The sequence below is a fragment of the Sebastes fasciatus genome, chromosome 6 (assembly GCF_043250625.1).
Source record: "Sebastes fasciatus isolate fSebFas1 chromosome 6, fSebFas1.pri, whole genome shotgun sequence".
NCBI lineage: Eukaryota > Metazoa > Chordata > Actinopteri > Perciformes > Sebastidae > Sebastes > Sebastes fasciatus.
In genome coordinates, this window is record NC_133800.1 from 30,797,809 (window position 1) to 30,869,897 (window position 72,089).

The 72,089-nt window shown below is 38.8% G+C and overlaps 1 protein-coding gene across 1 annotated transcript; it reads right to left on the reverse strand.

Moving 5' to 3' along the window:
• Positions 1 to 32,511: 32,511 nt before the first annotated feature.
• Positions 32,512 to 52,075, reverse strand: tars1 (threonyl-tRNA synthetase 1). The gene is made up of 19 exons (XM_074639184.1): positions 51,912 to 52,075; positions 50,826 to 50,903; positions 49,621 to 49,811; positions 48,527 to 48,650; positions 46,294 to 46,418; positions 45,404 to 45,521; positions 45,247 to 45,311; positions 44,571 to 44,649; positions 43,415 to 43,561; positions 42,529 to 42,627; positions 41,191 to 41,357; positions 40,464 to 40,626; positions 37,261 to 37,398; positions 35,237 to 35,314; positions 35,047 to 35,147; positions 34,500 to 34,604; positions 34,211 to 34,283; positions 33,269 to 33,383; positions 32,512 to 33,135 (listed from the first exon to the last, which is right to left on the reverse strand). Exons 1-19 carry the CDS (start codon positions 51,969 to 51,971, stop codon positions 32,987 to 32,989), a joined length of 2,175 nt encoding a protein of 724 aa, XP_074495285.1. The 5' UTR covers positions 51,972 to 52,075; the 3' UTR covers positions 32,512 to 32,986.
• Between the last annotated feature and the right edge of the window lie 20,014 nt (positions 52,076 to 72,089).

Genomic DNA, 72,089 nt, shown 5'->3' on the forward strand with positions numbered 1-72,089 from the left:
AGAAAAGGTGAAAAGTGGGAGTCAAGTAATTTCACAACTAAAAGTGAGTCGTGGGCTGGTGTTACATGTAAATGACTGTAATTCTTTGGAGTGCATATGTGTAACATCCCCTGCAATCTAATGAGAAGCTGTGGGCAGATTTCTTGCATTAAGTTGTGTAATGGAAAATATACTGGCTTATGTGACATGTTGACGTTGTTCTTCTGTAATGGAAATGTGGTGAGCTGACCCCGAACCCACACTTTGCCCTTTTATCATATACAGTATGTGTGTTTTCACATCTGTCTTTCAGACGGGTCTAGAATAGTTTCTGTACGCCTAAGTGTTCTTAAAAACGTACGTCTCACTTCTGCTAAGTAACCGCATCCTGCTTTGTTAGGATAAAATAGATGCCTCACTGTTATTTGGGTTGTTGGCTCCAAGAACAGACTTGCAAACTGTATATGCTCTGTGTGTTTAGCTGCACAACCATTGACCACAATAATAAAAAAGACAAAGACATTTATTGTTCCAGTATCTTTATTGACAGTTCTCATCTATCAAGGTATCAGGAACATTTCCAACACAGTTGCAACAACTTTTTGCAACTAGGTTCATGCAGTCAAAATGATGATATTGCCTCATGTGACTTTTAGTTTAATACGATCGGAGCTGAACACTTGAGACTCGAGAGACTTGGACTCAAGTCAGATTTATGTCACAAAAATGAAGACTTGAAACATGACTTAGACTTAACCGCTGTGAGACTTGACCTGAAACTTTAAAGCGAAAATATTAAAGTCACTCAAGGGTTGAATGATACAAAATAAATAAAGCAACATCAGGCAAACACTTTGCATATTTAATTTACATATGTCATTTACTTAATTAATTAGCTTTGAAAGGGCTTAATATTAGCCCATTAACACAGGTTTGACAGGAAAAAGTTCAAATACTGTTTCATTTTACTAGAAAGCATTCCAAGACCTGAAAGAAATGTGATGAACTTGACTCTTTTATACATTTATACATCATTAATCTCATTTTCATTGAAAAACATGTTAAAATGATTATAATCTGTACCACACAAAGATCTTTTATTAAATCTGTATGTGATGTGTAGACCAGGAAATCTCTGCAGCACTACAATATTTAATTTAAAATGATATTTTGACACATTTCACTTTTAATAAATATTGCGCCTCCTGCGATTTAAAAATTGCTGTAGGCCATATTGTGATTTGGATAAAGTTGATTCATTTTGCAGCCCCACTCTCTACGACTTGAGAATTGCTTTGACAAGTATTGAGATTTATGTTGTTGAGATACTTTGACTTGCCCCAACAGACTTTAAAACGCCCCACAAAATAGCCAATCGATGGTGTCTTAGCACAAAGCAAAGCTCTGATTTGTCCAATACGTATTCAGTCATTCTCATCAACATCTCATCATGTACAGTTTTGAAAGAGATCAGAAAGCAGGTCTAGTGAGGGCTGCAGACGGGCTCTCTGTGCCTCATTATGCTTTACAAACGCATGCTTTACATGCAACTTTGTCAATGTGTGCTCAACATTAAGATTCTCAAATCACGCCGTTCTGGTCGGACTAGTCAATATTAGAGTAAATAATATCTGTGTGTCAATTTCAGAGTTTATAATGTGGACCTTAGAAAAATGATTGTTTTTAAAGTATTGTGTTTCACCATTAGACATGTTGTGTCTTCTCAGGAGTTTAAAGTTAACTGGCAGGGAACATCTTATATAAAAAATATGCTTTATTTATTGTTTACTGATTTGTCAGATACCCAGCTACTTGTATGAAAATGTTTTGGTGCACAGAAACAGTCACATCTCTGATAACAAAACCTTGAAATTAGCTGACTTGTGAACAATCTGAGCCCTGAGGCGGTTAGAAGTCATCTCTGTTTCATGTCAGCTCATTTTTCTGCTTGTTTGCTCGCTCATGCGGCCTCCGCCTGCACACCCTGACACAGCAGCAGACATTCTTTGCCATAAGTGGAAGATAGCACCAGCAAGAGATGGGAAGATAAGAAAAGACTGTCATGACATGCATGTTGTCTTTTGAGGGAAAATTAGAGGCACAAAATCAGAGAAGGAATTTCTGCTTTCAGCATTTATAGGGCTGACTTCAGAACAAAGACTGAACCGTCCGGCGGTGTTTGAATCACAGACTGAGACATTATTTTTATGCATCTAGAAATATGGTACATATTGTGCAACAACATCAAAACCAACACGGAAGTCGTGCAAACAGCAGAGCCATTTGCCACATACACTGTATCGTATAGAGAACAGAGCGTGTCGAGAAACCAAAACGTGGTCGAAAAAGAAAACAGTAACTGAGAGGGATGTCGCGGTCCATTTCCAACATGTTTTGCCTCGGGGACTGTTTTCCAGCTGCACTTCATAAGCGTTCCTCCGACCAAAGATGCAGGTTAATAAAAAAGTCGCCTTCAGGTTTTGAATCTGGGCCTCCGAACGCTTGACTTCATTATTTTAATTTCCGCTGCCCCGACTTGTGTGAGTAAGTTTTCAATTTCCTACTGTGAGCTTTCCTGTGCACTCAGCAGACTGCAGGGGACATGCAGGCATGTTGATGAGGTTGGCAACGATGAATGACTTTCTTACACTAAAAGTCTTGAAATAAAGTTATATTTATCTCGATCTATATATTAGCACGAAAAGTAATATGTAACTGTACAGGCAAATAAAAATAACAGGAACACATATACACTATGGTTAACAGAAGCAGCTGAATTGATTTCCAGGAAGTGTGATATAAAAAACTGCAGTAATGAGCACTTCTTCATGTCAGAGATTGAAGGTAGCTTGCAAGACTCCAAGCAAGCATTCGAGTCATCAGACAAACATTGTCTCCTAAAAAGTTGTCTTTATATACTACTAATTTAAATTAAATAATCTTGAAAGATGGTGTTTAGGTGACATGAAAAATCTAGGTTTGTTTGCACTAAGGCTGACAATCGATTAAAATATTTAATCGCGATTGATTGCATGATTCATTTTTATCTGTTCAAAATGTACCTTAAAGGGAGATTTGTCAGGTATTTAATTCTCAACATGGGAGTGGGCAAATGTATGTATATATTTATTATTGGAAATCAATTAACAACACAAAACAATGACAAATATTGTCCAGAAATCCTCACAGGTACTGCATTTAACATAAAACATATGCTCAAATCATAACATGGCAAACTGCAGCCCAACAGGCAACAACAGCTGTCAGTGTGTCAGTGTGCTGACTTGACTATGACTTGCCCCCAAACTGCATGTGATTATCATAAAGTGAGCATGTCTGTAAAGGGGAGACTTGTGGGTACCCATAAAACCCATTTTCATTCACATATCTTGAGGTCAGATATCAAGGGACTCCTTTCCTCGCCAAAATGTAGCGTAAGTTTGGAGCGTTATTTAGCCTCCTTCCTGACAAGTTACTATGACATGGTTGGTACCAATGGATTCCTTTGTTTTTCTAGTTTCAAATGATACCAGTATCTTCACTCAGCCCATTATACAACCTAAAACATCGCAAGTTGTGTTAATGCGTTAAAGAAATTAGTGGCGTTAAAACGACTTTGCTTTAATGCGTTATTATCATGTTAACTTTGACAGCCCTAGTTTGCACATTATTTCTGTATTTGATAGGGGAAAAAAATGAAAATCCTAGCTGTGCCTCTTGGATGCTGACATGAACAGTATTTACAAGTCAGAAAGTGGCAATTATGATAGCTTCCGTGAATGTAGCATTTGCACCAGACGTGTTGCCAAAAAATGAAAGGAAGTGATAATCATGTGGATTACTGATGCAGTACCACAAACCTGTAGTCTCGTCGCGTACACTGTATATTATCTCCTCTTTTTGTTGTCAAGGCTGCACCTCTACCCAGTGATGTCATGTAAATTCCTCTAGCGGTGTATCATTTACTGGTGTCGGCTCTTCTAATTCAGTGGCGGTAACCCGCCTGATATCACAAGTGACAACCTGTTGATGTGTATTTGCTGCGCAGCGAGGGAGTTGCTAGGCACTTTTTTAGTCAGCAATTAATTTCAGCTCTGGCCAAGGGTGGGTGTGACGGTCCAAATGGCTCGAAGGGTTTGACAGCCAGCCAAGAGAGCGAGAGAAAAACTCTGAGAGAAAGAGGGAACACGAGCAAGAGAGATTCCTTCAGCTGACTTTATTTTTATGACTGGCAAACCACAGTAAACAAACAAAAGAGCACATAAATTGTTCATGGACTACCCTCTAAAACCCAAAACCCTAGAAGAAGACGCAGCTCTGTAGCAAGAAACAAATCTCTTGCATGGCAAACATATAATGTTTTTAGTTCAATCTTTTTTTATTAAACCAGTGGAGATTTGTAGATTATGCAATGAGAGAATTTATAAACTGAACCCTGAGTACACATCTCTTGCTTGAGTCTTGACTATATCCAGACACCCTGCGGGAGTCATTACACAACTTACTGCATCAATATGAAATGTGTCTCTATGTGCCATTCCAAATGATGGCTAAAACATCCACCGTACAGCCCAGAATGAATGTGTCTGCAGCAGTGTCGCCTTTTTAATGCTAAAATATACAAACCTGAAAACGTAATGTTTGTTTAGACAGAAACAAGACATACTGTGCCATGTTCTCATTTCTCTTCCTGTTGAGCTGGAAAGAAGGTGTTTTGACAGAAAGTTTACTCCCACCAAGCTCCTACACCCAACAACCCACCCTGTACATGGAAATAGGAACATACTGTAAGAAGAACTCACGTTTAAACAGGGGCGGCATAGCTGGCTCTTTTTAAACATTGTGTAACGTTTAGGGGGAAATGGAATATAATATTCATAACTATGTTTTCATTAGTGTTTAATTACCTGAAACTAAGAATCGTTGTTTTTGTTAGCTTAGAATGAGCCCTTCATATCTACATAGGGAGCGAGTCCTCTTCACGGAATCCGCCATGATGCTCCGACATGTTTCTACAGTAGCCCAGAACGGACAAACCAAACACTGGCTCTAGAGAGAGCCTTTTGCTTTTTTTCATTACCTGAAGGCCACCGTAGTTCTGACACGCTTGTGAAACTGCAGTAATGTGAGATGCAGTGTGCAAAACCGTGGTACCGCCAGCCGTTGTCTAAATTCCGTTGCTCCTAAAGTAGTGTTATTATGGTAAGGATGGCCTCTGAGAAAAGGCGTTACCACGGTTATGCACTCGGCGGCTCACGTTACTGCAGTCTTGGAAAGGGAGTGAGTGAGTGATTGGAGGGGTACTCAGTTGGTTGCAATCTGCAGCCACACCACTAGATGGCACCAAATCCTACAAACTGTACCGTTTAAAGATGGGTTCATAATTTTTCAAATCTATTTTAATACAATACTCGTATGGAGTAAAGCTGCACTAATCAATATTACTATATTAAGTGTCAAAAGACTACGTGTAATGTGAAAGGGGTCGCTTGATCCTACAAACGATTACCGCCCAACGCTGCAGTTCCCTTCAGCTCTACGGAGCGTTTTCACATCTTACAGATCATTGTTTTGGTTTTGGTTATAAAAAAGAATAGAATGGGAATGTCCGTTCTACTCCTATTCTATTTCTATGAGCTAAACAGTCAGATATTTCCCTCTGGAGTTGGTGAAGACCTAAAAGAGTAAATATTGGACTTACAAAAAAATCAATTAATGCAGTTTTAAGAGTTACTGGTCTCTGTAATAATTTCTCCATCCTGACCATGAATCAATCTTTATTCGTGTTAGGAAGAAAGTCCATGTTCTGTGAAAAGATGTACTCAAAGTGTTTAGAGACCAGTGACTTTTTAAATTTGCATGTTGCGTGTGAGTATTGTATGAAGATGGACTTAAACAATCCAAACCAAATGGTCACTTTAAAGTAGAAACTGGGCTGAACTGTTGAAATGAGAAAATACTCACCAAAGCCAACTGTCAAAAACATTGATTTAATAAAATCTTGTGTAATTCAAAGCGGCATATTAAGCAACGCATTTTACAGTGTGTAAGAAACTAATTTAAAAGCAGCAGATGAAACACATTCTGATGTTGTAGCCAGACAATGTTTTTCTTTGTGTTCATACTGCGGACTCTGTTCCACTTTGTTGTGGTCATTTACTCTGTTCAGTGAGTTTAACAACATCTGGACTCACTAAAGCACCATTAGCAGCTTGCTTATAATTGGCCGTGACCCTTTATTCTGAGGGGTCATTGGTCAGAAAAGGTTGGGTAGTTTAGGAACAGGAAAATTAACTTCCTGTTATTCAATGATAATGACTGCATTAGGTGCAAAGTTAACTAAGGGTCATTAGAAAGACCGTCTCACACAAACAGCTGCTTAGCTTTTTAGAAAGATGTTTATTGGATTTGCTGAAATGGAAAACAGCTCTAAGTAAAGAAAAATGTTGATTAAGTATTTGACCAAGAGGACAAAGCCACCTAAAACACATGTCCTGAGTGTGTATATATGCAGTTTTGTCAGGATGAATGTCCATACTTAATACATAATACAAACAACATGCTTATAAATGACAAACAGCCACCAAATTAAACCTCAATATTAACTTTCATTTGAGTTTTCATCACACTTTAATGCTTTAGTGGGTAATTCACCTTCTCAGGAATCCTTTCATCGTTATTGGATGCCAGCTTTTTGTTCTCACGTCCAAGAAACATAAACTTTGACTGTAATCTTTGAAGCTTTATGCTGCCTGCAGCGATTGGAAAACGTCTCACTGAGGCGACCGCTCAGCGCTGGTCCCGTACCGAGACAGAAAGGGCCCGGGGCTCGCGGCTCTGCTTCTAACTAGCTCCATATGCTACAGGTCTGGACATCCAACTGACTTCTAAGACTGTTGCAGACTGGTGCAACGTAAACTTAGCATCTCATCTGAGCGGGGGCCACGGGCGAACCCCTCCTCCCCATGCTCTAAGGAGAAGCATCTGTCCCCCATCGCCCTCAATATCCACCTCGCCCATCGCCAAAGGCTCTGACAGTGATGTGGCTTACATTTGAAATCTTAGAGGGTTTAAGGAATTCAGTTTCTCCATTTATTTAACTTCATACAGATCAAAAAATCCTGAAGAATCAGAAAGGTCGTAAGTTTTAATAACTAATACTTTAAACAAGCAGCACAGAAAGGCTCCCCTTTTCTAGTTTTTGTCAAAGTCCAAGACACTTGGATCCCTCTTTCTGTGAGAAATGGTCTTTGAGAACCCCTCGCTGAACGAGATGGTGAAAGGGAGTGCTGGCACTGAGATTGGATTGGTGAATGAGCGGGGTAAGAAAGAGTACAACAGGTAACAAGGACCTACTGCTGAGAGACAGATGGCTGAGCTGCACAATGAGAGGCCAGTACACTAACGGGAAGCTCTGTGTAATGTGTGCGTGTAAGTCTTTCTTTTATTCGCTGCATATCAATTTGTCCAATGAGGAATCAAAGAATGTCTCATGAATGACTGTTTCACAGAGCAGATACTGACATTTCTTTGGGGGTTACTCACTCCCTGCTCTCTAATGAGCAGTGTGAACGTGGGTGTTTGCACGGAAAATACCCAGCTACGTGACTAAAGGATTTCACTTCATCACAATAAAGTAAATCCGATATTTTGTGATATACAAACAATTAAAAAAAGTAGAAATCTGATAATAGACCTAAAGACATGTTAACATTCATTTTTACTATAAGATAATTGTCATTAATTCAGTTATTCGTTGTTTCCTATCTTGAAATGGTGTTACGTAGTAGTTGATGATGCCTTGATGCAATGTATGTGCTATACTATATGTTCTTCTTCCCTGTAACATTACTTAAAGCTTCATGTCATAAACTCAGTATTTTGTAAAGTATACTGGGAGCAGAAAATGTTGATCTGCAGGACACGCTTCCTTCCTTTTGCATAGCCTATACCAGAACTGTTTATAAGGTCAATAGCTCAGCAACCTCTGAGTTATCAGATTATGATTGTTAAGCTTTTGCAGGCTTTTAATAAGAAATTTAGAGTTGACTAAAAGATTTTCCTTTTCCTTTTTAAAGCTTTGAATGGACTAGCTCCAGCATATCTCAGTGACCTTTTACATCCCCACTGAGGTCGTCTGATAAGCTGCTGCTTTCCATCCCAGATAGTCGTTCGAGGTGACCGTGCCTTTTTCCATCGCCGAGCCCAAGTTGTGGAACTGCCTCCCTCTAGATGATGGATCAGCCCCCACCATCAGATGTTTCAAATCCAGGCTAAAAACTCCACTTGTTTTCTCTAGCATTTAATGTGTTTTAGATATATCAATATGCGTGTTTGTCATTGCGTCATTAGTCAGTTTCTGTACTTTTCCCTTGAAAACACTTTGATCAACTGCAGGTTGTTTTTAAACTGTGCTACATAAACTGACTTGACTTGACTTTTAGTGAGGAAGTAACGTACTGTGTGTCACAGCTGACATGATAACGGTGTTCTCAGTCACTAGTGAGCGAAGCTCTACTGCTACTGATTCATTCAGGGACAGTGATGATTTTTTCTACGCCCACTTCACAGGTACTAGATGCAGAGGTAGATTTGTTGCTTTAATCCAAATCAAGCATACAACTAGATTGAGTTTGGGAACATGGGGCCTCTCTATGATTGTGGCCCCGTCCATCACTCAAATCGCAGTATGTCTTGTGGCTGCATTGTATTCGGGCATACTGGGGCTAATGTTGGCATCTTTACCTTGTTAACAATGACTTTCTTACTGTTTGTTGAGCATCACTGCAAAAAAATGTGTCCACACAAAAGCTCCTTCTGCTTGGTTCTGAAGGATAAACGTGACACGTAATGCAGATGTTTTAGGTTGCTGAAAATCGCTCTATCAAACTGCATCAAAACTGCTTTGGAAATATGTCGGCATGACATCACGTCCTCTTATCTGTGGGAAAAGAACAAAACCATAGGGCTCAGAAATGCAAAGTACATCACAAACAGCTGCATTTAAACAGTAACAGGGCAAATATAACTTTTACAATGTGTAAAAAACTGGCCTTGCTTTCATTTAAATTCTTCCTTCCTGATGTCTGTCATTCTTAAAATTTTACAGCTGATCACAGATGTCGTTAACGGTACGAAACAACTGACAGCAGGCAACAAAATGACAACACCAGACATGTGAAGGTTTGTTTTTCATCTGTTTGGTGATTATTGCAAGAGAACATGAATAGCAGCCAAGCGTGCAGGCATAGCATGGATGAATCACAGAGGATCTCAGATTGCAGTGCTCCAGCCACTGTAATTGATAGTCAAACCACCATCCCCCCCTCTGGGAGAAAATCTACAGCAAAGAGTCAAACCACATCCAGTTTGGATCTCTGCCAGCGAATTATGCATTGCTTCAGCTATCTGGGCCAATGCAGAATCATAAGGATTACACACACACACACACACACTGATGCCCTATCAGGGGCAGACTGAGCTATTTTCTGGAAGTGAACTTGTTGGCTGCGGTGGCTCTCCACACTAAATAGCGAGGCTAACCAGTGTTTGCTTTGTGGAAATCCCTTTGGCGTTTGCAGAGTGAGATGGGACGGATGGCTCACACAAGCCTGTTGCCCTCTTCTCTGCAGTCACGTGTTGCATGTCATGTGTTGGAGGCTGTGTTTTGAGTAAAATATGTAACCCTAGGGTCGAAATACATATGCTGCACTACAGAATTGAGAAAACCAGTTGCCTGTTTATGGTATAAAAGGGCTGAGCAATGGTCAAAATAATCACATTACGTGGCCTTGTCATGTTTCTTGTAGTGCTAGAGAAATAGATTTGATTCCAAGCTTGAGCTGCTAGTTTGAAGGTGTGAGACTTGGAAGGAGTGATTTTAATAAACACTGTCTCGAGCAGCGATGCCCAACCAGAGGTTGTACCCCAGGGGGTAACTCTGCAGCTGCCAGGGGGAGCTTGGAAAGATTGTGAAGTAGCTCAACTAATTTAAAAGAAATGAAAAGATCATTTGATCACAGAAATATATCCACATATTTAAGACACGTTTTGCAATTAAAAGTGCATGAACACTAGTTGGCAAGTGGGCATAGAAGTCCAGAGCCAATTGTTGTAAGAGTAGCGTAGGCCGCTTGTTGCAGAGCCAGTGCGTAGAGTGTGTGTGTGTGTCTCTTACGAGACAAATGAATCAACGTTGACTTATGAACGCCGGTCTCCTGGGTGAAAGTCCGGTATTTTTTGACCCACCCCGACCTCCTCCCTAAGTGGCATTCGCTGCTATTTATACTTCCTGGTTCATGATTATGTTAATTACACACAAATTGATTTTGTGGGATATATATATACAAATACAGTGCTTTACATTTCGTAGGTATAGCTACGAACTGTGTATTAGACCAGCCTGCTTATTTTCAGGTGATTATATAAGAAAAATAACATACTTATTAATATTAAATTCCATTTCTACTAATAGATTCCCCTAATTGTTACACACTGTCATACACACTTTAACAATTTTGATAATTAGCCTACAGCAATGGCTAAACCGTTGAAATAGTTAAAAGTAATAGAAAAACAGTTTAAATACTTAGATACTTGTAGATAAACAGTTGTAATAATTAGCTAAATGTTATAATTGGCTGAAGCATCCAGCTTCTGTGACTCAGTGTAGGAATGCAAACCAGACCAACACTGAAAATAACATGAAAAGACTTTTTAAATCTGTTGAAATGAACAAACTTTGAACATGACAGGTGGTGTTGATGAAGGTTTTCTTGAGCTCATGTGATAGGGATGTGGGGATACGTCACCACTGGTCGAGAGGTTGTTTTTCTCTCTGCCCCATGATCCGGGGAGGATGTGGCTCTCCCCCATCAGGATTCGACCCGGCAACCTGCAGGCCTAAAGTGAAAGCTCAGCCAGAGTTGGGGCCCAGGCCTCGTATCATCTGGTTTCTATTCTCCCTGCCCTGTCCAATGAAATCTGACCTGCTTTAGAGGAGAACTGAATTATGGGCCCATCAATAAATACCATATTTCCCCCTTTGAAGTTGCATACGTGATGGAAAGTGGTAAGATGTCATGTGTTAAAGTTATTACCCAATTCCTTCGCACTAATCTACTGTGCTTGATGTTCCTGACTTTTGAAGACTGTTGTGGCTTCATCTATTCTGACAGCAGCCAGACTGAACGCTTTTTTTCCCTCTGGCCGAATGTCAGAACTATTTTCAATCTCCCTTCGACTTTATATGACCCCCGCAGAGGTAACCTAGCGGGAAGAGGGAGAGGTGTGTACATTACAGGGCAAAGATTGGCTTTGAGTGTTTCGTGACAATGGTGGATAATTTTACCAGCTGTTGGATAGTCTGCTCTTGAGTCATTTGGAGGTGCCTATAAAGCCTGTGTGTAATCTTCCTGCCTCCCACTCTTTAATTGTGCCTCTCACGGAACAAGTTGCTTTTGTTAAAAAGAGGAGATAGCCTAAGGTCATTCTGATCCAACCAGTGAGATACAAAGCTGTGATGTGCCTTTGATCTACACCATACCACCAAATACACCAAGTACCTTTACTGATTTTCTTTCTATTTCTACAAGATTAATAATTCTGCTCAGTCTGACATAAAAAAAAATGCTTTGATTCTTTTCTATGATGTGCATTCATAGAATTAATCGTTGTATTTAAAAGACTGTGTTTTTGCTTTGTTTGACAAGGAAAGATTGGGGAGACCAAAACTGATGACAGGCAATAAATATCCTACACCAGATTTGAATCCAGGATTTCGTTGTCGCATTGTACGCACCTAAAGGCTGGGCTAGCTACAAACGATCTAGTTCATACAACATGTAGGGTATGTAGAGTAGAAAGAGTAAAGCCTCGGGTATACTTTCCATAAGGTCGGCCGCACGGACACAAGCTAACGTGGAATCATGGCGAGAAAATGTTGCATCTTTTATACTGTGCAGGTTTCTCCGACATTCTCAAAGCTTCTCAAAGTTCTCCATTTTCTCCGCGCGTCCGCGTAGTGAAAACCTGCCGCACTGGCCGTATCTGATGGTGTGATGTCACTTTGGCCGTGCGAACACTCGGGACCCTCACGGATATGACAAGCATAAATCACGTGTAATGAGTCAGATACCAGCGCATACTGTCAACATCGAAAAGGAGTATGGGGAGGGGGTTTTAGGCGCTGTGAGGCCATCCGTCAAACACTTTGTTTGAAGTAAACTGACGCCTTCACCCAGCGTACCAGGAAGTACCACAGTGCTTCTTGTAATACATTTTTAACAACTCAAGCAAACACAATTTTTCGAGTATTGCTTCACTGAATGATGAAATACAGATGTTTTGTGGGAAGTTTCATTCTAGCAACAAAAACTCTCGGAAAAACTCTAGAAAAGCCAAAAGCAAGACAGCGGCCAATAGAAATGACCACAGTGACCTTAAGAGCACTGCAAAGGCCCATAAGAGCCACAAGTGTCGGTGGAGGAGGGTGACCCGGCTGTTATCTGCACATGCTCAGTGTCAATGAAGATCTCAAGTTAAGAGGCTGCCCTCTCTGACAGGTCAGTGAGCTCTGAGGTTACCCTGCAGTAACAGCTGCCTGGAATAATGAGTAGCAGCACTCGTGCCAACGGTTGAAAAATACCACGACCATTAAGAAGCCTCACGTGAGCAGAGAAGGAAGCGAAGGGAGGATGATTGCGTCTAAGTACAAAGCGAGGTGAATTAATCCAAAATCTGCAATTACAGCTGTAAAGAGAGGCCGGCAGCAAGGCAGAGCAGCACATATATGGACTTGTAGGAGTGAAAAGCTCCTGTAAAAGTCCTAAATATATTTATGTTTTTACAAGAACACATGCTGGGAGTCTATTTGTTTGTGTATCTATAAGAGTGCTCATGCATGCACCATGTATATCTGAAGAAGGACACACTTCTTTCAGGCTTTCCTTTATACAACAGAGCATCTGTTGACAGAGTCATTGTGTCGTTTCAGCGGTGCGTAGGAGGAGGTGTGAAGATGTTGTCGGTGATATTCATTACAAGCCGGCGCATCAGCCCATCAAAGCTCTCCTTTGTGGAGGGGATCAAGCCAGAGGCAGGTTAAGGCTTTCCACAGAGACGCCTGTGGTTTGCTCTTCCTCTTGGTTTCCTCTTTTCTTCTGCTGCCGCGTTCTTCAGCATCTCATCGGGAGGGCTGAACAATCTGAGCCCAAACTTCTGCTGAACTTACCCTTTTCTTTGCACACGACCAAGGATATTCAGCCAAATATATATCCCCCCAATATAGAGTGATATTTCCTAACAAGAGTTTGTTGGAGGAAATTTCATTTCAAATACTTGAATGTGGTTATTTTTTATGACCAATATTGATACCTTGACAAAGTTTTTAAAAATACATTTAGACCTTTGTAAACTTTTCAAATCCAGTGCATCTAAAACTTTGACAACTACATTCAAATTAAAGCTTATTTGCATCTCTGCATAATTAGTTTTACTCACAATTTACTGATCAAACGCAAAGAATTTCTCTGTGGATTTAAAAACTTTACGTTACAAACTTAAAAATGTCAAATATATGAGGAAAAAACTCCAGATAAGTAAAGTAACAAATAAAATAATAAAAAAAACCTTTTAAAATAACTTTTTACAGAATGCACTGAAACAAGTAGTAGATCAGTTTATTAATTAATCAACAGAAAATGAATTAACAGCTATTTTAACAATTGATGATGACAAATTACCTCATCGTCATTTGCTGAATTTTTATAATTTTTTGTCCAATAAACTTTGTGTATTTGGGTTTTTATTGTCAGTTGAAAAAAAAAAAAGTTTAGACGTCACCTTGGGCTCAGGAAAAATGTGATGGGGATTTTTCAATATTTTCTGACGTTTTATGCACATAATTCTGTTATGTAATATTTCAGATTAATTAGCATCAGTTGTCAGTTAAGTAAGTTTTTTCATTTACACAGTAAACTGGCGTATAATTTATAAATGTTTGAGATCAGGTCAGTTTCATGTTTAGACATGCATAAATGGATGTGCTGTACAAACCAGTATTTAAATCTACATGAGAAAAGTAAAGGAGAAGTGGAGAAAGAGATCCAGAGAGAGATAACGTTCAGTCACTGAGTGACTAAGAGCCTGCAGGGTGTTTCCTGTCCAGAGCAGGTTGTGACCCTGCAGGACGGAGCTGCTGCTGCTGCAGAATGATCTGTTTGTTGAGAGAAACTGCTGAGTCATCAGAGACCATAAGAAGCTGCCTCACAACCTTTGACAGGCTCAGATCAATTAGCCTCAAGGCCCATCGCCTCTGAGATCATCCCACCTTGACCAGCAAAGGTCACAGTTTCAATTAGAGTTTTCCTCTCTAAATTGAACGCCTTGTCTATCACACAGAGAGGAATCGGTTGTAGAAGTCAGATCCCCACATGTCTGTTTGACTAATGACCTTTCAGTCATTTTGGTGAAACCACTGTGATCCAGAAGACTGTTCTGTCCACGCTGGATTACTTTGATGTCTTGGATGTCACTTTAAAAAACAGCTACCAAAAAAACACTAGTGCTCAGTTACATTTTTAAATTCACTCCAAAATCTTCTCTGTTCTGTAAAATCTTCATTACTGTCCATATATGAAACTATAGACTTACTGTATATCACAACAAGCCTCAGCTAAGGCTAAAATGTGGCCTACTTATGACTTTTTCCCGAGCTATTGTCTATTAAATCCACTTTAATGAAACGTTATCTTTGTAATTCAGTTAGTTATTCCACATTACTAAATGAAGCAGTGGTTGAATCTAATTATTGTAGAAAAAATTACCAAATAAACTCCTGCTAAAGCTAACTCGCTTAGCAGAACATCAGTTATCGCCACCTCTATTTTTGACTCTAGTGAAATTCATGCAACTTGGTGTGGTTAAGCTTACTTTAAATCACATTTCAATAGACATTCTCTGATTTTAATATGAATATTAATAGTTAGACAGAGAGACAGACGCGTAGCAAACCAGAGATACAGTACATGTAATTCCAATAAGCTATGGACTATAAATAATCAAAATTAAGTTAATTTTCTTAAAGAAACTCGTTAAAAAGGAGAACAAATCTGAAAGAACACATTTTGATGCTGTGTTTTCCCCTCTCATCCAGTGAGGATTATCCAAGGAGTTCAGTGTTTGCATATGTTTTTGATGGGCTGTAGTCTAGGTTTTATGGTAGTGATGTTTTGGGGGGTAATGCAATAAATCTAAAAACCTCCTTTTTTCCCTTCAACATCCATATAGTATATACTGTACGTCAAAGGCAGCTGAACGTAAAAGACTGTATTATGATTACATTTAATGCCGAATGGTAATCATCTAGACTCAATATTTTATGTTTCTTGCATGAGCTTTACGATGTTCTTTTCTTGTGGGAAAAGCAGGAAACACTGAATAACTATACTTAAGATTTGGGCGAAGTTCCCCCCCCAAGCTCTCTAGTTTTCAATCGGCAGGAGATGGATGAAAAGTGCAGAGAATTAGCAGGAGTTTTGTTTTTTCGACTCATTGCGGGAACGTTACTCCCTCCTTCCATTCCTTCCAGCTCAATTATCGGCCCTTTTCACTCCTCGGGGCCCGAGCACCGAGCAGCAGGCTGCAACTTGTGCAGGGGTCTTGGTCGAACCCGAAGAAAGGGCGTTTCTTTAAGACATAAAATTTCAAACTCTCCACCCCTTATGTCATTCATTCGGTGAGCTCAACTTATAGTCTTGATATTATAGGTGATGCATGAGTTTGTTTTGGTGTTTGTAGCTTCTTTTACAGTAATATTTAATAACGCTGAGCAGTAAGATTGATTACAATAAGATTTATACTCTTTCTCAATAGCACTGTTCCTAGAAGCAGACAGAAAAGAGAGAATAAACAAGAGAAAGACAAAAAAGAGAAAGTATTCATTTCCCATCAACATGTACCTCCCTCTCTCTCTCCGTCCATCCATCTCTATCTTTCTCCCTGTCCGCCCAGACAGTTTCCTTCTGTACTTTGCAGGGAAAGTATCGAATGGCGTGGACAGATTTGTCTTTCCTAAAAGACTGCCGACACCTGTCTAGTGCTCATTTAAAACTTTTACTGGCCCATTTCTCCAGGGCACACACATGCGGAGAGGCAGGGACATCCAGAGAGGACTTAGCCCCGTGATGAAAACAGCGGCGACTGCCTCAGTCTGTCAACTTGTACGATTGCAACTGATCCGGTTTGGAAGAAAGTGAAAATCTTTTGTCATTCTTTCACTCTATCATTTTCTAAAACAACCGCTCAGACTTCATTGATTAGAAGAAGAAGAAGAAGAAGAAGATACATTAAGACATTAGATACCTCATGTATCTATTTAGAGCTTACAAAATTACTACTAAAGTCAAAGTTACATGTGTGTTACTTCTTGGCCAAATTAGGGACCTCATCCTTTTTCAGAAACATCAGAAATGACACACTTCATTATCATTATCATTCATATCTACCATGCACATAAAAAGATATTACAGTTAACATATAAGTGATTTCAGCAGTGAGCAGGGACAATAAAGCATAACGGCACATTCATGCATGAAAGCAGCAATGCACAGACACAAAAGGCGTTTAAAGAGGATAAAATACAGCAAATGTGGAGAATCAAACCAATAAATACCACGACATGACTTGACAAGTGAGACACGAGGGCAGGAGGCTGTTTTGCCCAAAGGATATCGGAAACACGCATTCCAAAGTACGTCAATTAAGTTTCATCTTCTTCTTATCAATTTACGTTTGTGTTTAAACTCAACACTTACAAGTTTACACTCATTATTTTCTGGTTTGTCAATAAAATCAGGTTTACGTTACACCTATAAAACACATGCTGAAATATGACATCAGTCGTTGTGTAAGTATGCTGCTGTGCTGCTGTGTAGGTGTGTGACTTCATGCTAGCGTTGTGTGTTTTGCATTGGCGTAAAACTCCTTAAATATAGATGAAGTATTTTGTGTGAGTATGGGGACCCCTCTGGCACCTTAATACCCTCTTCAGTCCTTTTTTTGTAATCTAATCAAAGTTCCCAACTCACCGGGGTTCAGGGGGGAGGGAGGAGGGGGTCCCTTGTGTTAGACAGCTTACTGCAATTAAAATTTATTTAAGGCTTACAAGGAATCCTTTCACTCTTGAATAAATCAGAGTGAATTCCTGTGACTCTGACGAGGTTTTCCCTCCCTATAATTATCCTCTGCTCAACAAGCGCTGAGAGAGCAGCTCTCCTTTAACCCCCCTGCAATACCTCAGAGCTTTACACTTGTAATTATATCATAAAATAACAACAACTGCAAATTCAGAGTTTTCAAACGGAGCACTATAAGACTGTGTTTTGAGGAAGCGGGTGCATGCCAGATGACTTCATTGATGTCATTTTTTAAACTTGAGTCGTATATCATGTTTTTATTGCCGAGGCGTTCGGGGCCCTCAACTCCGAGGCACAGACCAGCGCTGACATCCTGAGGAGTGTCACTGTGTAATGTGACACACTTCAGGAGATTACAAGTTTCAACAGGTTGCCAGGTTCAGACTGCAGAGTGCAACTTGTATCCCACTGACTCAGGCTTTAATTTTACATTTTTTTATGTTGTGGCGTGCTTTGTTGTTCTACGCTGTGGTTGTAATTGCACAAACAGCATTCATACGACACTGGAAATACATTTAATTCAGGTTTTTATGTCTGGCCCAGTGGGGGAAAAAAGGAGTGAGGAAAGAAATCTATAAATCTAAAATCCTGCCTCGCTCTCTGATGTGCTGAGAATAATTTTAAGTCCAAGATGCGTGACGACTCGCCGTCTCCTCGTAGCTGTGTTTTTAGCTTGGAGTTTAAACCAGATTTGGTGGTTTATTTTCTATACATTTCCACTGTCGCACAACAATATTATAATTTTTTATCAAGCTCCAAATATACAGTATGTTCATCATTCAGTGTTTTATTGAATGCTCTATAGTTTGTGTTCAGTATCTCTTCACATAAGCCAAAAGTCATTTCTGTGGGCTTATCTGACGCTCTGCCTCTTCTTGTCCTTTTGATATGTTTTTACGATTTCCCTCTGATTACTTTGCCCTCGTGACCGAGTGTTGAATTAAATGCCTAATTTAACATGGGCCTTTTGTTGGCCGCCTCTTTGTTGGGAAGCTCTTTCTAATCGTCCAGCGGGGGCCGTGGTGCTGTTGACGTTCGGGGACCGCTCAGTCCGCTCTTATTATGCCTCGGTGACAGCGTGTCCTTGGGCAAGGCAGCAGAGCTGTCAGGTCCCTCTGTCACACTTCTCTGCAGGCAGGACATGGCCAGCCCACAGCACAGCTAGGGGTCCTAAAGACCTAGGGCAATGCTGCTAATCTCCAAGGATGCCTACCATGGTTGTTTAGCAACCGACTCTGCCTGACAGCGTTTGTTCGTTTGTGTTTGGCTGCTGTGTGATGGAGCGGTGGATGCGGGGGTTACAGCGAAACTAACCAAACAACACGATGGGCACTTTTGTTGCCTCACTAAAGAGGAGGAGCTATCAGGAGAGCCCACTATGTGTCCTTTCATGCCTCCGAGTCACGGGAAGGGCAAGCGTACACGTACACACAAGCACAATGCAGAGTGAAGTGTTACAAAATTGTCACAAAAGTTCACTTGCATTTTCTCATTAGCTACACGTTTCATTGAGAAATTGAACAAAAAAGCTGCATTGTCCAATTTTTCTATTTGTATATTACAATTATTCATTTTTGTTTCAACTGTAACTATTTTTGTTTTCATAATTCGTAATTTATTTTAACAATTATTTTCTTGATGAATTGTTTGGTGTATGAAATGTCATAGAAAATAGTGAAAGAAATTCCCATCGCAATTTCCCTGATCCCCAGATGGCCTCTTCAAATTGCTTGTTTTGAATAATCAAGTTATATTGTTGTTGTGGATATGACAGAGAGTGATGAGGAAAAATGTTGCAACTGGGCCAAGTTCAAAGTCATTAACGCAAAATTGCTTTTAATGACCATAAAGTTATTATTGCCACATCATATTGTGTCCTGAGGCCTGGTATCCGTTGGGGGGGGTGGGGGGGGAACCACTGTTATCATGAGCAAACATTCACATTTAAGGAGTCACAAGTGGTGAATTTTTGGTAATTTTGCGTAAAACAATTTATCGATTATCAAAATAGTTGCAGATACGTTTCCTGATGTGGCCAGTTGAGACTATTGTTTCATTCAGTGCCCCAAAACGACATCCGTTTATGTTCAAGTGACAAAGGCCTCTGTCAAGTCAGGTGACTTCGTTATAGAGCAAAGTCCATTTATGAAGGAGGTTGGAGTGGACGGATAGGTCAAGAAAACGTTGGACATAAATATGACCTTGATTGTTTCCTAACCACATGTTTATTATTGTAACTTTAACAAGTAGTTATTTTAACCCAAACCGTTTCCCTAACCTTAACTAAATGCTTATTTTAATCCAAACCACGACCTTTACCTAAACATAAACAAACCTTGTTGTCACACCATTGTCACATCATGGAACAGATTTATTGTTCAACAGTTATTAGTAATGCTTCTATGTATAATTTTAGTGGACGATTCAATAAAATATCGAATCATTTCAGCTCTACTTTTGCTTTTTATTTAAATTTTTAATCATGCCGAAGACAAAGCATAACAAACTGATAATACATAGTTCTGTACTTCTACTCTTAATATATACTTAAAAACAAAACAAAAGGAAAAAACAAAATTATATTTAGTCTGTAACAAATTGCTGTATGTTTATTGATTGTAGGAAATAATCTTTTTTTAATTCAGATTCCAAGAAGTTCAGGTTTCCAAACCCTCCATTGGATACAGTAGCAAGAAGCCGCAGTCTGCTGGCAGCCACCGACTGAACCGGCTTCCTCTTTCTTTCATCTCCCCACTAATCTTCTGTTTGCACAGCTCTCCCGCTTGTCAGCGTAGTTTGTGTAGGTCTTATGCCCGTCAATACAGCTGTATTCTTCAGTCTCAAGGTACATCTGAAAAGATCATCTGTGATAGATTTGCAGGCAGAACATTTCCTCAGCTGCTATCCCAGGCTTTGTCTGGGAAATGATTAAGGGCTGTTTCACCCTAAACAGCAGCAAAGAAAATTTTTTTGTGCTACTGGAAGTCTGCCTGTTCACTTTCTTTTCAACACAAAACAATGCCAGAGGAAGATCATCTGAAACGTGACTGTAAAGACAGATTTTTATCTTTCTTTTTTCCCATTCTCAAAGTTCACATGAACCTTATCGGGCAATATGCTAATCTTTCTTAAAACAATAGTTCTCTCTTGCTGAGAGTTAGAAGAGAGGAACAATAGACTGATGATAATGGCAAATTATCTTTTTTACTCTTCAGCTTTTGTACAGATCAAACAAACAAGATATAATGTGTTAATTAGTGAGCTTTAGAGGTGCTAGTTGGCAGATCAGGCTAGCTGTTTCCGACCTTTATGCTAAACTCAGCTAACCGGCTGCTGGCTCTAGCTTCATATTTAATGTACAGACATGAGAGTGGTGACGATTTTCTTATCTCACTCTTGAGAAAGTGATTAAATCTATTTTCAAAAATCTTAAACTATTCCTTTAATATGCTGCTCTGTTGATAGAATTTGAACAGATCTAGAACATAATAGTAGGATAAAAAAGGTGAAACTTTAAGCTGCAGTGGGGAGAAATTAAGCAAATATGATTAAAAAAAGTTATTTTTATAAAACGGTAACTATATCCTGACAGCAGTGCATGAGACAGGTAATCTGAAAAAAATCAGGTGCCTCTGTGTCCTCCAGTGCTCCTAATGGCATCTGCAAGTTTTCACAGACCGAACGAAAACAACCAATCAGAGTCGAGCTGGAGTCTGCCGTCCAGCTGCCGTCTATGAGAGCCGGCTGTCAATCACTCGCAAACTCCGACTAAACGTTCAAACTAGGCAGCGCTGATCAAATATGAATCAATATTCTGTTACTGTAATGCCTATTTCTCTCCTCAAATGTTTTCAGAATCATCTTGTAGTGCATGGTTTAGCTGTAGAATGAGAAAGTTTGTGACCTGACAGCCATGTTGAGATCAGTTGAGGAAATACCAAGCACCGCCCACCAGCCGGAGCACAGCCAATAGGAACGCTCTCTCTCTCAAATGACCTGTGATTGGTCAAAGTCTCCCGTCATGGGCTAGATTTTTAAAGCCTGAAAACAGAGCCATGAGGAGGTGCAGAAGTCTAGTTTTCTCTCAGAATACTTGAATTACAATATGCTGAAAGGTTATTATGGAATTTTTGCCCAATGATGCCAAAAATATACTGCCTACCCCCGCTTAAAGTACAGTTATTTTGGCCTGGGTGGTGTAAAAACCACTAATGGTATGTGGTTATAACTTTTCTGGTTTAAATAATAGCAAAGAAAAACGCACAAATATAAAACCATAGACAAGTGTAATAGATGAGTACTCTAACAGGCACAAGGACGAATGAATGTTAAGGTGCTCGCTGACCGGCCCTGCAGCTCAGCAGAGAGAAAGAAAGTGTTGTTTTCCTTTGACCTCGGCAGTCAATGACTCACGCTGGAAGGTGTTGCCAACAGACAGAGTTTGACAGTTTAATATTTATGCTGTCAATTCCAAAAACTAACCTTGGTAATTAGGGGAGGTGATTCCGGACAGATGTGGACCGAGGGACAAAAGGGCCTTTTGTTTGGCTCTTGTGAATGCAGCCACCTCTCCCATGACGACATTAAAAAACAGGCCCGAAGTCTTTGGCAGCCCGACAGGTCCGCCGCTCTGCGTGCTGGATGAAGTCACATTTCTCCATGGCATGATGTCACTCTTGGGTGGGACGTCACGTCAGGCGGCATTAGAGCGAGACATCCTGTTGACGGCAGCGCAATTAGCAGCATTTCATCCATTTAGGAACTGAAGATTACTCAAACTAAACAGAGTTATTTAAACGTAGCAACTCAATATTTTGCCAACAGTGGAAATGTAAATACAAACAGGTGTGCGTTGTGGTTACAGAGACGGGTCTAGAGTATAAGCAAATAGTTACAGGTGTGAATCTGTCAACACCAATATACCTGAGTGCAGACAGGACAATGAACTTCAGTTACTGCTTTACTGTAAGCAAATCATAATTTTGTTAGCTTGTACTTTTATGAGTATTTTTATAAGTTATATTACGTAATATCTTGTCTAGTGTTACTGGGAACTGAGATCCCAGTATTTCTCTGGAATTCTCGCCAAAAATCGACTTCCTTTCCCAAAACAATACTCTCCAAAAAATATGTTTTTCTCATGCAAATCGCATCTGCACCAAAATCAAGCCAATAAATGAAGGAAATTTAGAACTGACAAACTGTATACAGAAAGTACTTGCTAAAATGTAGCCATGAGAGCAGCTAGTTAACATTGAAAAAGTCATCATACACCAGCGGTCGGCAACCTTTTTGATAGGAAGTGCTATTTTTAAATTGTCTTGTTAATCAGTGTGCACATTAAGGTTAACATTAAGTTTAATTATGACACAATCCATCCATATAGACAATGTGCATAGCAACATTTAATACACAATTCTCCCATAATCAGGACATTGTGATGAAAACTTCCACATCTGAGTTGAAACCATTAACTTTGCCAACCTTCCACCAATCGGCAATAAAGTTACATTTCTGTGAAGAAGGCAACCGGTACTAGCAAATCAAACTACTGCGTGCCAATGGTTGCCTTCCCCCGCCATACACGGACTAACATTCCTACAATATCCCTGATTAGCACTCCCCTGTCTATTAGCTGGATCCATTGGGGAAAAAAACCCATTATGAGATGAAAAATTATACAATTTTAAATATAAAAGCCTAGTCAACTTTGTATAAATATGTGTATAAACTAAATAATGCATTGATACTTGGATACATGCTGGTTGATAGATAGCCCACACTAACCACTTTCCACCATTCACTAAGCTGTGGTCACTGGTCAGCCCAACAGCCCCGACTCGGCCTCCTCTCTGGAAGAAGTCTGACCGCTGACTGTAACTCTGTTTTCCCTCCTAAGAGATCACAAACCACGCACGCCACAAACTGCTGCTTGTCCACAGTAACACATCAGGTATTTCACATGTCCACTATTAATCATACTTGGTCTGTGATGAGTGCAATAAGGAAATGACAAAGAAAAATACCACTGTAAGGCTCTCATGTGAATACTGATGTGATTTTATTCCATATTATAATCCCTTAAACCTTTAAAAACATGCTTTTAGTGAACATCTGCACATTCAGCTACTGTATTAGCTGGTTTAAAACCATTACCATTGAAGCTTTGCAAGGCTACGTATTTTTAATAACGAAACAAAGAACCCACTGATGCTTATTGAACACCACACATCAGTATTCATAAAATCCGCCCAAACTGCATATTCCCCATAAAACTTCGTACTAATTATTCAAGCATTCAAAGCACATTTTTTTTTTACAGCAGCTGGTACTTTGTCAAATTCATCAACTTCATTGCTGACATTAACCAATAGCATAAACCACAGACCACGCTTATCCTCCTGCGACGTTACGAACATCGACATCATTTATTGACTTTTCCTCCATGTCAGCCCACCTGGGCAGAGAGCGAGAGTGAAGCATAGGTAGGTGCCATAAACACTCAGGCTTTATCGTCAGGGGGCAAACACAGCCAGGAGTCATTTTGTTGCACACTCTAGTTTAATGAGAGATGACCTCAAGCCATTTATAGGCAGTAAAGGACACCCTGCAGCAGCTTGAGTGCATCAGAGCCAGAGGTTTCGGGCAGAGGTTGAAGTGTACGGACAGAAGACATGTCACCGGGCGGGAGGAGATGCTTGCTCATCAGATGACGACTCTGAACTTGTTGCTGTTGTGAAGTGAATTCCAGGTGTGATTAGTTTGTCCTTCCCTTAATTCAAATCGTTGCATTTAAGTCTGTTGTGTGGTTTGGCAGGCTTGAGCTTTTCACACACCTAAATGAACTAAGGAAAATCCCTTAATGAGTTGAATGAAGTGTGGTGTTGGAGCATGAGGATGGCATTATTATTATGGTCACTGCAGGGAATTTGTTAATGTTAATAAAAATATTTAAAAATGCTAGTTTTACCCTTTAATCAAAGACGAACCATGTATCTAGAGCTGCAACCAACGATTATTATCACTATCAATTCATCTGCCAATTGTTTTCTTGAATAAACGATTAGTTGTTTGGTCTATAAAGGGTCGGAAAAGGCCAGTCACAGTCTCCCAGAGCTCAAGGTGACATTTTCAATTGTCTTGATTTGTCCAATGAACAGTCCAAAATAAAAACAAAATTCAGTTTGCAATGATATAAAACAGAAAATCCTCACATTCACAGGAGTAGGAACAAGCATACAAAACAATAAATCCATTATCAAAACCAGTTGCCAATTTATGTTCTGTCTAATCGTTTCAGCTCTACGTGTATCTGATAAAGACATGCAACATTTCTTAAAGCTGTCTATAATAATAATGGATCAAATTACTACATGTATGCGAGAGGTGTCACTCGTAGTGACGAACCCATAGAGAATCTGTGACTGGGCTGTTCTCCTCGGCTCTGCAGAGCATTTCAGCATCTTTCAGCTCATCGTTTTTGTTTTCCGGCCCGCAACTTTCCAGTTTTATTTCTTTCCCACCACTTTTATCAGCTTTGTTTTTCGGCAGCAGCAGTCAGCTGTTTTCATTGAAAAAGCATAAGAAAGCTACCTACTCAGCACCAAAAAGACACGGTTAGCAACTAGCTGGTGAACCTAATGGAGCATTTAACAGCTGAAGATTTAGAAGAAATTAAAAAAAGTATTCTAGTTGTATGGATTTGTTTATTGTTATGCCATTGCACTCGTGGGAAACTTGGAACACACTTGTCATATGGGGCACAACAGAAGCTCAGACATGCTAGAGAACATGGAGAAAAGGGGGGGTCCTATATTCAGTCTCCACATGCATGGCACAGGGGCCCTTCGATTCACCCAAGGTAGAGTTTTGTTGTGCTAAACCCAGGGATCCAGGCCTTGTTATTGAGCAATATGCTGAGCTTTGTGCGATGGGGGTCCACCCCCTCATGCTCTGCTTGTGTTTTATCTCCCCTTTTACAAAGGAAGAGGCCCTGCAAACAGCCACCTTCACACCTCTCTTAGCTGCTCTGCTGAATGAGCTCAAGCACCTCTCCATTCATACATGGAAATATACTACGCACCAAAAAAAAAAAAAAAAAAAGAAATCAGGGTAATGGTGAGTTTGCAGCCTTTTCTCCTCACTGTGAAGAGGAAAAACAAAAAAAAAGTACCCTACGACGTACTGAGATCCTCATATGAAAGAGGAAAAAGCACAGGCTCCTGTTTGGTTATTGCCATTGAAATGTTTATAGGTTTTTTCCGAAAGGGCGATTGAGGAGTGAATCGTTCGACAATAGGCCCCAAAAAACTCCAGCAGCTTGGAACCTTTATGAAAGTGCCAAATATGAATCACTGCACTGCGGATGCCAGACGGCCCTTTCCTGTGTTGCTAAGAGAGCCCCTTGGACTGGAACAGGCCGGGCGGCCCGAGGGGGGTTAAGTGTTTCGGATTGCCGTACAGTGCTGCACGGTAGATATGACTTGATGCTCCTATTTCTGCCCCGCAGCATGGGTGGTCTGCGCTTGATTTTATACTGCCACCTATTAGCACCGTGAGCCAGTGATTTATGCAGCTGTCAACTTCAACTTCATCAGCTCCGTCAGCCACTGGTGAATTGTGGGTATGCTGGCAAAGCCTTTCCTCTCTGCACCTCCTACTTTGGGGCTAAAGTAAACCACCCCTGAGAGCAGAACGAAGGAAAAAAAATGCTGTTAAAGAGAAAAATACAATTTAGATAAATAACAACCATGCATACCACTGAGGCCTCCTCTGTGGAGAACTTCCAGCCTAAACATCTGGCTGGCTGCATGTAAGGAAAAGACTGTGTTTGAGTTAAAGCAAGGTGAGAAAGGAGGAATTCATGGCTGAAACAGCCGAGCCAACTAACAGTTGAACTGCTTGGGGAGCAGTCAGAGGCTGCACGGAATTATTAAGTGCAAGTGTTACTGGGAAAAGTGCCGTAGCCTATATAGAAGAAGGAAAAAAACAGCTGTATCTTTGGCAGTACATTTTTGTAAAAGTACATAAGTATCTTGTTTAATGCTAGGATATTGTGCTTAAGGACAGAATCTGTTAAAGGGGAAAATCTGTTGAAAATTAGTCGATTGAGTGAGCAGTGAGTTACTTTGCATCAGGTCGTACAGTGTAAAGTAATGGAAACTGTGGGTAACAGCTCTTATTCGCTGGTTAATGAAGAAAAAGGTGTTATTCCCCGTGGGCAGAGCTGAGTAACAGGCTTTGGCTTGGTTGTAATGAGGGTGCTAGATTTCATGCCGGACTGGTGCTGCGGGCCAATTTCAACAAACACAATCATAAAAGGCTGGTGGACTGTGCATGTGGGTGATTTACTGTATGTAATTCTTTACCATAAGGAGCATATTAGCAACAAAAAAGAAAAAGCACTTTGGCTGCTACTGTGATGCTGAGGGCGCTGCTTTTGAGATTAAAATGTTGATTTGTGGAAAAGACATTGAGGTTTTAAAGTGTCAGGGGCTAATTGCTTTTACTGCAGTTAGAACCCAAGAATGTTAAACTTTATTAAATGCCTGTTAAAATAATACTTGTCACAGTGAGTTTGTGGGAAATGTCCTGTTGGAATGGTCTAAAAGGAAAATCATAAGATGTGGTGGTCTTGATAAGTGATTCTCAAACTAATACCAGCGGGGGTGCTTCTGCAGTTGTTAGGGGGTAAGTGGAAAGACTGTGGCTGGACAAAATTATGATTTTTTTTTTTAATAATATAACCATATGGCACCTTCCACCCAACCCGAGTGAGTTATAACACCTTAAAGTCACGTGTTACCATAGAGATCGCATGAAATGTAGTTATCAAGTGAGCTGAGAAGTCCAGATTGTTAGCTAATAGTTACCTAAAAGTAATGAACAAACAGTTGAAATAGTTTGCCAAAAGTAATGCATAAACTGTTAAAATAAACTTAATGAATAAACAGTTGGAATAATTGACGTTAGCTAAAAGTAATAAATAAACCGTTGAAATGATACGCTAAAATGTATGCATATACAGGTGAAATAGTAAGTTAAACCTTACAGATAAACAGTTGAATTAATAGATAAAAGTAATGCATAAATAGTTACATAAAATGAATGGATAAACAGCTGAAGCGATTACCTAAAAATAATTGATCATTTTGTAAAAGAGAAACCTGTCGACTGCTGCCACAATTCTCTGTAGTTTTGTTTTTGATCCTCACTCTTATATACTGTTCTAGTGTACGGCTGCTTTGCCTTGACATGCTGCTGTTTTGTGTGCAGATGCTCCAGACCTACATCACAGATATTCACAGTGAGTTGTTGGTATTGGCTACATGCAGGGTGTGACTGGTGGTGAAGGCCTCTCCTTGGTGTTAAGTGGTTTACTTAATTTATGCTGGGTCAGAAGCAAAGGTCATACTTTTGAGATGAGAAAAAAAGGCCTGTTAAGGTCACACGCAAGCTTTCCAGATGCCAGAAAGTGTGATCAAACGGTTCCCAATTAGAACCATATAATTTGGTAACATTATGATATTAAAGATGGCAGCTTGGTTTTCCCAAGCAAAACTAACTTCACAAGCGGCTGACCATAATTTGGGGTTGTGTTGCATTTATGCAGAAGGGGTAATGGTGCAGTAGGAGGTTGTGTGCATGTGTGTGTGGTAGCGGATAGGAGTTGCTGCAGAGACAGAGAAATATTCTGGAGGAGAAAATGGTTAGTAAGCATTCAAATATGCATTTCTTTAGTCCAGAAGCAACATGACTGGAGGATGAAAGGGCGGAGAGTAGGTTGGAACATGAGTGTGTCACAGGGGAGGCTTTTTAGCTTTTGGCTGTCAGTGCTGGAAAAAAGTAGAGGGGAAAAAAAACTTTTACATACATCATACAGACTGAATACACAACAGCAGTGACTACCGTCAGTTGTCATGGTGACAAAGGAAAACAAACACAAAAACAAGGACAACAACTTTTTACTGCTGAGAAACAAAAAGGCAGATGGGATGCGAAATCTCAGCATACGTGATTTAAAGGGGTGGTTCGACATTTTGTGAAGTGCACTTCATTTGCTTTCTTGCTATGAGTTAAGCCGCCCGCCCGTGATCAGCGACAAAATCGCTCGCTGCTGGCTGTGCCATTGTTTTCCTATGGGAGGAGCAGTGCCTCCTGACTGGGCGGAAACGCTATCCTTGACATGGCGCACTGCTCGAAATTGCCACCGTGTGCTGCACTCAAAGTTAAAATTATTTCAACTTTGACCTTGGTTTGACCTTTCAAATCGCAAACGATTAGATAACAGCTACAACTGTTGTTGCCTAAAAACAGTGAAATGCGTTCCTTACACACTTTTCGATGACATATTACGCCTGGCTGCTTAACTTGTTACAACTCTCTTTAAAAACCACAGTGTTTAATCTGAAACAATTTTGCCAGGCAACCATCAGAAACGCCAAGAAGTAACCAAGAAATAGTCCATCATAAAACCCTCCTAAAATGGCGAATTGTTGTTCTTACACTTCGGTTTTGGTAGGCAGATATTGTTAGCTTCAGACAGAGCCAGGCTAGCTGTTTTCCCCTGTTTACAGTCTTTATGCAAAGCTAAGCTAACTGGCTGCTAGTGCCAGCTTCATATTTAGCCAGGGTATATGCTGGAAATTTAATACTTTTTAAAACCTTTTTTATAAACCCTTTCCATACATTTTAAGACCTCATCGCCACCAGTTCTAGCTGGTTACATCAGTGACACACTTTAACTTACATTTACTGTACCTTGATTGTTCGATTGCATAAATAAACAGTCTTAAGCTTAAGAGAATGAAGTCAGTGACCAACCCAATGCTCAGCCCACAATCATATGCTAGCTCCCGAAATTATCACTCAGTCATGACAAATATGAGAACACCTGGTAGAGTATGTCAGAAAAATGACAAGAAGAATTCATAGAAAAGTCATAGTATAATATGTTGAAAAAAACATACTATACTATGACTTTTTTTCGACATACTATACTATGACATTTTTCAACATACTATACTATCACTTTATTTATTTATTATAGTATGTTGAAAAAAAGTTTTTTAAAAAATCATAGTATGGTGTGTTGAAAAAAATCAGTATAATATGTGGAAAAAAGGTCATAGTATTGTATGTTCAAAAGAAGTCATAGTATAGTATATCGAAAAAAGTCATAGTATAGTATGTGGAAAAAAAGTCACCGTATTGTAATGTCGAAAAAAAGTCATAGTATAGTATGTCGAAAAAAGTAAAAAAAAAAAAAAAAAAGCTATAGTTAAGTATGTCGGAAAAGTTGAAAAAAGTCAGTATACTGTGTCGAAAAAAGTTGAAAAGAGAAAATCATAGTATGCCATGTCGAAAAAAAAATCATAGTATGGTATGTCGAAGAAAAGTCATCGTGTAGTATGCTGAAAAAAAGTCAAACTATAGAATGTCAAAACAAGTCATAGTATACTGTTGAAAAAAAATCATAGTATGTCAAAAAAAAGTCATAGTATAGTGTATCCCAAAAAAAGTCATCGTATAGTATGTCAAAAAAATCATACTTTAGTTTGTCGGAGAAAATATAGTATGTCGAAAAAAAGTCATACTATATGTCAATAAGTAAAAAATGTCATAGTATAGTTTATCGGAAAAAAAGTTTTAAAAAAGGTCATAGTATAGTTTGTCAAAAAAAAAGTCAGTTTAGTATGTTGAAAAAAAGTCATTATAGTATGTTGAAAAAACTCCTTGTCCTCCAACCATCTGTTCCAAAACTTGCATTTCCCCATTAGCTAGGTAGTTCAACACTGGAGAATTTGCGTAACGTTATCAAGCAGCAGTCAGTCAGACGGTCAGTGAGTTGTCTTTTACAGATTATGTCAAATCTAGCAGGATTCCATATACTGTATATACTTAAGAGATTACTCGCCTACGCAATGATTACATTCATGCAAACCTTAGCATATAACCTTGAAAACAAGCTACAAAACTGAATATCTTAGAATGGGCGTTTAAGACTTTTTTAAAGGCCTTAAACACCCTGTTAGTTTATACAGACATAAGAGTGGCATCGTTTTTTCTCATCTAACTCTTGCAAATAAGTGTATTTCCCGAAATGTCAAACTATTCCTTTTTGGTTAAAAAAATTCCCCCTGGTATCGGTATGAAAACCAGGAATGCTCACCAAAACTATGGACTAACTTTAATTTTCCATCATAAAAAGAGAGCTCACTTGTAAGGTTGTCATACAGTGACTTATGCCATCATCATCTAAGTAAAGAGCCGCAGCAGTGGGACCTTTTTCAACATGTGAATTGATACCTTAAAATGCATGTGCGGCGAGAGAAAGAAAAGTTTGCTCAGTTCACTGAAGCGTTGTGACCCTTCATGGCCAGGTTGTCAGTGAAGCGTACAGGAAGGAACTAACGGGGCAAGAGGGGAGCGAGGATTCACAGGGAGGCTCAGAGTCAACAGTTAAGCCGATTCCCCAGAGATCTCTGGCTGTCTCGCTCTGTCTGTTGACACTCTCCTACTCCATTGACTTTTTCATTAACCTCTTATCAAAATGTTTTTGTCTCCCACAGTCCACTGACATTCGCCCACTCCCTTTCCCCCCCACAAGATCCTGGTTCAGCTCTTCCACCTTGTGGTCAGAATTGATATGAGGGTGTCCTTACACTAATATAGAGATAAATTAGTCAATTTATTTATTTATTTAGATTTCTAAGTTCTGGCAGTTTAACCTCTCCTATTTCTTTAGAGAAGTAAACCTAATTATTGAACATTTTGTTCAAAAATTGTTATAATTAGTAAGTAGGGAGTATGAAGGCCAGGTCAGTATTTGCATTGAAGTATGAGGTCAGTTTTTATTATATTTTTTAAGTGCATTCGCAATCAGAAACTTCACCTTAAAACATTTTTACAAAACCGAAACCCTCAAATCCAACTAAATATTAACAAAGAACTTTTAATAAGTTTCTTTAACTATGCCACAGAATTGTGTCTCAGTAAGCATAAAGTATAGGCCGACCTGAGAAACCAAACCTGTGGACATATTTTATTTGGTGCTGAAAAGTTGGTCAAAATAACTGATGGTCTCTAACTTATTTTTAATTACTTGTAACTTGTAGAGCAGCCAAAATCAATGTTTTCATTGGCCTGCATTCAGATTTGGGCGCCCGCAGCCTCTTCTGGAAGTGTGAGTAGGCTACATCTTTCACTCCAACTTTAACCTCAGTGCTAATGTTCCTACTTTAAATTAATGGGAGAAGTTTGCATGATTTAAATAGGTAATTTCCAAATAAAACAGGGAACTGTTAGCAGTACCTCCTAGTGCCAGTGTCAGGGGCAGGAGTTTCCAAAATCTTATACCGGTCTGTAAGAAATGCAGCAGTTAAAGCCACAAGTTTTAGTATATTTGTGGTGGTTTTTTTCTCCACAGTCTACAAAATAAGGTACCTTGACACTGATTTGTGCCGGGCCATTTTCACCAATCGTTAAACTGCTGAAACTCACTGCTCTCACTATTTGTCTGTTCCAGCTGTGCAGCACGAGTACACAGATATGGCACCCACTAGTGGTGTGAATAATTATCTGAAAGTGGGGGTTCAGTTATATTAAAACTGTAACACAAACAATTTGAAGTGGGCAAAGTATGTTTCCTCGTGATTGGAGCAGCAATAATGAGAGCAGATGGAGTTGCTTTCTTGTCATGAAAAGTATTTTTAAATATATGAAGCAGAGCAGACATTAGTATTAGACTGGCAAATATAACTCATACCTTGGTGTAATGGTGCAGAAGGTTAAAGTAAACGGTCTCTGAGTTCAGTAAGGATGTAATAATGAGAAGCATCAGGTGTTTACCCTCCAGCACATCGCTGAGTTCCATCCTAAGTGATGATGCACTAGTGGAGGAAGGTGCTAAGGATCCAGTGTTACTGTAGCGGAACACCTTTCTGACACTCAGCTCTCCAAACCGCCACCTTTCTCAAACTATAATAATATCAACTTTGGCCTCAATATGCAGGATATTGAATTTGGGAACAGAGTTGTGACTTGAAAAACACCATATTTCATAAGTAATGTAAACCGTTTTCTGTACTTGTCGCTCGTTATTGTCTGGATTTTAGTACATATTGACTTTGTCAGCTGCACAACTTTATAGGTGTAATTATCTTATGCTTTTAATGCGTATATTCTTTTTTTCCTCATCCTGACAGATTTGACTCATGGACGGGTTTGTTTGCTGCTGCCTGATTAACGAGACACGATTCTGAAGAAAGAAAAAAAATGCTGCTGAAATTTCGCCATGGAAAAGAAAAGGTAAATCTTATGACAAGCATGACACACATAAAGAATAGATTTGTTTAATTATCAAAATTGTAACTGGTGTACAATTCCCTGAAGAAAGAATGACTGATACAAACTGCTAACACAGTGTAACAAAGCATTTCCCCTCTCTTTTAATCCGTTCATCAATTAGCTGTTCAAAGACCTAATCACATTGGAGTCTCACTAGTTGTACTTCTGTATGAGCAGAAGGGATAAAGGACAATTAGACTTCATTCATTTGGAGTACAGAAACCACGAGACTTGATAACCGAAAACATAGTGATACAGCAAAGAGGCATTGGAAGACACCAGAAATAAAAAGACACCATTATCGAAGTGTGATTTCCAGGAGACAAAAAGCATTGAGTAGGCAGCAGTGTGAAAGTTTTATCCCTCACCACAGAGTGATTTCAACAATATGGCCCTTTTAAAAGTTACCCGAGTCGGGTCCTGTTGAGAGAACGACGAGCCGATAGCAGCGAGTTCGAGAAAGCTCAGAAGTCCTCTTCGGCGTTTCGACTCTTGCAGGTCTTGAGTTGTTTCAGACGCTCGATGCACTCCTCCACCGTGCGCTCGCCGTGCACTTTGTTATCCCGGGTGCGTACATTCACAGTGTTGCTCGTCTTCTCCTTCTCTCCCACCACTTTTGCGAGCAGGGAAACATGCAAAGAGGACAAAAAAAAATATCAATATGTAGATGGATAGCGAGACGGAGATAAGGATAACGAGAGGAAACAGACGGACAGAAGAGTGAAAGACAGCGTGTTGCCACTGACCCAGGATGAAGTTGTACTGCGCCAACTGTGCATTTCGGATCTTCTTGTTCAAAGTGCAGCCGGGATCGAGATCCACGTCAGCCATGAAGCCGTTGCTGTGGAAATCCTGCTTGACCTGCAGCGTTAACCAGAGAGACAACCAACAGTTAAGTCTATGCCAGTTCATTCATCTCCTTTTAATAGACGACTACAAATTCTATTTGGTCTAGCACAGTGGTTTTCAAAGTCTGGCACATTTGGGACAAGTTATCAATTTGGCTCTAATGAAGATTATTTCTGAAACCATTATTTTCACAGTGTGTGGACCTGCTGTTTTTTTTTTTTTCAATTACATGGATATCAGGATTATGCAGCTGTTCATTTTACAAATGGACTTTTTGTTCAACTAACAATGTGTTCAACAAAAATTATTCAATTCAGGTTCCACACATTTCATTTATTGCAGCTTGGGTTATATTTTTGTTGCTCTGGTCATCTGGTTTTTAAGGCCTAGTATACTGTTACTCTTTTATGCCATACTATGACGTTTTTTTATGACTTTTTAATGGAATACTATACTATATTTTTTTACACTAACTATTTTATGCCATACTATACGATATTTTTATGACTATTATGGCATACTATGATATATTTTATGACATACTATACTATGAAATTGTATGGCATTCTTTACTATATTTTTCGACAGTATCTTTATGCCATACTGTACCATATTTTTATGACTTTTAGCATACTATACTATGACTTTTATGACCCTTTATGGCGTATTAGACTAATACATCATGTGATTTTTTTATGGCATACTATACTGTTACTCTTTTATGGTATAGTATACTATGATATTTTTAGGGCATACTATACTGTGACTTTTTCTACTGCCTTTCTGATGTAATTTTTGGAGTGAGAATATGGACTAAAGTAGCTGTGGTCAATGATTACCTTCTGAGCGTACTCCTCGCAGGTCGGTCCCACAGGTACAACCATCACTTGATTAGGAGAGATCCACAGCGGCCTGAAACAGAACACAACACATTGAACTGGTTAGCAGAAAAGCAGGCCAGGTACCTGTGCAAATATTTACACCCACACAGAAGTGAGGTATTTCTGTTCAGTCGATCTGAAAATCATTAACAGTGCTCAGGAGGAAATGCAATGAAATAAAAAACATATACTGTATGTCTGGAGTCTAATTGACAGATCAACCTTAAAATATTGATTGTTTACAAACCATTTGCCTCCGTAGTTTTCAGTCAGAATGGCGATCATCCTCTCGACTGATCCCAGGATAGCTCTGTGGATGATCACTGGTCTCTTCTTGTCGTCACCATCGTGGCTACAAAAAGGGGGGAAAAAAATTAGGAACTCAAACAAAGAGAGAAATCCAAAAGGAAAACAAGAGTGACCATCTGTCTTAGTATATTCTTGTCATTCGGGCTGCATTTTAAGGTTTGTTTTTTGTAAGACAGTAAAATATCTATAGTCTCTGGGGCAGCAACAAAAATCTTGGTACTTCTCCATAAATGCACATCATATAGTTTTATTCAAGCCTTTCCTATTTACTGCTTTCACATGAGCACTTAATGTTATCTCATATGCCATAATATTGACTCATTTCTCCAATATGTTTTATATGAAACTTATATTTTGATTATATTAATTGTATTACAATATGTTTAATTCTATGATGCACATGTGCATTTTCAACATCAACAAATAATATTCTATTCTTCTGTCATTTTACTTTACAGTGTGTATAAAAGCAGTAGAAGAGTTACCTGACAAAGGAGAGATTGAAGCGGATCGGGAGCTGGAAATCAAGCTGAATTGTGGCACACTGATGGTACCGACCGATGGCATCCTTGATCTGAATGTCAATCTGCAAAGAAACGACACCGCAAGCCATCAGCAGTAACCCTCCTGCTGTTTCACAGTTAAAGTACATCATTACTGCAGCGCATGGCTCACCTTTGGTCCATAAAAAGCTCCATCACCGGGGTTGAGAACCCATTTCTCCCCAAAGTCATTCAAGCTGTTCTCCAGTTGCTGTAAAAACAAACAATTACTGCTTTGTTACAATGTCAATGGCTGACCAACACGCAAGTAAACAGTGGTGTTAAGCAAAGCTGTATATTTAGACCTGACATTTTCTTCATCTGGAACTAATCACTGAACTGAGAAATGTTAACGTCTCAATAATATTTTATGGTTGCTTGAGGGAGTTAATGAGGTGAGGGAAACATGCAGCAAGTTCTGTTCCAGTCACTATGCCAAGTCTGCAAGTCAGTTCTTTGTGTATATCATTTTCCACCTTTGTGCATTCAAACATTAATCATAAAGAGGCAGTGCTGTATTTTGGAAATGTTGTCCTCAGAGAAAAGTCAACCAAACAGCTGTAAAACTTACAGGCTATTATAATTATCTTCTTTTTTCACAGCTCCAGATATTGTACTGCTCATACTCACATTATCCTTATTTTGAGAACTGTGACTAACAGAGATATACCATTATCAACACATGCAGTCAGTAAGAAGCAGCACAATCTCTATACTATAGTCGTGAAGTTCTCTGGTCTATTCTGTCCATCAGCAAAGTGTTTAATATTTAAAGAGCTACTGTTGCCACCGGATTGATTGTTAATAAAATAACATGTTAAAAATAACTTCTCCTATCATCAGTAATGTTCCGCTGCCAGCGGGCAAAAGAGACACTTGAAAATGGAGTTCAAATGAAGCACTGAGGACAGAACAATAACGCCACTCACTGTTAACCAGCGACGGAAATTAAAAAGGAGCTCTTTAACGTTTATAAAATACCAGGAAGTACCTGTATCTGCATTATATCTGGCTCACATTTTACCATCCTCATTGAGTTGTCATCTATTAAAGTATGAATGTGGAAACAGTCCCCTGTGTGTATGTGATTTGTTGGACTCTAAGACCAAGTAAAAAAATGGAGCGTTTTGTTGACAAAACAGAGGATGCATTTTGCCATTAAAAAAAGGAGACAATCAATATGCTAAATGACACAATCAATGACACATGGTTGGGGACAGTGAGGCATAAAAAGCATCATCTTATTCTGTAAAAAAAATACTTAACAGAGGAAAGAAAACAAACATCTTTGTGGCACAAATCGAGCGTTGCAATGTAGCTGTAATATTTCACTGGTGAAATACAACATACCTCTAAACAATAAGATCAAGAGGAAAACAAAGGTCATGTGAAAGAAAAACCTCACCCTGCTGTAAAATTCAACGCATGCTGCGTCTCTGTCAACAGGCACCTTTTCATTCATTCAGAGCCTGCCAGTAAAGGCTTGCCAGACTAATAAACAATTTGTATGCGCTTCATATGCTTGTGCTACTGATGAAACAATACAGTTTACTTGTTGCACCTTTATCCAACAACTGTCATTTAGCGATTTTACAGACTCGTCTGTTACTCTTGAAGTTGTCCCAAGAGAGAAACTCACTGTGTGTTTTATCTAATGCACAAAGCACGGAGCAATAAAGACTCATTATCACCCAGTTTAACTCACTCACTCACTCACTCTTGTTATTACTTTGTCCAAGATCGTTTTAAAACACTACCTGCTCTCACACAGAGAAACTTAAAACACCACCTGCTCTCTCACAGAGAAACGTAGAGCTGAACTTAAGATGTAAAATATAGAGCTGGTCCACAGAGAGCGAATCTGATTTGACAGCAAAAGACAGACAGTGGCTGCACTGATGTAGATTCTCCAGAGATGAAGGAGCATTTTCTGCTTCGGAACTGATAGCAGCTCTACAGAATAAAACTCATTAATTAAAATATAAATGTTCTCTGGGTCTACAAATCAAAACTTCCATTTGCCATCTGTGAAGTGGCTCCAACATTTCCATCTTGATAATATCACAGATCAGCATTTTAATTCTCCAGTGAGACCTTGTGAGAGTGTGCTGTTCACATTTTCAACCATACGAAAGAAACAAGAGGTCTTCTGATTACCTTTTCTGCTTGGTCCCAGACGTCCGGCTCCCCCAGGAACTTCTCTGGTCTTGTGGAGAGGTTGAGTTTGAAAGTGAAGCCAAACACCTGATACACAGTGCGCAGGAAGTCCAGGCAGCCCTTGATCTCCTCCCCAATCTGGGGTCAAAAACAAAATGTAAGAGAATTAGCATCATCCATCTTAACATAACTGTTAGGGATGCACCGATACCAATACCGAATCGGATATCGGGCCGATACTGACTCAAATAGCTGGATCGGGTATCGGTGACAATGGATCTGATCTATTCAATTCTATGTTTTTATTACACAGCTTTGTTGAATACTTGATTCTGCCGATGCCGCACCCCAATGCGGTGCGGAGGGGAGGGATCTCTCCTCACCCTGATGGGGTTTATTTCACAATAACAACAATGACCGGCTCGCTGTACATTATCCCTTACATACAGTATATTATATACATTATATACTGGAATTTTAATTCCTGTTTAAATTTTGATTTTTTTTTGCTGCATTAAAAAGGTTTACACTTGAATTGTAATTCCTGTTAAGTTGGATTTTTTTTACCAAGTTTTTGGTGTAAGATTTATTATTTTAATAATAAATAAAAATTACATTTATATTTGTACATTTGTATTTATTTGTTACATTTTGCTTCATAAAGTTAAGAAAACAATGTTTATGTCAAGCCTGATGTTGCCTTACACATAAAAGAACAGTGACTTACACACAGTGATGCATACAGCTTATTAATTAAACACCGATATTGGATCGGTACTCGGTATCGGCCGATACCCAAAGCCCTGACATCAGTATTGGGACTTAAAAAGTGGGATCGGTGCATCTCTAATAGCTGCAAGTTTAATTTCTGGTGTAATGACTGATTTCATCTTTGTTTGTTCTGGTATTAACAAATGATTAGAAGAACATGAGGATAAACTGCTCATCTAATTGGAGATAATATGTCATGATTAAATATTTCCCGAAGCTGAAGTTGAGAAATTCATTGCGACTGAGGTGCTTTTTAATTTTGCAGTCCCAGTAGGGCAGTCATGCACTTCCACTAAATGTGACCAATCACAAGTTTTAAGCAAGCAGCTTGGATGTGAAAAGAGAAGTGGTACAACAGGACATGAAACAATGGGAAGAACAATTTAAAACAATAGCCTCTATGTTCTGAAGGGGAAAGAGACTCTCTCTCCCAAGTCCTAACCGTGAGCTACCATCTGCAGACAACGAGATAAGAACATATATTCTCCACTCCAGTTTGCTTTATATTTTAAAATGGTAAATCACAAAAGACAGTAACAGTACAACCATCCAATCCACTACCATTACTGATAAAGAGAAAACAGAATCAGTGGGGTCCTAGCTGCAAGTTGCTGTGTAACTACATTAAAACAAACTAATTTAAAAGATCCCGTTGAGTGCATCGATATTGGCAGTGCTCCTCTTTGGTGAAAGGACTTAACATGCAAGTTGGTCCACCAGGCTGCGGCAGCCTGTGGAGTCCCCTCACTTGACCTGAGAATGTGACAGACTGTTCACTGACAACATTACCTGAATTTATTCAATAAACCGTGCCAGCAAGACACTGAATTACTGAGAGCCTTCAAAACTGAGATTCTTCAAAACAGGTATAAATTCTTCTCCACAGAAAGCCACTTCACAGTAAACTCTGATCGCTTCCCATCAAGTGCTTGTTTTTTTTCTTAACATTGTTTAACTTGCTTTTTGAAGTGTTTTTTTTCTTGGAAATGCATCTATTCTATTGTATTCTTATTGATCTAAATACCAAGTGGAAACATTTATCAAAAAGTACTGCCAGGAAAATGTGACAGTGGTATGAATAAAATCCTGCGTTAAAGAGTAGTGCACCGATTTAGCATCGCACTCCTGTGACATTGATGGACTCATGATGGACAGTTGTGTTTTTAAAAAATATTAAAATCGAACAGCAGAACCAGAGATATTGTCTTTTTTTATTCAACACATTCGTCTTCCTTGTCAAAACCTGGCACCTACATTACCCACGATGCAACTTAACTGCCGACAGTTTGGTTGGAGACTTTGGGTGTGTTACGCTAGTTGTGGCAAATGTAACCTCCAGATGCTGGCCTCATGCAGAGATGAGGAGCGGGCTACAGAAGTCTGGTAAGATCACTTCTTTCTAATTTTCAAAGTCTTCAGCCGCAACCGACGCTGCCACGAGTAACGCCACTTGAGAAAATAAATCAGACTTAAGGCAGCTCTTTCTGGAGCCACAAAAGGCTTTATACTAGGGCTGTCAATCGATTCAAATATTTAATCACGTTTAAATCACATGATTGTCCATAGTTAATCGAGATTAATCTCAAATTAAAGGCACATTTTTTCTGTTCAAAATGTACCTTAAAGGGAGATTTGTCAAGTATTTAATACTCATCAACATGGGAGTGGGCAAATATGCTGCTTTATGCTAATGTATGTATATATTTATTATTGGAAATCAGTTAACAATACAAAACAATGACAAATATTGTCCAGAAACCCTCACAGGTACTGCATTTAGCAGATAAACATATGCTCAAATCATAACATGGCAAACTCAAGCCCAACAGGCAACAACAGCTGTCAGTGTGTCAGTGTGCCGACTTGACTATGACTTGCCCCAAACTGCATGTGATCATCATAAAGTGGGCATGTCTGTAAAGGGGAGACTTGTGGGTACCCATAGAACCCATTTTCATTCACATATCTTAAGGTCAGAGGTCAAGGGACCTCTTTGAAAGTGGCCATGCCAGTTTTTCCTCACCAAAATGTATCACAAGTTTGGAGCGTTATTTAGCCTCCTTAGCGACAAGCTGGTATGACATGATTGGTACCAATGGATTCTTGAGGTTTTCTAGTTTAATAGGATATCAGTATTTTCACTCTAGCTTTAAAACTGATGCGTTAAAAAAATGAATGACATTTAAACGAATTTGCGTTAACGCATTACTATTGCGTTAACTTTGACAGCCTTACGTTATACAATTTATTCCCATATATATAGTAGTACGCCATAAGATTTGTAAACAGACTTTGATGTATCAAATTGGTGGAATTACACCTTTAAATTGACCCTTTAAGTCAAATTTACTGGCGCCATCAGGCAATTTTTTTCATCAGTCTTGTATCACTCCAAAATGTGTGAACTTGGCTGAGTAATGTTGATGCATCACCTGGTCCATGGTGCAGAAGATATGAGCATCATCCTGCTGGAAGCGGCGGACACGGGTGAGACCTGTCAGGGCTCCTGACAGCTCGTTCCTGTGCAGGACGCCAAAGTCGGCCATGCGAATGGGCAACTCTCTCCAGGAGCGTGGCCGGTGATCAAACATCAGACTGCAGCGAAACAGAAAGGCATTAAAGAAAATTACACAAATTACAACCGCCTCCTTCGACCTTGAGTTATCACAATAACTGAAAATTGCTCTGCCACTTCAATATTTGATTTAACTGACATTCAACACTTTGACAAAATGCATTTGCAAGCTCAATTTCCATTTCAGTATCATCTCCAGAGGGGCTGCCAATGCGGACAGCACAAAGATTGGAACAGTAAAAAGGAGATAAAAGATTTGAATACAAAGAGCTGCAGTCTGGCTCTTTACACTGCAATGCAGCATTCAGCAGTAAATTGAACTGGGTCATTCAACAACTGAAAACATGGCAAGAGCGTCAGTCCATTAAAAGTTGAGCGGAACTCCAACAAACATAGTCGTTGCTCTGATTAGAGACAGAAACCAACTAAAAATATCTATTTCACACTAGAGCAAGACTTGATACACAGTGTGTAACAGAAGTGGGTGTGTTTTTCTTTATACGTTATGTTCATTTCTAGTTCCTCGCTGAGATTAAAGCCATGCTTTCAAACAACTCTGTAAGTGAGGAAAGAGGAGGCCTCACCAGTGTCCCGGGCAGTTCATGGGTTTGAGGGCGAAGGTCTCCTTCTCTACCTCGAAGGAGAACATGTTCTCGCTGTAATGCTGCCAGTGGCCGGAGGTGTGCCACAGCTTGCTGTTGTAGATGTTGGGCGTCACCACTTCCTGGAAACCCCTCTTCCTGTACTCACTCTGCCAAGGACAGAACAAGGTTTTCTCACAAAGAAGATTTCACTAATAAGACTGAGCACCTCAAGCAACTCAGCTTCATAAAGCTCACAAACAACTGGTTAAAACGGTTTGTCAACACCTGGGGAGTGGACTCACTGATAAATAGTGCATATCCTCGAAAACACACAGAACTCTGCAAGCAAAGGCTGAGATTTTCAAAAAGCAAACTACCTCTGAGAATGTCTACGCATTATGAAGGGGATTTGAGGTAAACTGAAAGGAAAGGGTAGTTATCTTTATAGTGCTTTAATGCACCTTGAGTTGTCTGATATCAGTTTTAAAATTCAAAACAGAAAGCTGATGGCGATAATGAAATAAAATAGGGTAATTTATTTTAAATCCAGACAGCCATACACCCCTACATCATTTTGGATGCTCTAGGTGTTTTATTGCTTATACAGGCAGAGCTGTTTAATAAACACATCTCATTACTACTCAGTCAGAAATCTATTTTATCACATCAGAGTGAAATTGCTTCCAATGTTCACTGCGTTGTGACTGCTCTGACTGAAAACCAAGAACGGCGGTGTTTTGAATCAGATCGATTTTGTGGTCCTGTCAATCACATCTGTTTTAAGATGTGCTTGATAATATGTTTCAATTTATTCCAAATAATAATAATAATAAGATATTTGGAGATTCATAAATAAGTTTGCTCAGTGTGAAGTTAACCTTTGAACACAAAGTTTTTCTATCACCTGGTAAAAATAAGGGGTAGGCATATGAATTTGCATTTTATTATATGTACATGCACATATGTATTTGTTTTAGTTGTTTAATATAATGAATATTATAGTTATATGCACAGCCCCGGGTTTTCTAAGACTTGATTCATTAGCAGTTAGTTTATCAGTTTCAAGATCATGACATAAAGCTGCATCATCAACATATAACCAATCCTTTCCTACCATAAACAAATATGACACTTAAAGTGTAATAAAATTGCAGCAATACATCTTGTGAATATATAAAGCCATTATTATTGCACAGGTCAACTAAAGGTCTGAATCTGTTCTTCCCTTCTCCCCAAATTTAAACTTTCTGATTCATACCCTCTGTCTTTTCTTATGTCTTAAATTTTAGAGTGAAATCACAACAATCACCCACTGTGGGTCAGACAGCTTTGACTTACTCTGATGAACTCAATCAGGGCGTTGTAGATGAAGGCCCCCTTAGGCAGGAAGAAGCAGCTCCCTGGACTCAGGTCATGGAAGAAGAACAGGTCTTGCTCCTGAATAAAAACAATGGCTTGTTAGTGTGATGGGAAACTAAAGAGGGTCAGGCCAAATTGTTTTCACTTTGAAATGATGCAACGGTTCATCACATATTTGATGTAAGGTTTGTCAATGTACTGTCTCCTGCTTTTCCACACCTATTACTATACTGAATGAATGGCAACAACAACACACACACACACACACACACACACACACACACACACCCTGAACTGTTAATTCCTTGTCAACAATGAAGTTACAGATTATTTTATGGTAATAAAGATAGTTTAATAAAACTGTTCCAAAGATTGTGAAGTACATAATTGAATGCTGCCTTATGACATGGGTTAATTTTGCCAAAATGGGTCATGGGTAAATTTTTTATAATGCTATTCTCAGTAGTTCTTTCTAGATTGATATGTAAATGAACAATACAGGAACTTTCTAATAATTCAAGTGATACTTTCTGAAGCATTTGTCTGATGATTAAAAACATTAAAAAAGCTTTTCTTTGTTGTAGGATAATGGTTCTTGTTACTATACTGCTGCAAATGCACCAGGAGTACTATATTTTCTCACTGTTCAGAAGTGGCTCTGAATATCTTGCATGTTGAGAAGATGTGACTTGGTAACATCAGACATACATCAAACACAATCCTGGCTCTTAAAGTTTAGAAGTATTCTACTTGTAACATATCAAAAATAACCTTGCTTTATAAAACCTGTAGGAGACTATTTCAAAATTACTGTGGAGAACAACTCTTTTTCTAAAAGACAGCTTCTTCACATTTCAGTTCTTACCCGGCCCAGCTTGCGGTGATCTCTGTTCTTGGCCTCCTCCTGAAACTTCTCCCACTCTTTGAGCATTTTAGGGTCAGGGAAGGAGATTCCATAGATCCTCTGGAGGGTTTCCATGTCCGCCTTACCCTCCCAATATGTAGATGAATTCTAGCACACCAAACACCACAAAAGGAATATGTGAGCTTTCATCAGTCTTTTGGGTCCATCAAATCCCTTGAGAATAAAACATAACAGTGTTTCTCCTATACGGCCACTGCAGAATTACAGTATGAGCGCAGGTGCTAAAGTTTCACACAATCATTAATATCCTCTGCTCGAGTGCGGGGCTTAGCTTCTCTATACACACACGAAGCAGAGCCGAAGAGAAACAGGTAAAGTGAAGATAACGTTGCCGGTACCAGCTACAAACAGGCTCTGTAGTGAACAACATGCTAACGCGCTAATGGATTCAAAGTGTTTGTGTTTTTAGCCGAGCTAGACCAAAGTATATTTGGTTAAAACAGATCGGTGATGCTGTTTTGCCCTCAGTGTTCTCCGTGAAGTTTGCTGGAAGTGATGTAATGTAGCCCCAGTGCGTTTTATGTGGAGTGAGCAATGTGCCTGAAAACATTTAAAAAATAGCCTTTTAAATTCTACATGTTTGTCAGCAACCGGTCATATGGTAACTTTGGAGGCAATTTGGCCTTGTGTGCTCTGATTAATTTGGCATGCAGTTAACACATCGGTCATAATTTTGTTTTAATAAGAACTCAACCCCTGGCAATTTGCTCCTGGTGCTCTACACCACTATTTAGGAAGAAGGAAATAACAGGAGTAACAGGCGAAACAGCTTTAAAAGTGACATATTTTCTTTTTAAATAAGTACTGTGGATTTAATTTATGCCGATGTGAAGAGTGGTTCATGTGGATTTCGAAAAGCAGCCTAACTGATAAAAGTTTCTTTAAATATTTATCAGTTAGCTTTTAGCAGCGCCTTTTCTAAATGCTGTGCATGTGTTGTCAAATTGGTGAGGATGTTTAGTCATTTGTTTGTGTTGTGTCAGAGCACAGACTACAGTACTTGAAATACTACCTTGTTTAATCAACAATAAATCCACATATACACTAACAACAGTTTTGCTGTACATAATGCATGGCTGAGAACAAAAAGGCTCACCTTGTGGATCTTCAGTGCCTTGATTTTCCCTGTGTGTCTCACATGGGGCCCACGACACAAGTCAATTAAGGGACCACACCTGAAATGAAATATAAGTGTTGAGCATTTTTTTTAAATGCTGAAAGGATAAGTGTTGTGTTTAGGATAAGGCTAGTAATACTCTATACTGCATTTCTGTCGTTATCAAATCCCATAAAAAGACCAAAACCAAAGAACTTTCTGACTTCCAAAACCTGTTTGTGACTACTGAAGACGTAAACCTTTAAAAACAAGTCACAAATATATGCTTTAATGCTTTAAAAAAGGCTAGATAATTTTCTTAGTACAGGCAGGCACTAGATTTTTTAGCAAACATTACCCAAATAGAAGTAAGTAGTGCATTTGTTGGCGGCTATTTTCAGTCGCAAATGTGGTGCTCTAGTGTTTGTTTACAACAGCATGATGGGATTGAATCAAAATATAATACAGTGCCCATGTTCCTCATAATGAAGGAGGCCTATGAGACAGAGGAATAAGCTCTATCAGGCACTGGCAGTACAGACAGTGTCAGTACAATCAGTTTATTTGTGGTTTTGGTGATTTAATGGGATTTGTTGACACTACAAAAAAATAATTAATATCAACAGAATTATAATTTAAATATTAAATCTTTTACATACACAGGGCCTGGACTCACCTGTAAACTGTGGTGGTGGGAGTGGTAACCTTCTCATTCAGAATGCGGCACTTAAACTTGTTGTACTGTCAAGGAGAAGACGTGGTTTTAGAGCTCTGTTACTTATTAAATGTTCCTCATTTTTGTTTATTTAGGATGTGTTTGTGTTTTCAAATACCTTGAACATTTCCAGCAGAGTTTCTTTCTTTATCTCCAGCCTCTCAAATGGCTGCTTCTCCTTGATAATTTTCTTGCACAAGGTCTCCAGACCAGGGAAGTCATTGCTCGATACGCCCCTGTTCAAAACATCAAAAAAGAAAGACAAGCAAGAACATTACATCCAATGACAATGACCGTCTAACTTAGCTCTACATTAATATGCAAAGTGCACTCAATGCTAAATTTAGTCTGTCAGTGTTTCTAGAGGGCATCATGGGTGAGACCAGACAGTAAGCCATGTAGCCAAACCTTTTATTCACCAATGTAATTCTTTGACTTGCAGAAACTTATAACCTCAGCCACGCATGGGCAAATGGTTAAAAATCCTTGGCTTTAGGGCTTGAGCAATGTCAAAATATCCTTGCAAAAAAAACATCTCCAAGAATGCCATTAGCATAAAATGACTTCATTAAGGAGGTTGTAGAATTAATTAGACAGCACTCCTCATGCTCTCCTGCAGCCTGAAGCAGGGAGAAATGCATCTGTTTCAGGGAAAGGTCAAGTGAAAAAGTTGTTTACGAAGAAGTGTTCAAATTTCTGAAGGCGCTAAACACACTCTCAAAGCTTCACGGAAGTAAAATCTAGTCCTGTGTTTTGAATGGATTTGCTTTTAGGCTTTCAATCCTGTTGGCAGATATAGAAGAGACGTAATTCAAAATCCACACCCAAGAAAAATCAGGCTCGACAGCATTAGTGTCATTGCAATCAACAGGTTTTGTGCCACCGGACCGGTCTCAGACAGTGAACCAGACTGACAGTTGCTAAGCCTTGAAGTACACACCAAAATAACGCTGACTAACACAACTAATTATACAGAACAAATCTGAACCCAAAGCCTGTGTGACTCACTCTTGGTTGTCCAGGAACATGTCGTAGTAGAAGCCGTTCTCGATGGGGGGACCGTAGCAGAGGCAGCCTCCGTACACCTTCTCCATGGCTTCTCCCAATATATGGGCGCTGGAGTGCCAGTAAACCTAAACGATATACAAAAGACATGTTGCCTGATTAGCAAAAATAGCAGTGCAGTCCATCCCTTTGTGTTTATTAAAAATGTATTAAGTATGACTGTGCTGGAAAATCAAGATTATTGACTTTCTGTGCTGATGTAACAATCATTCATTGTGCTGCAGACTTTGTTGAAAACTTTGAGAAAACTCAAACTTAAAAAAGTAAAATAACTTCTTCTGAATGTTGACAATACAATTTATTTTTTTTTAAATCTGCAAAATCTGCTCAAAAAACCTGCTGCAGCTGGTACTATGAGACCACAAAATATGGAATCTCATATGCCGTGTTTCTATTGCGGCTCTGCTCGACTTGACTGACTTGTGGTACCAGGTCCTTTTCTCTACGCTGTGTTTCCACTACTGATAGTACCCCGTCAGTGAAGGCGGGATTCTCAACTAATCGCTGTAGTGGCCGCGCATGAAACTGCTGTGACATCATCTCCAACAGGACACTCACTAAATCATTTCAACAGCAACCAAACGGAGGATCTGTACTTTGTCAATTGTACAGCGTAGTTTTGCAAGTTGCCATTCTTAAAAATCGGGGTCGAGTGAATTTAAAAAATGCGGTCACTATTGACGGTAGCTTGGCTATTTAAAAACGGCGGGTTTGTGCAGGATGTCCCATGTCGCGCTAGTGACTGTTCTCTCTGACCAATCAGTGGTCTGCAGTGTTTTAACTCCACCTTCTAGTATCGGCACAACTTGCTTGGAACCTCGACCGAGGTGATACCAAGAATGGAGTGGTCCTATTGGTACCATCCACTACTTTTGCTAATGGAAACACGAAAATAACCCTTCTAATATCTAATGAACTGAAATGAATTGCGTGGTGGAAAGTACTTCAGCTGACCTCTTCTTCGGGTAAATTATTCAGCCCCTTCTCTAGACAATGAAGCTGAAATTGGGCTTTTAATTTAGGAACAAGTCTCATTATTCTCTTTGAGCAGTTGCTGCCACTTTTATGACAGTACATGATTGCAGCAGTGTTTTACACTCACGTCTCCTCTTAATGTCTTTGTGTCTCGGACACTTGGTAAATCACAGAGCTTTGAGGTTTATTATTGATTGTAAACCTCTAAGTCATCTCTTTAACCTTGCCTGCCCTACTACATATCAATAAGGTTGGAGGAACTCTGCAAGATGTTTTGTACTGGTAAGAAACCACTGGATTTGTTCAATTCACTTAACACTGAAAAAATCCAAAAAAGTAAATTAAGACTTTTGACAAAATATAAATGTATTATCTTAGGACAAAATTAGTAGATTTAATGGTGGAAAATCTGCTAAATTGTTGGAATTTACACTCTATGCATAAGCGTTTTCAATATGACATAACCTCCAAGTTAGTACCATCAGAGAACAATTCACATAAAACAAAGGTCAATGACATTGCTAGCATGTCAGATACATTTTCATAAGCTTTCTCAGAGTTAAAGTTATACATTGATAGGTGAGTATAGTTTTGGTGCTCAAAAAGGAGCACACTGTGCATCCACAACTTAAATAATGTGTGTTATTCTGCAGGGACAATGCTAGGGAGACCAGGGAGGGCATCAGCCGGTGTGAATTTACAAAAACTGCTTTTGGACAATCAGCATTTTCAGTCAGAGCAGCAGATAAATAGAACTCAGTTTCCACCCATATTAGAAAATGCACAAACAGTATCTTCAAAACAACACTTAAAACATGGCTCACGACAAACCAATCATGTGTTCACAGATCTAAACCTTTGTATGGAACCAACTGTTTCCCAGCATGGAGACTATGTAATGAATATTTTGTACAACATTGTTTTATATGTGTGATGTGTTTGCTTTTAATTGTTTGTTTTGTTTTGTACTGTATTGCTTTTTAATATCTTCCTGCCCAGGGACCGCAGATGCAAATTAGGTATATAGCTATATCTGGCTCAACGGTTATGTTGTGCTGTTAAATTAACTAATAAACTAAACTAATCCAGATTAGTTGAGATTAATTTACTATACAACACTCTCCTCTCCTATTCCATATGTGGGCGGAGGAGGGGGATCAAATATAAGCACTGTGTCACACTAGAGATGAGGTTGACTTACGGCTTGAGCCTCTTCATCATCAAATTTGAGCAACTGAAGGCTGCAGTCATCCTCCAACGGTCTGTCCAGGTCCCACACAGCGTTGTTCACTTTAGCAATCACTGTGTTGTCGGCGAGGCCTTGACTGGGATGTAAAAAAGGAAAATATTTCACATCACATTAATGTGCAGATGTACAAAAACATCAGTGATATTTTGACATTACACTTGGCATTCAGATACGTTTGGTCAAAAGAGGTCTAATAAAAACATCTCCTGTGACATCCCCTGCAGATAAAATATTAAAGCATAACATTAAATTGGGTGCCGAGTGATATTCCATCGTCAATAAATATTGCAATAACCATAAATTCCTCCAATACTGATTATCTTATTGCTGTTTGAGGTAGAACATGCCAACTAGTGTGCATGACTACATGATAATAGTGACTGGAGCTTTCAATTTTAATTCTTTTCAGAAATGATTGAGAGAAATCTGAGATAGTAGTTGCTCTATATTTGAATTTAGTTACAATTATTTATTAACAAGCTTTTAAAAATTCCACAATACAATTATAAAGCCACCCCTTTGAAGCCCCCCATGCTTCTGAAATTACAATACAAGGAGAAGGTTAAAAACACAAGCCATATACACCAATGTGCTCACTGCATCATAAAGAAATGAAGTACAGGAAGTGGTGCAGGAGTTTGTGTTTCTAAGTCACACGCCATACGTCTTGTGTTTACTGTGCGGTCTGGTCATGTGAACTTTGGTTATCAACATTTCATATCTGTTAACACAGTCTTGGCACCAAGAAAGTTTCCACAACTTTTTTAACACTAATGAGTTTCTTTGTCAGATTATTTTCTTGTCTTTGGTGGACGCTCAAAAGGTTGGCGGGTGTCATTTCTAATTACTATTTTTATAAAGTGGGTGTCGTGAAGCCTTTTGAAACTGTAACAATGATTACAGGCTGTACAAATAAACTTGACAGCTAATCTTTGGAAATTAAAATCCCGAAACACCCTTGAGGTTTTCCTTCTTTTTTTTTGTGCTACATGAAAGCGCTGTGTCACATTTAAAAACAGTTACAGCGATCCCATCATCGCACTGACCTGATTCCACAGGCCACCTGGTATGGTGTGGTCTTCCAGGACTCAGCGTCCACCACCTTTCCATCAGGCAGAGTCACCTTGATGGCTCGGCTATCCTTCGCAGCCCTCTCTGCCATCAGAGCTTCATGCTCGGCTTTCAGTTTACCGTACAAAGTAAGACGCTCAGCAATGTACTCGGGTGCTGGCGTCAGCTAGACGGAAACAAAAAAAAAAGGTGTGAGTAAATGCAGGATAGTGGTAAAAGGTGTCACTGTGTATAACTTCCTTTGGGTGTTAATCTGCACAACTCTTATGTCCCTCTGAAAGCTGGGGGAGGCAGTTTATTTTTGTCGTTATTGGGCAAAATCTTTCAAAACCTTTCAGCATATAGTAATTCAAGTGGTGCCCCAGGGTAGGCAGTTTTCTGGAAAAGGCAAAAAAATAACAAGAATTTGTCAATACAGCCCTCATTCTGCAATACTCCTCTCTCCATCTTAAGCCCCTCCCACCAGAGGAGCACAGGCATGTGTACGCGCTTCATACAGTATCCTGTAGAAGTACTAGTCATTCATTTCAACATCATTCTTCATACAGTATCCTGTAGACGTACTAGTCATTCATTTCAACATCATTCTTCATACAGTATCCTGTAGAAGTACTAGTCATTCATTTCAACATCATTCTTCATACAGTATCCTGTAGAAGTACTAGTCATTCATTTCAACATCATTCTTCATACAGTATCCTGTAGAAGTACTAGTCATTCATTTCAACATCATCCTTCATACAGTATACTGTAGGAGTACTAGACATTCATCTCAAACATCATCCTTCATACAGTAACCTGTAGGAGTACTAGTCATTCATTTCAAACATCATCCTTCATACAGTATCCTGTAGGAGATCTACATGTAGTCATTCATTTCAAACATCATCCAGATTGTGATTGTGATCCTGATGCCGTTATATAGCTGCAATTCTATGAGAATTACCGTCCTGTTTTCATTGCAAACTTGTGGGCCTGTAAAGCCCTTTGAGATGACAAACTGTGATTCGAGGCTCTGCGAAGCGTTTCAGAAATGGAGAGACGATATGGATGGGTGGCTGTTTTGAGATATGTGGGCATGCAATGACAGAGATCTACCATGATTACAGTTTTCGTAAACAAGACATTATTATAATGTCTAATAATAGCATCTACATGCTTCTGATGCTTAGCAACTCACCTCAGCCCTGCTTCCTGAGTCCCCGGCTGCATTTTTAGACTTCTTCTTTCCTCCATCTTTACCGCTTTCAGTTCCCCCCTGAGAAAGTGGATGAAAGGTAGGTTTAGTATGAAGCTGGTTCAGACACAACTTTCATGGATATTACAAACACAACATTTGCATACAGATTGGAAAGGTGCACAACTAACACAATACTTGATATAACAATAGCAACATACACTGCTTACACATTAGGCACATTAACACTAGGCTATACATAAATATGTAAATTTAAAGAGGCCTTATTATTTATTATTACTATATTATTATTATTTATGTTTTAGTGCATTCTGTTGTACATTATGTGAATTTCCTTGGAAAGCACTTTGTGTTTTGTGCTTGAAAAGTGCTCTACAAATAAACTTATTATTATTATTATTATATACAGTATAAGATATATGATTGAGAAGTGTTACACTATTCCTTCTTGGTATTTAGGTATATAGACTATAAAACAGAGCAGTGCATAAGTGATCCAATAAGAATGTATAAGTGGTTCTTGCCACCTGACTCTCCAAGTTGTAAAGCACACTACTAGGGTTATTATTAGAAATATGTGGCAGGACAAACCAGTTTTTAAGAGAGCTTTGTATATATTTATATAAATAAAAAAACAGTTTGGTTCATTTTGTGTGTGCCGAATTAAAAAGAGGAACATAAGTGATTCATGCAAGTTCTTAGGTGTTGGTTTAACATGTGAGTAAACATAACAATAAGCAGTTAAACATTAAATTATCAGATTTTTTAATGGAGTTTGGTGTAAGGCACCTTCCTGAGCTATACGTGCCATAGCTCACAAAGCCAAACTCACCGACTTGGCATGCTTAAGTGCAACGTGGCACAATTTACCACTTAAACAGGTTAAAACAGAAAATGAAACTAACCCTTCTGAAGTGATATTTTAAGTAAAACCAATATAACGTTACTCATTAAAGCTAGATAGCACCACATTGCTGGAGGCTAGCTAAATGACATACAGGCTAGGCCAGCAGCTAGCTAGGCTAATATGACTTAAATATAGCCGGGTTAAGAGACTGAAAGTATCACCTTTTTTTTCTCGTCCACTTGCAATTCGCTCATTTTCTCCACGACAGCCTGTTCAGCCATGATGAGTGAAAAGCTACCTCACTTTAGGAGATAACTTTTGCAAGTCTGGTCGGCAATGTGAGCAGTCAGGGATGCCGGGTAAAGGCCTGATGACGTAGCCCGGAAGTTGCGATTCTGATGCAACATTGCCATAGTAGCATAGTAGGCGGTGCTTTGTATGACAGAGGATAACATCAGCCATTCTCCTTATTACACTACCACATAAAGTATTGTTTTAAAAAAGACTATTAATTAAAGCAGTATTATTGAAATAATAAACTATTTTCTTTTTTTTTTTTAAAGTAGGCTAATGACTATGGAGGACCACAAGAGTCATGTAAATAATAATAAAGCATTTAATTGATTAATAACTAATTGTGCAATAAAAAATAACCATTGATAAATGTGTTTACAAATTGATTTATTCATCTAGGAATAAATGGAATAAATTGAATCCAGTGCGTGATTATAAAAACATGTAACAATTGAATATAAGATGACAGTAGTTATGCATATACCAGGCAAGCATGCAACACTATTGCCATAGTAGGCGGTGCTCTGTATGACAGAGGATGACATCAGCCATTCTCCTTATTACACTATCACCTAAAGTGTTTTTTAAAAAGACAATTAATTAAAGCAGTATTCTTTAATCTTTGAATCCATTGCATGATTATAAAAACATGTAACAATTGAATATAAGCCAACTGTCCCATAGGTTTCAATGTAGTACACAAAATAATACACTGTAATATTTATTTTTACCACAGTGGTTAGTGGAACTTTTTGACATCATTTGTCTAATTCTTATGTTGAAATAATAAACTATTTTCTTTCTTTTAAAGTAGGTTAATGACTACTGAATGACTAATGAATTTACAAATCAAATATTAATCCATCAATAAAAAGTTCAAATTAAAAATGGATTTATAAAAACACCGTAAAACAGTCAATATTTTTTTATTGTACAATTAGTTATTAATCAGTTAAAGTTTTTATTATTATTTAAGTGACTCTTGTGGTCCTCCATAAATGACAGTAATTGTTAGGGAATATATAGATCTATATCATCAACACTCAAGGGAAAAAGAAAAGTCAAAAGGATGTCATGAAAAATGTGTAGGCTACTCAGAGTTTAAATATCCTATTATATACCATTTCATCAACATCATAATAAGGACAGGAGCCAGGATTTTGAAAAATACGGAGGTCATGAGTTCAAGTACCCCCAATGTGTCACCAACCCCTTCTTCCAATAATAAAATTAAATAAATAATAGTCTCTAAAATGTTTAAATAAATGGTATTTGGATTTTTATGTTTTATTTATTCAGTTGACTGTTACTTTTTCTGTCAATTTTATTTGAAGGTTAGGGTTAGTTAGTCTAAATTATGCTTCAAAACCTTCTCCACACAAATTCTGGTGAGAAAAATATTACATAATGTATATTTGTTTATTTGCTTGTTTATTTATTTTGTTGGTATAATAGTATGCACTGTAATATAATATGAGGACATGACCTCAGTGTCCTCAGCTATATAGCACTGACTGATGATCATCATCAACGCCACAGCAAAAAGATCTGGGAGCCAGCAAGCACACATAAGCTACTTTCTTCAGAAAATGCAGCTTTAGTTGTCTCTGCAATCTTGATTCGTATTTCTGCATGAATGGAAGGGGAACCAGCAGGGTTTTTCTCTTCGGTGCTATCTGGATGCTGGTTCATGTCTTGTTTCATGACTCATTTCACGGTTAAATACACCCTCAACCAGTTAGCTATCTTAAATCAGTGAAATCACCTGCTGTTATGCTTGAGCAAAACCTGCAAACACACAAAGCTCAGTGACACATTTTAGGAAACCACGGTAGTTTGGATAAAGGAATTTCTCAGAAAAATACAAGCAGTAGACTAATTTCCTTTTTTTTGCTTCATATTTCTTGACGCTCAAAAAAAAACAAGGTCATCTTATGTTTCTGAATGAAATCACCAGAGTATTTTAAAGGTGTTGCCCAGCAGGGACGTGAGCAATGGTGTAGCTTTAGATATTGTTAGATCAGTGTTTGTTTATTTGTTTCACACATATAAAAAGTGTAAAATACAATTCACATGAAAGGAATGTAAAATCTGTGTGAGGGTGTGGTAGAAACCTATAATGGCTTATATAAAAAAAAACACACCTAAAGGATATACAAAAAGTACAAATATTACCATGACAAAAAATACCAATACATTTTAAATATTAGTGTTCAAAACATTTCATATATAAAATATACAGTGTAAAGTGTAGGAGTAAAGTTAAAAAATAAATAAATAAATAAAAGCAGATAAAGTATTGCCATGTTATTCTACTTTATACTTCTACTCCACTACATCTCAGAGGTAAATAGTCTACTTTTGACTCCACCGGGCTACATTCATATGACAGCTTTAGTTAGTAATGCTAGAGTTGAGTGAAATCCTCTCTTCCATTTAGTCTGAAGTATGATTTCCTTCTGTTTGGCATCAGGTGATTTTTCCATGCACCACCCACCTGCCTTTGAGGCTCACAGCTGCAGTGCTGTCAGCAAGTTTTAGAGTTATATTCTGAGAGAGCTACTTTTGAATAGTCTATAATATGATAATTTATGAAGTGGAAAGAGAAGAAAGGAGATATTAGTCTAAAATGCAGAAGAAAAACAGAGGGCTTGATGCCCACCGCACTGTCACTAACAGGCTTCAGTTGAATGTTCTGTTGCTAGTAGCAACCACTCCTGGCACGGTTCCATAGCAGTTGCAATGTAATTGACATTGCTACGTCCATAGATAAAAATATTGTCATGCATCTTATATTTTATCCCCAAATAATCTTATCTGAATATATATATATAACATTCTAACTAATATAACCGTTAAATTAATGTCTCTACTCTTTTGGACTATAGCCTGTGGAGCCTATGCAGTGTTGGAATGTAATTAAATACATGTACTCAAGTACTATTTTATTCTACCTTCTATTTTATTCAACTAGAACAGGGGTCAGCGACCTGCGGCTCCGGAGCCACATGTGGCTCTTTAGCTCCTCTCCAGTGGCTCCCTGTGGATTTTTAAAAATGGAAATGAATAACTGTTTTTTGTTTACATTTTAATTTGTATTTATCATTGTTGTAGGTCTAATGTAAGATGGTACGACGGAGTATTAGGGCCACATTGAGGAAAAAAAATAAATCTGAGATTTGGAGAATAAAGTCATAATATTACGAGAATAAAGTCACAAGTTTAAGAGAAAAAAGTCGTAGTATTATAAAGTAGTAATTTTACGTGTTATTTTCTTTTTTTCTCGTAAACTTCTGAATTTATTCGCGTAATATTACAACTTTTTTTCTCATAAAGTTATGACTTTATTCTCGTAATATTACGACTTTATTCTGTAAATCCCAGAATGATTTTTTCCCTCTGTGTGGCCCTAATACTCCATAGTACATTTGCACTTTGGCCCTCACTGCATTAGACTTATATACTATATACTTAGACTATAAACTGTGTTACCTTCATCACAATGCTCAAATGTTTTGCAGCTCCAGACAGATTTTTTTGTTTTTATTTACCTAAAATGGTTTCTTTTGATAGTAAAGGTTGCCGACCCCTGCACTAGAAGGTACAAAAAAAAAAAAAATATTCAAGTAAAGTACAAGTAGGCTGCTGCAAAATTGTACAGTAGTCTACTTACTTGAATATTTCTATTTTATTCTACCTTCTAGTTCTACACCACTACATCTCAGAGGTACATATTGTAGGCTAGGCCTACTTTTTTTAGTTTGGTCCTACTAGTTTCTTTGCAGATTTTTTGAATTTTTAAATCAACTAATACATTATGATACATTATTATAGGTTAAGAAAGCCAGCAATATGGCCTAAAGTAATTAAAGATACAATTGATAACATTAATAATATTCAGCCACTAGATGTCGCATTCTCCCTCTCCCGTTCCATTGCATTTACTTCACAACAAGTCGTTGCCATGCAGGCACTTAATGTCAATCTCAGCTATTTATCCGTTTTTTCCCACACTAACTTACATCACAGAGATACCACATGATACCAGTGTTGTTTTGCTACTGGCTCACAAGCCTTGTTAGAAGTGGGAAAAATATTTGTCTACAAAAATATGTTATCAATAAGACCTTAAAATTAGCTCCATCTTTACAAGCCACACATTAATGCATCGCTAATTATAATCCAGTAGTAGGCTATAGGCTATATATAATTCTGAAATGGGCCATTCTGCATAATGAGTATGTTTATTTTTGGTACTTTAAGCTACATATTACACTTAATGTTGATCTTTTACTGGTGACACTTTGTTCCCAGCACGAGAGGCAATTAATTTGACAGCCTATACTTTTGTAAATCCAGTTCCTTTGGTCTAATAGGCCTATTGTTTGTAGTACTCATACTGTTTCTTATTTGTCATTATAATCATTGAATGTGTTGTCCAATACTGTTATTGACTGTTTCCAGTGAAACTACAAAGGTCAACTGCTTCAACCTTTATTGGTTGCACAGCCCTGTGCTACCTGATTAGTGAGGCCAGAAATATCCACATTTTGAAATCTCTTCACTTGCGAGAGAAAGCTGATGGTGCTGAATGCTCAAATGGTAGCCTACATAGCCTACATGGTAACCTACATGGTAGCCTACATAAACTACATGGTAGTCTACATAAACTACGTGGTAGCCTACATGGTAGCCTACATAAACTACACGGTAGCCTACATAAACTACGTGGTAGCCTACATGGTAGCCTACATAAACTACACGGTAGCCTACGTAGTAGCCTACATAACCTATGTGGTAGCCTACATGGTAGCGTACATGGTAGCCTACATAAACTACGTGGTAGCCCACGTGGTAGCCTAGGTGGTAACCTACGTGGTAGGCTACATTGTATGAATGATTGTATGAAAACCTTTCTTGATCCATAAAGTATGCAATGCAGGGTATATGAAAAATAGTGCTGGATTTATTGGTTTAGCTGATTTTGGAAATGAAAATGCAGTTTGGGGCATATTGTTGACATTGTGAGCTGTAATAAATTTCAGTGAGCTGCTGTTGAGTCTAAAGGTGGGGTCATTTGGTCAAGGTCTAAGCTACAATTTTGCTTCTCCTCTTGTTAAAATATTTTTCTGTATCTAGTTTTGACTATTAAGGATGATAAAAGATTGGATTTGGGAAATTGTCATGAAGGTAGAATAAAAAAATTGGTGGAGATTTCAACATGCGAATGAGTGAAGGCATTCCTTTTGTCTGTTTCATGTTTGCCTGTATTCCCATTTTTATTCTTTTGCATCTCCTCTTATTTATGCAAATCTCACAAAAATGTCAGCTGCGTATGTGGATCTTAATTGCTTTTATTTTGTTTTTTTGTTTAACTGTAGAAACCTAATTACTGTATGAAAACCTTACACTTGTTGTGTTGTTGTTTACATGTCCAACATATTAATTAACGAGTACCGGTATGTTTTTTTAATCTTTAATCAAATGAACCAACTAATCTACACAAACAATTCACACTCACAATGCATGCATAATCAAAATAAGAAAGAGCAGATTAGTGTTGTCGCTGATTAGAAGCATATCGCTGCGATGCTTACCGAGAGAGAGTATCTATCGGAGGTTATGTTTGTGCTGTGTTTTCTTTCTGCCTTGCTTGAAGGCGCCAGACTTCAGACAACGTGTGCATTTCAATTATAGTCGAACAGTGGTTTTAAACTTCTGACACTCTCTAAGGGACTGAGGAAGACGCTGCAGCACACTGTGCTATCCTGCTGTTCTTGGCTTCTTGTGAGAAGAGGGAATTCTTGAATAATTAACCTTCAAGGACTTGAAAAGTCAAGCACCATGTTCTATTTTTTTGCTCTGCGTTGGGCCTGTTCCAACTCAGACTCATAGTGTGGTTGAACCAAAATAGATTAGAACTACAGCAATATGTAAGAATGTACTTTAAATGTTTGATTATGGGCATACATTACTTACATAAGATCAATAATCGCCACATTTTCTAATGTATTTTTTATCTAATTTCCTATTTCTAAAAGTAGTAAGATTGGCTCAGATTAAGGGCGTTAAACAATAACAATTAATAATGTATTATGAGAAGGAGTAATTAATCAAATATGACTACTCTGTTTTCATATAAATAAAGCAGTGTATAAAAGGTGTGAGAAAAAGCTGTAAAAAGGGGATGCTTATTATTTATAGCGAGGAGGTGAAAAAAGAATGTGGCAGACGCAAAAACCCCGGAAAAGTGGATTTATTCAGGGAGCCCCCGGTGTTGTGAGGATAAGACGTATGTGTCATGTCTATATTTATTCTCTAATTGTTTTGTAGATATTTTTAATCACTATAACCATTAGGTGTCAGTAGAGAAACCTTGCTAAGGACAAACCTGCCAGATTCAAATACCAGCCGGTCTCAAACACTGTTTTCCGCCTGCAGTTTGCACTCCCCCACAGTTCAGCAGCTGACATTGTCACCTCCCTCACTGAAGTTTTGATATAGCCCGCATTTGTCTACAGGCATCTCTGGAGAGAGCAGCACAGAGCGCCTGCCTCTTTCACTCTGCTCCACATTCAAAGGAAATTGCAGAGGCGAATACATGATGGGATTTGTTCCAAATGCATCATAAATATTTTATCCCTCCATGGTAAATTCTTTTTTCTTTTTCAATGCCAGAGTGTATGAGATCATCAGTCAATGCTATTGTCTGTGTCCCATGAAACACTTCTCTGAAACAATATTGGGGAATACCTCTTGATTAGAGGATTTATAAATGTTATGGCTTAAGGTGTCCCAATTAACACAGCCTCACTAAGGCCTCCCAAAACCAACATCCACGAAGCAAAGCCTTGAATCTGTGATGCAACAAAGATGTAAAATGTGGAGTTGTAAAGAATGAATGAAGACGGATGATGAGGCTGACTACGAGAGCAGGAAGCGTACTTTTCAAGCTCAGAGATGATAATAGATCTTAAGAGCACTTAATGAGGCTCATCCAACACCTCACAACCAATCACAATTTAATGATCCAGGTCTGTAAGGGAAAGCACTCTTATAAAGGTCTGGAAAAAGCCTGCTGGTTTCCTGCTCCAAGGACAAGCTCAAGTATGAAAAATCACTGGCCTTCAGCTGCCCTCCGTACTGGAAAAGGATGACACCGGGTCAGAGACAAGGGCAGGAAGAATCACCGCTCACCCCGACCGGGCAGACAACCATCTGCTGCAAAATCCTTTATGAGATGGTCCGATCATCCTATGCAGGCTCCCCCTGAGAGCCGTCACACTACTCCCATCAGCAGTCCTCGATAATAGATATCTGGTCTCCTCACAACTCAGTATGGCTGAGTGTGAAACCTGCTATTATTATTTATATGTTGCTATTCTCTTTATTATTGCCAAAAGCATTTTCTCATAATTTATGCATTATCATAATGAACATTCAAACCTTTCTAATTATGACTTTTTAGGCTGCACATTATGTCCAAATATTTTATTTATTTATTTCCTTCATCTCAACTAATTGCATGGTGCAGTATGTCCCTTTAGGGACTTCAGAGTCAATACAGTAATATGTCATGACGAAACACCACTAATTGCTTCAAGTGACTGTGTTACTTATTTGCCTTGAATTTTGTTATATGTAATGTGGTTATATGTTATATATTGCATGTCCTAATGCAAACATTTGTACATATTTCTTATATTCTCATTTCTTATTTTTATTTTTTATTATTTACTTATATTTCTCTACATACTGTATATTGTGTTATATATTGTAGCATTATGTACATAATTTACATGTTACATGCTCCTTTATTTCTATTTTCTTACATTTCTTTATATTTATATATGTAACTGTAACGCCCCAATTTCCCCCGAGGATCGATAACGTATTTCTGATTCTGAAATCAGTCTTTGAATTATCAGCCCAATAAATCACATATTTGCACATTTGAGTGGACTATATATTCAGAACTTGCTTATGGTTATGGTAATCCATTACCAAATAATCTATATAACAAGTTACCTTTACATATCGTTGTAATACAGTTGAAAGTCTGTTCTTGTGTTCTGTTCTTAGCTCAGAAAACTGACATATGAGAGTTGGCTGCAAAACAGCATTGCATCCACACATTACATTGTCCAAAAAATACACAGAATGAGTCATTCTGCAAAGCATTATGTGAATTTAGTGACTCCATGTATCAAGACTGACGGGGATTCATGTAGAACTGTTAAAGAGTACCTATTATGTTCAAACTAGCCGCAAGGCAGGTATAATGCAAATGTGTTACTTGGTGACATCACCACGTTACGGAAGAAAAGACGGAACATCAAGCAAGGTGTTTCAGGCAGTTCAGGAGCAGTGTTTCTGCGGGGGAGAGTAACTCCCTTTGGCATGGACTTTGGACTTTGTAACTTTGCCGACCTTTTAGATGCACAAAAAACTATACAACACACTAAAGGAAAGGGGAAAAGCACAAAAGCTTTATAGGTCCTCTTTAACATTATTTTGATTAATTATATACATTAATTCATTATTAATATTTCCATTTTTAATAGGAGGTTGTTATAGAACAATTAATGTATATTCAAAATATTCAAACAATGGTGTATTGTTCTCAACAAACAACAAAAATACAAATTGTGATGTCTGTGACTATCCCTGTTTCCTTAAGAATAATTCACTTCACTCAAAGCTCCTCGTATGAATACAAATAACATGCTCGGAAATGACTCTTCTGATCTACATCAACCCATTGTTACCGACTCCTCTCCACAACACATGCACACGCATACATATGATGAATATGTATGCATGCGCACGTATTGTGGAGAGGAGCGGGTATGCATGTGCACACACGCAAACACGCGCACGCAGGTCTGTTTCTGGGTCGTCTGCCTTCCTCTGCCGAGTTTCCTGCAGAGTTTCTGGTTCAGACAGAGGTGCTCCCTTTGAGTCAAAATTCAAATGCTGATGCGCATGAAACAGCTCTGACAGCAGTCAAATGAAGTACAATAAACAGAGGAAAAAAAACTTTTTCAAAGGAGAAACAAAAAAATATGTTCTTTTAGCACTGAGCTCGACTTGTTTTTATTCAAGGTGAATCACTCACATAAAATGTTTGCCTGCTTAACAGTGAAGTGGCACAAAGTATACCAGTAAAGCTCACCCATTCAGCTGCATTTATTCACCAGAAATGTGTGTTAGTCTGCATATGGCCAAAAACGTATAAATAAATCATACGCTATAGCATTGAAATTGTAGTCACATTTCTGTGTGCATATTTCTTCAAAGCGTAAGCATGGGTCACATCCCAGGCAGATGGTAGGGGGTCCAGATTATGCTGCTTAGACTGCCATCTCTGCATTGCCACATAATGTCAAATACACCAAGGGAAGGCTTTAGTGAGGCTGCCTTTTCCAAACCCTCTGTGCTGCCAGGGGAGAAGGTAGAAAGCAGAAGAAGGATGGAAAAAAAATGAAGGTTTTTTTCCCCCCCTGCTGCATCTAAGTAAGAAATGAGAGTCAGTCGATGTGGAAGATGATAAGATTTACATCACACCCAGAGGAACATTCATTGGCTCGATCATGAGCATGGATTTTTGTTGTTGTCTCTGTTGTTCTGTGTTTTAATTGTGTCTATATTATGTATACAAAACTGCCCTTTTGGGGACATTAAAGTTTCCTAAAGTCTAAAAGTTCTTCCCACCGCCCGGGGTGACGGTGGATCAACTGGTCGTGGTTAGTCTGAGAAAGAGAGACACACAGAGGGGGGGAGATAGAAGGATCAGGCCTGATTCTGGTCCCTTATCATTCAGTCCAGTCTGCTGGCTCAGCAGCAGGAAGAAAATTGAAACTAACAGGATCTGCTGTAGCTACAACCTCTTCACAGTAATACGTGAGCCAAGCCGGAGCCTGACTGTCATTAGAGGATTACACTTTATGTCCTCTGCTACTGCCAAAAGAATCCCGATGTACTTAAAGTAGCAACCGCCCCCTGAAAACAAAAATCACATTAAACATTTGTTAATATGAGGATGCTTCCCCCGAAAGAAGCCAAGAATCTCTATTGTGGTATTTTTTTCAGGAGAAGGACAATGTTTGTTTTGAACTTTAGCAATTATTTATTATAGTAGTGGAGTTTGGAAGTTGAAAACACACCCATTACTAAGGAGATGCTCCCTATTGTGTCTTTAAAATTCATTTTGACATTCATTGACTGATGGTATCACTACACAGGCATGAGCTCAGACCATAGACTGTATATAAAAAGTCGACATAGTCACCGCGACGCCACCCATTGGTTTGTGGACTGCAATTTTAAAGCCTCGAGTTCGACATTTTGGCCGTCGCCATCTTGGTTTTTGCAACCACAAGTGACACGAGAGGGTGGAGCTAAGTACAAGAAGAAATTTTTAGCCTCAAAAAGGTTATAATTAACTTTCATGAAGTGAAAACACACTGTGAAAGGGTTAAAGTTGTAAGACGAAAACACGGAAAACTCCCAGATCGGACAACGCCGTGGTAGCGACCTATCAATCACAAGGTAGCCACGTCCTAAAGCATCCCCTGCTTTATGGTCTATTTGACTCTAAATGGGACCATAATTTACTAAATGAACATCATGCTGTATTGAAGAAGACTTGAAACTAGCAATTGAGACCATAAACTCATGTTTACAATGTTTACTGAGGTAATAAATCAAGTGAGAAGTAGGCTCATTTTCTCATAGACTTTTATACAATCAGACTTCTTTTTGCAACCAGAGGAGTCGCCCCCTGCTGGCTGTTAGAAAGAATGCAAGTTTAAGACACTTCTGCATTCGCTTCACTTTTTAGACCCGGAGGTATCCCACTGGCTCAGACTCACTGACCCGTCCATTTATACAACCATCATATGTCATAGGCTGTTTTATATGTAGCACCTTTTAATATAAGAGCTGACAGAATCAGCTCTCATTACACTGAATACTTTGTCTCACTTTGGCTTTACAATTCAGATCCAAATCGATCCCCTAACAAAAGGTACTACATCGCACAATAGGGGAAGGAAATTAAACTCATTTTGAATTCCAAACATACATTACACTAGGTTTATTCACTTCAGTAGCACGATAAGGCCCTTGAGATGAATCAGCTCATTAGAAGCATAAAAACAAGAAAGAAAGAAAAAAAGTTAATCGACCTCGACTTCAGCACGACTTTTCTCTGAGTCATTCCCGCATCTTTGGTGAGCGCCGTGTAAGAAAGCCTCAGTGATCCAAACAGGTAAGCTGTATTAATCTCACAAGTTCTCATTTCATTTTACAAATTGAAAAGCATCCAACAAGATCCAGAAGGCTCATACAGTCTTACAGGGAGCACAACACTGAACATTTGATTCTCTATCTTACGAGAGCAGCAAAACAAAGCAAGGTGTTACGCAACGCTTCACTTTATGGATGGAAAATTTTACTTTGAATCTGCATGGACATAACTGCTCAACATGATCCAAATTTCACGGCCATCCTGTAAAGATCAAGCTTTTTTAAGCTTATTAAAGTGGATATAATCAATTCATTAGTTTTATTAATTAGTGATGTTGATGATATTAGTAAAGAGGCTTTTCAAATCCGCATGCTCCCGACGCCCACATCCAATCAGTGCGTATATCTGAGGGCATTTGCATTTATTGACTGCCAAAAAGGTTAATCACTCCACCTGACCTGCTTGTATCAAGGAATGGGTATTTTTTGGGAGTATCTCTCTCATGTCTGATACAATCTGTATGGAAAGTCCTCATATTTTGCAATAGGTAATTTCCTTTATTCTTTTTAAAAACATTTCACAGTATAACTCCTTCAAAAATAAATCTGGATACAGATCAAGTCGTATGTGATGTATTGGTATAAAGCAAATATTCCATCCAGATTTTAGAGCAACACACACAAACAGTCGTGTTTATACTAGTTGCAGCCGGTGACTTTATTTTGGCAGCATGATTGGGGTTGAAAGTTCAATTTTAATCCTATTAGATCTTAATGCACCACTTGACAACACAGAATTTTAATGGGCTGCTTTAGATTTGTGGGCTAACATCAAAGAGGAACACTAAACTTCCTCAACTCACACCACCACAACATTTCCACTCACTATAGGAAAGTCCTTTTTCAGCACACATTACCTCATGGTTCAGTCTTTGTCCCAGTCCTGTTCATTTACTCGCTCCCACTTGTCCTTACAACATTAAAAGGCAATAAAGCGTACCTTTGTAAAGCTTATAATATAACATATATAAAGTTTCTTGTTGAGACTATGTCAGGCATATGTATATATTCAACTAGTTTTTGTATTTATCTTATACCCGTTTAACTGTGGAAGATTTAAAATGCTTAAATCAGTGCTTGAAGTGGAAAAAAATAAGTGCAGGTACTCCTCTTATTCACATGTTGCCGTGTGTATAACAGGTATCAGCAATATCTTGCAACTTATTCCTATTTATTTCATAATTTCTTTAAGCATGTTATACTGTGTCAGTCATAATCAGCTGTGGTTTTATTGCTATATTATTATACTAGGGCAGGTAGTATCACTCTATATTAAAGGATGCCTATAGCCTGGAATCAACAACAGCCAGGCAGGTGGCATGGAAAATTCATATCACCATGACAATTACAGTTATTAAACTGCTAGACAAAGAGCTTTTCATTTAATTATGATAGTAAATACACATATAGAAAGAAAATACATCTAACAATGTGTATTATATTTCACTTCATTTGTTTGTTTCATTGCATTTTAATTAGGCATTTTAAACCATCCATATCAAAACAAAGTCTGATGGAATTCCTCAGAGATACAAACCACTGGATATCACAAGATATATATAAATCCTATTTTTAACTGTGAAATAGCAAACACGGACCATTGTTAAGAACACAAAGAGTGAAGTGCAGTGCTGCATCCTTCCCTTTGAGAACATTGTTTAAACTTATTAGAATTCAGCGTTTGGAGAAAAAAAGAAGTAATTGCTGATTCCTAAATAAAACCTAGCACTCTATTTTGCAGTCAAGTCACACATCTCTCACATTTCCACCTTGCTCTGAATTCAGCACCTCAGATCCTAATTGGTGAAAGCAGACAAACTCACACCATTTCAGTTCAGGCATCTCCTCACGGATTAACCGTTCAGAATTGATTTTTAATTTTTATACTGATTACTTTTAAAGCACGCTTAAATCTGGTCCTGGGGCACGCAGTAAACATTTTAACTCTGTAAGCCTCTAGTTGAACCCTTTATTTGTCCTCAGCAACTGCCACACATGATGGTTTTAAGTCAGTTACGCTTAAGGTGCTGAATGCGAGATTGGGAACATTTCTACTCCCTCATAACAGCTCTCAACATGGCGACAGACGGGGCCGGCGGCTCGCAGCTAACGGTGCTAACAGTGCAAACAAGGGCAACAGTGCTAGAGATAACATTGTTAACCTGGAGGGAACCGATGGGTGGATGCTATGCTTTCGCAATGGCGCTGTAGGTCGGGAAAGCGTTATCAGCTAGCCAGTGGGGCACGCTCACCTGAATGAACATGCACAGCCCGTTCTCCTTCCCAGGTCCTCAAATACGACACTTTGTCACGGCCATCAGCGTTAGATACTGACGCACAAGGCATCCTGTTGCGCGGTATGAGACGCACCGGACTTTCCATTAACTACAACGTAAACCCATCCACGTCCATATTAACGCTGAGGGAAAGTGTGCCCGCAGTGTGGTGATGTAGCTTTAAGAGTGTAAAGACACACAGGGCGGCGCGTACACGTTCAGTGTCATTTTCACTGTTTTAAGCCGAACCATGTTGTTTTTCTCTAAACCTAACTATAGTGGTTTTATTGCCTGAACCTAAGCAAGTGTTTTTGTTTACTGCACAACATTAAGCACGTGTTTACTGTGACCAAAAAGTGACGCCGAGGGGTCTGACAAAGTGTCAGTATATGACGAGTTGGGATGAGAATGCGTTGGCACTAAAAGGCATGTGCGGCCGGTTCGGCGATGTCAACAAAGCACGGAGAAGCTTGGATTACAACACACACAGAGGGAGAGGGACTTCATTCTCTGCTCAGGTAGACATTACTCCACTATATCTTTACATAGACAATAGTTGTTTGATGCTATATTAATGCTCTGAATCCCACATAGAGAACCTTTAATGCAACAATAATTCAAAATAATCTCGTAATAAAATATATATCATTCTGAAATGGGCCATTCTGCATAATGAATACTTTAACCTTTGGTGCTTCAAGTATATTTTGATGCTAATAATTTGCAATTTTGAGTAACACTGTGAATGCAGGACTTTTATTTGTAACATTGTATTGCTATTTTAACTCCCACTAATTAGAGTACAAAAATTAATGAATAGAAATGTAAAGCTTTATTGTCATTGTACATGGTACAACGAAATTTGGAGGGCTTCTCCTGATCAGTGCAGTTAAAAATAAATAAAAACAAACAGACAGCTACAATAAGCATTCATTCCTCCATTTAACACATAGCATTCACTACATTCACAGTACCCCACATAAAAATAATGAAAAATAATAAAATGAATAACAATAAAATGAGCTAAAGAAAGATTGAAATCAACACAAAGGTAATATCTAAAATAAAGCTTAGGGGTTTCATTAAAAACGTATTTCAAAAGATTCTACAAGCCTGAGATCCGCAGGGAAGTTTAACTTTAATATTGTATGTTTAATCATTTTTACCTTATATAATTTTATGATGTGCTCTTACTTATCATTACTTATTATTCGAAAAAGTATATTTTGTGAATAGATGGTTGGCGATAATCTTTCCATGCACAATCATCCACACACTAAAAAGCAGTTAGGGGAAGATACTGCGGAACATATAATAACACATGCACAGTTCACAAGCACCTGCTGTAGAATTCAAGTAATGGAGGGGGAACACGAAGCAAAAGCCAGTGAACCAGATAGCGCATGAATAAAGCAGTAAGGAGATGGATGGAGCAGGGGCTCCAGTCCTCCCTTCCCTCTCATTTCCTTCGGAGCGGGTCGGGAGGCATCCTTGGCTTTAATCAGGCTCACCTAAGCATACCTCAGCGCTGCCGTGCTACGATGATGGATGGCCTGGAGAAATACCTGTAATGGCAAGCTCTCTGCGAGGCTTTGTGTTTGGCAAAGCAGGTGCTGGCTCTCGAAAAGTCTGGTAGTGAACCAAGCGACTGATAGCGACAGTGGAGGCATGCACTTTTCAACAGTTTCACAGCTGAGAAGTGCAGGCTCTCAGGGCACTTCTGACATTTTGTATCATACACCACACGGCACTAAAGTGTGTGTGTCGTTCCTTTTCGCCTCTGGACTGACATCGTGTAGGGCTGATAGAAAGATGTCTTTTCACTCGGTCCTGAACGATACATTTTGTTCTTTGAGAAGTGCCAAAGGCTCAGTTTAATCTATTCACACACTCTTTTTCATGCCGCTGCCTTCGAGGGCTGAGGCTACTGCTGCACACAGAGCAGCTCTTGTAATTGTAATAAATAATGTATGATTAATGTGGCTGATTAAACAGTCTGGGAATCCTCTCCCTGTGGGCAACACTACTTCTAGCAGAATAACAAAGATTACCTCAGAGCTTTTCCGCTCTTGTCACACCATTGTCTGATAAGGAGTTTGACAGCCGCTCCAGATCAAAGAACACCTTTATGCAATGCAGCTCTGCAAGATCACTTTTAGTCAGTTTGAAAGTCTTGGTAGGATTACAAGATGTGCAGTTTGGTGATTCTCAGCAGAAAGTTTTCAGGTTAACTATGTGTTGGGAAGGTATCATACATTGCATTTATCAGGTAGCTGTTTTTATCCATTTAGTGGCTACATTTATTTAACCTGACCCGCCAGATGGTTTGTTTACCGAGAACCATCTGAGGAGCCGTCATCGAAAAGTGTTTGGAAAAGGGCGGGAACTTTCAATAAAATACTTGGCAGGGTATTGGATGAACTATCTGTCAATCCAACTCTTACCAAAGCCAGCCAGGAGAAGAGCGCAAACATCTTTTCCATCGAGCCCGTAGCTGCCAGTAGCTCCTCATCATGATCAGTCCGTGATCTGGCTTGCTGGACACAAACGCATTACTTGAAGCCTGACAAAATGGATTTTCGGGAGATATGTGATCCTGCAATTCTCAAGTAATCTCATGACATGCATGTGCAAGGTAATAATTCCCCCCCCATAAAATATATGCTCAAATCATAACATGGCAAACTCAAGCCCAACAGGCAACAACGTGTCTGTAAAATAGAGACTCGTGGGTACCCATAGAACCCATTTTCATATTGATATCTCGAGGCCATGCCATTTTTCCTTGCCAAAATTTAGCATATGTTTGGAGCGTTATTTAATGTCCTTCCCAAGCTACTATGACATGGTTAGCACCTAGGGATTTCTTAGATTTTTATAGTTTCATATGATTCCAGTATCTTCACTCTAGCTTTAAAACTGAGCCCACTACAACCTCCGAAAGATCGATTGCGTAAATGCGTTAAAGAAATTAGTGGCGTAAAAACGAATGTGCGTTAACTTATCGCGTTATCTTTGACAGCCCTGATAAAAAATAAAATAAAGATGATATCTCTGGTTCTACTGCATCCATTGTTACAGCCTATTTTTCTTTTTCAAACAACTACAACGAGAGTCCGACAACGTTGAGCAATGCTAAATCAGTGGAGTACTCTTTTAATTTGTACAATGCATTTTACACAATTTGAAAAATTGGGATTAGATTTAGGCTAAAACTTCTTGTAACATCATTTTTTGTAAACTAAAATGTAGGGTGCTCAATGTCTGACTCCTTTTATCCACTTTGCAAGTACTCACCACCATTGGTAGAGCACAAATGGTGCTAGAAATCCTTTTTATTCTCTCAATGTTAAAATCACCTATTGGGAAATTGCATTTGGCCACTGCGCTCTACAACCCCCTGCCTCCAAACCACCCTTGAGTCTCACCTTCTGTTCTACCCTCTACTTCAGCCTTCTCCTGGAGCCGCTAACACATCATCATTACTTGCCTAGATAGAAAATTTGGGCTTCCATTTCTCATTTATTTTTTTTTCCTTCTTCTTTTTTTAGGATCTGTGGAGTGCACTGCTCTAAGGACCATGACATTCTCCCTTTAATATCAGACACAAAGCATGACAAATTACATTTCCTCCCTGTTCTACCTGATGGAGACAACACTAAAACTTTCTACCTATAAATTCTCTTTAACTGTCACGTTTCCACCGACTTGAGACAAGGTCAGAATCTTTGTCCACGAATAAGCCCCTGATGTATGAAGAGAAAATGCTATTACAAACTCAAACGCTTTTGAGGAACAAGCTCTGTCTCTGCACTTTGGCGAATATACCTGATGGGATCGCCACCACAAGCGGTCCGGCGAGAGTAAGACTGGCGTATTTCTAATTTAACTGCCAATGTCTTTGACAGATACTGACCTTTGGCGAACAGAGGTCCTTAAACACTATTACAGTGTTTTGGGGGAAATAGAAGTCATTTAGCCTAATGCCTGGCACAGCCACTCACAGAATCCAATGAAGCATAAGGTTACAGGCTGTCCATTCAAGTCTACACCAGAGCTTTGGAAGAGTACTTGATAAGTGCTGTGTGATCTTGTTGGGAGTCCAGGAAACTCAAACTGATCTGACAGCTTAAAATGGGAGAACAGCTGCTTGATTTACTGTAATAGAGCCTTGAAGCCCCAATAAGCTCTGAAAGAAGCTCATTTGTTTTATACATTCATACATTATGTTAAATTTATGCAACATTTTTGAGGAACTCTGTCCCAGATTCCCCACTGGAAACAAGGCTCTGCATGTCTGAAGCAGGAACATTTTAGTAGTTTTTAACCTTATTCTCTTACTATTGTGCCCATATTTATGGCTCATCATAATAACGCACTCGCCACCTTAGTTGCAGAGATTCAGGGGACGTGACTCCGGCAAACAACTTGCATAGAGAGCCGAAGTCATGACATCACGGGCTAGCCTCTGTTTCATTGGTCAGTCTGAACGGCCCAATGGCGTATAAATGACAGTAATTTGTATGTCATTTTGCGTGCAATGACAACACTTTTGTTTCTTTTGGCGTGTCATGTGTTCGCCATGTAGTCTGACTACTAACTGCAATGCAAATGCATACGCGTGAATATGTTATGCTCAGAGCTAGTGACGTAGAATCAAAAGTGTGAAAGACTGCTAATAGTGGGTGGTTGGGTCCAACAAACACAGGACTTTCAACTAGGAGACAGGTGTTTGTGTTGTTGAGTTATTTTTAAGTTACATTAGTGACTTTGTGGTGTGTTTTCCGTACTACATAGTTTACGTACATATACGCCCAACCATCATGTTTTTGCTAAACCTAACTATGTGGTTTTGTTGCCTAAAACTATCTGTGACCGTTTCATGGTAACAACGTGGCGTTAATTGACATGCCAAAAGCTTAAAATGCGTTATCATGTCATACGGAATGTCCTTAAAATGTCATGCTATATATACGCTTTCCTATGAGATCACATCTCTCTGAAAAAAATTAAGTGTGTTCCTGGAGTTTACTTTAAGACAAATGGACATCCACAGTTGCTATAAGTAATTGAAACCTCTGTAATTTGAACAAAGTTAAAAACAAAAACTCCCCAACCCCCTATCCTAATCCTTAATTATTTCTGTGTTTACTTTTGTTCTAACTCATAGACAAGCATTTGAAATATGAAATTTAAGAATATCTTAAAGCTCGTGCTGCTTGCCTTGATATAAGTTGTTTTGCTGTGTATACGCTTGAGATGCACAGTTGCAGCCTATATACTGCACTTCAACAGCATATAGATGCTGCGATGCAACTGCGATTGTTTGCCACAGATCAATAGGACCAGGAGTCAAAACACACTGTAGTGGGATATGTGCATGCTGTCTGACAATAAAAGAGGAGGCGTAATGGAATTCATAAGAATTTTAAGACTGAGGGAGTGTGTGTGAGTAAATACATGCAAAACTCCTGCAGACATTTTGGCATTTCACAACAATACAAAATGACAAGTGAATCAGACAGAGAAAATGAAGAATGGCCGTGATGGTATTTAGCTAATACGAGTGGCATGACTGTGGTAAACCTTTCCATACGCTAAATTATTCATTGTCTTGTTTGTCGGCAGAGGCCTGAAGTATTTCCCAACATGCACCGGGCAGGAGTTAATAACAGGGCTGACACAGATTGACAGTCAATCACATTCTCATTTATGGACAAAATAATGTTTCAAATCCAAACGACCTGCATGTGTTTGGACAACATCCAAAAGATAAACACGCGAATGTGGTAAAAATATGCAACAACTGAGCCACTATGTCACTTATTTCCATATGCAGCCTCTCAAAATTTTGAGGTGTGTCTGTGATTTAGTTTTTTTTAACAACAAATCCAGCAGTCAAAATGATGTTAAAATCCCCTAAACAGTAATCCGCCTCCAAAGAAGGACAGCAACAAGGTTCACGGCCCGGCTTGCTTTATGACTTTGGAGGATGATTACTTTTCGTGGTAATTTGCTGTTTATATGAATAGAAAAGCCTATAAATAGTGCAGCCTTGCAGAGTGACAATGTGATTATGGCTTTGGCAACTCAAGATAAGCAAATCGCGTTGCTCTAAGTAAAAGCTTCCATGGGATTCACTTTCCTTGACCTAGAAAGTCCCAGCACTCCCACTCGTACACACACTTCTTTCCCCTCGAGATGGTTTAAAAAGTCAGTTATGCTCAGAGGGAGCGGGTCCTATACTGTCCACAAGTAACCTAACTCTTTAGAGATTTACTCTACTTTTATCCCCTCAAGACTTTCACAAGGGTAATACATATCAGAAATGTTGTATATTGTATAAAGGTGATTTGTGTGTTTTAGACTGAATTTGTAACCGCCTCAGTCAGACAGTCTTTGCCGACCAACAGTCCTGACAAAACCTCTGACTGGGAACTCTCTTGTGATTGTTAGAGAGGACTAACTGTCCAAATCTTTTGATAGAAAGATAGTCCTTAAAGCAATAAAACCAGATAA

Excerpts from the sequence above, each read along its gene's own strand:
- tars1 (XM_074639184.1), bottom strand. The coding sequence starts at position 51,971 with ATGGCTGAACAGGCTGTCGTGGAGAAAATGAGCGAATTGCAAGTGGAC. Across the intron at positions 43,562-44,570 it reads AGGCACTGAAGATCCACAAG|AATTCATCTACATATTGGGA; the intron begins GTGAGCCTTTTT and ends TTGGTGTGCTAG. Across the intron at positions 35,315-37,260 it reads TCTGGGACCAAGCAGAAAAG|CAACTGGAGAACAGCTTGAA; the intron begins GTAATCAGAAGA and ends TTGTTTTTACAG.